This window comes from Aedes albopictus, unplaced genomic scaffold (assembly GCF_035046485.1).
Source record: "Aedes albopictus strain Foshan unplaced genomic scaffold, AalbF5 HiC_scaffold_111, whole genome shotgun sequence".
Classification (NCBI taxonomy): domain Eukaryota; kingdom Metazoa; phylum Arthropoda; class Insecta; order Diptera; family Culicidae; genus Aedes; species Aedes albopictus.
In genome coordinates, this window is record NW_026916494.1 from 275 (window position 1) to 72363 (window position 72089).

At 38.2% G+C, this 72089-nt stretch overlaps 1 protein-coding gene and 1 long non-coding RNA gene across 2 annotated transcripts; one reads left to right on the top strand and one right to left on the bottom strand.

Moving 5' to 3' along the window:
- Positions 1-1364: 1364 nt before the first annotated feature.
- LOC115264841 (DNA polymerase theta) lies at positions 1365-49517 on the top strand (the record flags this gene model as incomplete). The annotated part of the gene is given in 5 exon segments (XM_062843223.1): positions 1365-2109; positions 2287-3503; positions 47153-47262; positions 47321-47861; positions 48029-49517. Coding segments are annotated over 5 exon segments (3405 nt in total), but the record flags the coding sequence as incomplete, so codon positions are not given.
- A 13751-nt stretch (positions 49518-63268) lies between these two features.
- Positions 63269-63879, bottom strand: LOC115265747 (uncharacterized). Its single transcript, XR_003896879.2, has 2 exons — positions 63743-63879; positions 63269-63672 (listed from the first exon to the last, which is right to left on the bottom strand). It is a non-coding gene; the product is annotated as an uncharacterized LOC115265747 (long non-coding RNA).
- Positions 63880-72089: the final 8210 nt, after the last annotated feature.

The window sequence follows — 72089 nt, forward strand, 5'->3', positions numbered from 1 at the left end:
ACGCGCAGTCATACGAGAGCAAGCAAGACGAATTGAAGATGCAGCGAGGTAGCAGAGATCCAGCTGACGGTGGTGGATTACTCAGATCCAAACTGTCATTTCGAAAGTGTTGTAGTAAGAAGAAAAAGAGAAAGTAAATTTAAGACAAAGTGATGATGAATTGATATAAATTAATGGTTCTTGAGATGTGACCTAAAATTTCGAATGCATTGTAAGTTTTAACATAACATAAGATGAAATTTGTAAAGGGAAGAATTTAAAAAGAAATTTGAGTTTAATTGTGTGCTATTCAATGAATGTTCTGCGATAAAAAAAAAAGTTCGATATGTTTCAACTAAAGGGGAAAGAACTGTTATGTTCGACCTAATGTCAGAATCCTCACATTCCATAAATGAAGTTTATAGCTCAATGTTCACTAGAGTGAATTCAGAATTATAGCAGCTAGGTATGAAGGAAGAATAAATATACGACGGCGAGCTCTTGTATCTTGACTGTTAACAGAGTTGGACGTATTTCATTTTATCTCCGAAGCTATAGATCAGAACATAAAAGGATACTCCTTTGGTTCCCATTAGCACTTACGGCCGATTCCTTCACTTGCGATCAACTCGTAAACCAAATATATCTAGCTCAAAGTCCAAGCGATGGTGAATAAACTGGCGCTAAAGTGCTAATAGGTTAAGCCCTCCCATCGCGTCAAGATCGAATATCCAGGGGGAGGGTCTGGATCTTAATGTGATCAAATCTGGAGCTCGATTTGAATAGGTCGTATGTGCTTTTGTCGATTAAAAATTCGATCAGTTGGATTCGCTTATTATAGCGAAAACCGTTGAAATTGAGCAAAGTTTATACATACAGCAGAATCCTCACAAAACAGGCTATCTGTTCCATCATTGAAAGTTTGCAAAATATCTGCCTTGTTGCTACAATGACTACGATAAACTGATCGAATTTTATATCGACAAAAGCACATACGACCTATTCAAATCGAGCTCCAGAAATACTTAATTCTTACATGTTCTCTAGCGCCACCAATGCGTGAAGCTCCAAATTAAACGGACCAGCATCTGTAAGATATTGATCTACCAACAAATTGATCTTCTAACAAGTCAGGATCATGAGATATAGAAGAACAAATTTGGGGTCCAAATGGACCCCAGGTTTCCAAAATTTTAAGGTTTCCTGTAGAGGGTTAATGAACTTTTTTGACATTACCTACAACTGCTAATGGATCTGCTGATTATCAAAAATATTTCCTTTTTTAAATCATAAAATTATTTTTGCTAGTAATACGTGCTGTATGGAAACGCTGATCACTTTCAGTTCATCATTCATTTTCCGGTATTTTTTTCCCAAAATTTCAGAGCCATCTAAAACGCGCCATTCTGGAGATCATCGCATCCGGGGTGGCGTCGAGCACGACCGATCTGGAAAGCTTCGTCAACTGTACCCTGTTCAGTTGCGAGAAGAAGTGTCGCTTCTCGTTTACCATAGATTCACTGGAACAAAGCCATCGACCTTCGGCATGGTCCAAGAAGGACAAATCGGATGTCAACGGGGAAACGGAAAACATAGACCCGATAGCAAGCTGTGTCCGCTTTCTACTGGAATACGAGTTCATCCGGCTGCAGACCAATGCGGAAAGCGGTGAATCGTTGCTAGTATCCACTCCGCTTGGAAACGCATGCTTGTCGGCCTCGATGGCCCCTCGGGACGGGTTCCTCTTGTTCAGCGAGTTGCAAAAGTCCCGGCAATGTTTCGTGCTGGAATCGGAACTGCACGCCATCTACCTGGTGACTCCGTACTCCGTCAGTTACCAGTGGCAGAACATCAGCTGGGTGGATTTTCTCGAGCGTTGGGAAAACATGGACCCGGCGATGCGACGAGTCGGCGAGCTGATTGGCATTCGCGATGCTTTTTTGGTGAAGGGATTGCGCGGTAAGATCGGTGAGGCCGACCACGGCACTCTGATGACACACAAACGGTTCTACACGGCATTGGCGTTAAAGCGACTGGTCGACGAAGAACCCCTGAGTGCGGTGGCACAACAGTTCCAGTGCTCTCGTGGTTTGCTGCAAAGTTTGCAGCAAGTGGCGTCCACGTTTGCAGGTAGGTTAAATGTCAAGTTCTAGGATCGCAATACTATTTTCACCGCAAATTCATTTCAACTACACAATAACTGTTTTGGCAGTCGACAACGGAAACCAAATTCTACTCATTAAACTTTTTGCAGATCCGTATTGTGTTCCTAGTTCAGCTAGTCTAATCAACCTGTATTTCATACAGGTATCGTCATGGCGTTCTGCAAATCGCTCAACTGGAACCTGCTGGCGATGATCATCACCCAGTTCCGAGAACGGCTCTATTTCGGAGTGCAACCGGACCTTCTGGACCTGATGCGAATCTCCAGCTTGAACGGCCAACGAGCCCGATTGCTGTTCAACGCTGGCGTTACAGGGCTGCTGGATTTGGCCAATAGCGATCCGCTCAGGATCGAGCAGATCTTGTACAACTGTATCAGCTTCGAGACGGAACAGCGACGCAATGGCGAAGAGGAATTTGAAACACGACGCAGACTCAATCAGCGCAATCTCTACGTGACGGGGAGGGCTGGTCTGACCGTGCAGGAGGCTGCTCAGTTGCTGGTAAAGGAAGCCCGTCAGTATATTCAGCTGGAGATGGGGGTTTGTAATCCGAATTGGGAGGAGAGCGAAGAGGCGGATAAATCACTTGTAGTGGAGAAGGTTGAGAGTGAAAACCTTTTCTCGCCTGTTCAGGCGATTGAGCAAAAAGAAACGGAAGTAATTTCAGCACCTCAACAACCACGACAGCAGATTCCCTCGGTGACATCGTTCGAAGTATCCGAGTTGGACAGTGACAGAGAAATCGAAAAGCTTCACAATTCACTGATAATGAACTTTTCGCACGTGATGAATGATGATAAAATTTCATCTCAGCAGCCCGGTGGCGGGAAGTACGACAGTTTGAACGTAGTAGACATTTGCGCTGATACGAGTTTGTACGAAAAATTTGCTGGCATACTAGATCGGTCCGATTCTGTTAGCGTATCGTTCGCTGTTGGCCAGTTTGATCGTTCCAAATCAGTCATCGGTGGCAATTTGCTGATCAACCAGCAAGTGAAAAGCAAGCAAGATGAAATAGTACAAAACTATCCGTTCCTGTTTGACGAGAATCTCTATCTGAGCGGTGTTGCATTTACCTTTCCGACAGTTGTCGCAGAAGAGTCCGAAAATGTGGTATATTACCTAAATCTTCTAAAGGGTACTTCAGTCAAATGCGAGCAAAAGAAACGACTAGTTGCGAGATTGCTGGAGCGAGAGACTAGCACTGTTGACCTGTACGATGCCAAGGAGCAGCTTAAGATGGTCTACCGAAGTGGATTACTGTCGTTAGAGCAAGAAGTGATCGCCAGCATACGCGATCCCAAGGTAGCCTGTTGGCTGCTGCAAGTCGAGGAAAAGATTATTCCACTGCAAGCAATGGTGAGTATTAGAAATTCTTCTGATCCTAAAATATTGTTCAAAACACTTATACCTAACAAGTCACTGATTTTCGTATTATCGAAATCCGAATCCCGGAAATCTCGGCACTTTTTATCGGATAATGATAAAACTTTAACAAGCTCTGCCAGTCTTATCAGTTCCAAAGACATTTCAATAAATTTCGCAAAACGTTAGCAAGAATTTGAAATAATTTTGAGAGTATTTAAAAAACAGTTTGTGACAGAAAGCAAGCATAATTTTCAAATCAAAACTAATCATAATTTCTGTATAACTATGTTTACTGTAGGAGAGTATGCGGGTGCTCCCGACGAACTTACGTGATTCAAGCTCGTCATTATGTTTCGTTGGTTTTCGACGCTGCTTGTATTCTTTTATTTCACTTGCCTACATAATATGACACCAAATGGGCCTAGCCAGAGGATGCCGTAAGATTTTTTTCTTTAAATTCGAGCCAAGTCACTATTATCAATAATTCAGAGTTCCGGAAAAATATTTCTAGAAATACACTATTCTCCATGAACTTTGTTTTTTTAGAAAATTACAAGAAATTTCGCCAAGTATTTCTCTAAGAGCATCACTTTAATCTTAGCATAGAATTAAACCAAATAATAACTTAAATAAATAATAATACAAAAGCAACATGCCAAATTAGGGAAAGAGAAGATCTTTGTAGAACCATATGCTTTGATAGTAGCACAAAATTCATGAATTCTCACTATCATTCAATTCAAACAAACTTCATGCATGCCAAGAGCAAAAAATCTAGAATTTCTTTATGAATTATCTTAGGGACACTTTCAGAAATTCCTCCAGGTATTTCTTCAGGGACTTCTCCCAGGAATTCCTCCTTCCTGAATTATTCCATGGACGTCTTGCGGGGTACCAAGAATTTCTCCAAGGATTCCCAAAGGAATTTCACCAGAGATCCTTTAAGGTATATCTGCAGGTGTTTCAGAGATTTCTCCGTATATTCCTTCAAGAATTCCTTCGGGAATAAATCGAAGTACTTCTGCAGGAATTTATTATAGGAATTCTTTCAGAAAATTTTACCAGAGATTATCAAAAGAATCTAGCAGGAATTGCTTTTAAAGTTTGTACATAAAATCCTTTAGAAGTCAATCCAAAGAGTCCTACAATAATTCGTCCAGACAAAAACTGCAGACATGATTTCCACCAGATTTTTTCCTAAGATCCCTTAAGAAATTTTTCCGGGAATTCGTTAAGTAAGATTTCCTGGGATTTCCTAAGGAATTCCAGATTACCTGGGATTTCCTAAGAAATTCCACATGAGATTGCTTCCAGAATTCCTCATGAGGTTTCTTCAAGAATTCCTCCAGGTATTCCTCTGAGAATTCCTTCAAGCTTTTACTCGGCAAATTTCAGAAACAACTCCAGGGATTATTTTAAAAATTCCTCCAAGAGTTCCCCTAGGAACTCTTGTTGGAATTCGTTCGGGAATTTCTTCTTAAATTCTCTGAGGAACTTCCCCAGAAATTGATCCAGTACTTCTTTCAGCAACTGTTTAGGGATTCCCCTAGGAATTCTTCTTGGGATTACTTCCGGGATTCCGCCTCCAGGGATCCCTTCAGGAGCTGCTACAGGGATTCCTCAACGAGTTCCTCCACGAACTCTTTTTAGGATTCGTTTAGGATATCTCCAAGATTTCCTTCTGCAAATACTGCAAATAGAATAAAGTACTGTTTCTGGAATTTCTTAAAATACCTCCTGGGATTCTCTCAGAAATTCCTCCTGGGATTCTCTCAGAAATTCCTCCTGGGATTTCTTCAGGAATCCTTCTTAGGTTTCCTTCAGAAAGTCCTCAAGAAATTCCTCCAGGAAAATCTGCAGGAATTCCTCTAAAAACTCCTCCGGGGATTCCTCCGGGAATTCCTGTAGGGAATCCTCCAGGAATTCCTCTTGGAATCCCTCCAGAAATACCTCCAGGAATTGTTCAAGAGACTCCTTCAGGAGTTCCTCTATAGATTCCTTCAATAATTCCTCCATGTATTCTTTCAGGACCTCCTCTATTCTAAACATTCCTCCAGAAATTAATCTAGGAATTGTTTCAGGGATTCCTTCAGGAATTCCACCAGGAATTTCCCTTCGAACTCTCCAGGAATTTATCGAAGGATTTTTTCATAGATTCCCCTAAAAATATCTTCAGGGATTCCCCCACTAACTCTTCTAGCAATTTATCTGGAGATTCCACCTGGAACTGCTTCAGGGATTCCTTCAGGAATTTCACCAGGATTACCCTTGGATTTTACTATTTACTATTTTATCCAGTAAATCTTTCAGGGATTCCTCCAAAAAATCCTCAAAGAGTACGTCCAGAGATTCCTCCAGAAGTTCCTTCAGGTTTGTCCTGGAGTTTCTTCAGGAATTATAACTGGGATTCCTACAGGGCTTCCTTCAGGGATTCCTCCAGGAATCCCTCCACGATTTTATCCAGGAATTTCTTCAGGAACTCCTCCATGAGTTCCTTCAAAAATTACCCCAGGAATTTCTTCAAGAATTCCTTCTGGATTTCCTTAAGATATTCTGAAATTTCTCCTGGAAATCATCGAAGAATTCCTTCAAAAATTCTTCCAGAAGCTTCTCCAGAAACAGCTTCAGGAATTTTTCCAGAGATTCCTCCAGGCATTCCTCTAGGAATTCCTCCGGAGATTTCTCCTGGAAATTCTTCAGGGATTCATCCAGGATTTTCACCAGGAATTCCGCTAGGAATTCCTACAGTATTTTATTCTGGAATTTTTCCAGAGATTCCTCCAAAGATTTTCACAGAAATTTCTGTGGGAGTTGCTTTACGAATTTCTCCAGAAATTGCTCCAAGGATTCTTCCAGAATTTTTTCCAGGAATTTCTCAAGAGGTTTTTTCAGAAAATTCCACCAGGGATGCCTTTTAGAATTCCTCTAGAAATTCGTCAAGGGATCCCTCTCGGAATTCTTCTAGCAATTGCTCTAAAAATTCACCCAGGAATTTGTCCAGGAATTCCTCCAGGTATTCCTCTAGGGATTCCTTCAAGGGGAATATTCCAGGAATTTCTTCAGCAATTTATTTAAGGATTTATTCCAGGAACTCATTTCATTCATTCAGATTTTTTAAAGTATACTTTCAGTAATTCCTCCAGGGATTCCTCCAGAAACTCCTGCAGAAATACCTTCAGGGATTTGGCCTGGAATTTGTGCATTCCTCTAGAGAATTTTCTAGGAATTGCTTCAGAGATGCCTCCAGGAAGTCCTTCCAGAATTCCTTTTGGGATTCCTCCAGGAATTTCATCAGGAATTCTTCTAGGGATTTTTTCCAGGAACTCTTTGAAGGGATTGCTCCAGGAATTCCTCCAGGCATTCCTGTAGGGACGCTTCCGGGGAGTCATGCAGAAATTCCTGCAGGATTGCTCCGGGAATTCATCCAAGGAATTCTCCAGGAATTGCTCCGGGAATTCATCCAGTGATGTCTTTAGAAATTACATCCTGGATCTCTTTAAAAACTTATTAAATGGATCCTTAAGAAATTTCAGAAATATTACCTTCATTTTTCCCAGGGATGCACTCAAGAATTTTTTTTATTATAACCTGAACATTGTTTTGAATTACTACAAAGATTTCTAGTGGAGTTCCTCCAGCGAATTCTATTGGAATTTTTTTAGAGAATTTTAGAGGGATGGATACAGGAGCCAGTAGATTCTTCAAGAAGAAGTCCAGAAATTCTTTCACACTAATCAACAAGATTTTTTTTTGAGTTCATCCACGTTTTTTTTGTACTCTCTGCAGCTTCTGATGCAGAATTCCTTCAGAAATTTCTCCAGTTATTCTAGGAATATATCCTTAATTTCTTATTTTTCTCTAAGAAACCCTTAAAGAGTTATCCATTAATTTTTTCAGGAACTACTCTAGAGTCCAGATAATTCTGTAGCAATTTCTCCAGGGATGTTTTGAGGGTGTTCCTTTAGAAAGCCCTTAAGGAATTCTTCAAAAAATAAAAAATATCAAGGAACTTCCTCGGGAATTTTCCCGGGAATGCCTCAATGGTTTCTTCCAACGATTGTTTTCCCCAGAAATTTCTCTTGGAATTTCTCCAAGAAGTAGAGATTGCTTCAGGAGTTTATTCTGAGAGTCCTTCAGAAATTTCTTCAGGAATTCTTCCAAGTCGTTCAGGAACTCAAATAACTTATTTTGGTATTTTGTAGGTATTTATAAAATACCTCAACGAGTTATTGGTTTGGTGTTGAGGACTGCTTGAGGTATTATTCAATTATGGAAAAATCACTATTTGTATGGAAAAATTGCTGATTATTATTTAGGTATTGCCATACCTGATTTCATTATTCATGTGTTATGCACAGAATACACACCAGTTGTTATTTTAGGTATTTTACCTCTTATGCAGGGCTTCTTAATACCTCATTCAGGTTGTAGGTATTCGGTTTTCCATACCTGAGTTTGGTATTCTTCAGCTATTTTCTCCTGCTCGGGTAATTACTCAAATTTATAGTACTACTGGGATTTATTCAGGAATTCTTTGCGGAATTATACCAGGGTTTGCAAACGAAATTCTACAATACGCACTCCTTCAGGGATTGCACCAGGAAATTCTACCGGGATTCCTCCCGAGATTTCTTCAGGAAAATTTCTTGGGCTTGTATAAGGAATTCCTTCGGGAATTTCTTCAGAGATTTATTCAGTAATTTCTCTAGTGGTTAATTCAGGAAGTCTTCTTGGAGAAGTTCCTCCTTGGTTTTCTCCGAAAATTTCACCTGTGATCCTTTAAGGAATTCTACTTGTGATTTCATCAAAGTTTTATCCAAGAATTTGTTCATAAATTTTACCAGGATAACCTTCAGGAATCCCACCAGGAACTACTCAAGATAAATTTCAGTTGAGTTTCTTTCAGGTATTCTACCTGGGATTCTATTGCGAATTCCATCTGTGTTATTTTTTCTTTCAGGATTTCTTTCAGGAATGCTTTTAGTATGCCTCCAGGGATTTCTCTGGGAATTTATTCAGAATTTTTCGCAGGCATTACTTCAGGAATTTCTTCAGGAATTATTCCAAGGATTCCTTCGAGAATTCCTCCAGGGTTTGCTTCCATGATTCATTCCTTCAGAAAGTCTTTTTGGGATTCTTCTATAATCCGTTCTAGGATTCCTTGTGGAATTCTACTACAGATTCTATCGGCGATTCTACCTGCGATTTCTTCGGGAACTCACCATTGAATGCTGCAGGGTTTACTTATGGGAATCCTTCCGGAGTAAGTCCTGGGATTTCTTACGGAATTCATCCTAGAATATCTTCGGGAATTCAACCTGGGATCCCTTCCGGAATTCTAACTCCGATTTTTTCCTGAATTCCACTTGTGATTCCTTTAGGTATCCTTCAAGAACTCGTTCGGGCATTTCTTTTGGAATTCACGGAAATCTTAAAAAAATGTCTCGATCCTGAGGTTGCTTTTTTGGGTTTCTTCAGTACATAATTCCTTCGGGAATTCCTCCAGTTATTCCTGTAGGAGTTCTTTCGGGGACTCGAGGATTCCTCCAAGGATTCCAAAAGGGGCGTCTCCAGGGATTCCTTGAAGAATAATTCTTGGGATTGATTCAGGTATTTCATTTTGGATTCCTTTGGATATAGGTATATAGAAAAAAAGCAATATTTTATTCACTAAACAACCCAATTTCATAAATTTTCGGTATAAGTACTAATGAAGTTTGTAATCTGTAATGTCTGCGAACGATGCGCTGTTGTACATCATTTCGATTTTCATGATCTTGTTTTGGAAACTTTAAGACAGATTAGGGGTAGGCGGGGCAATATGGACACCCTAAGGTTTTTGCCAACTTTTCCTGGTAAGATGTCAAAAAAGTTTAGTTTTTTGATACATGTATCCTTTTAAAGTCTATTTAGCATCTATTGCATAAGAATGCTGTTATGAAAAATGTTAGTTTTTCATGACCGTCTTCAAGCATACGGGGCAGAATGGACACCCTCATGGGGCAATATGGACACCATGAGACTTTTACGAATTTCGTACATTATTTACACCTATAAAGTCATTTCATTACAAAACAACTATTATGGATGAATAATACGCCGAAGTAGTCCATTTTTGTTCAGTTAATTTTGTAGTGACATGCCCCCCCCTCGACAGCGCGAGCGGACGGCGCTATTGTCAGACGGTAAACAAGTAGACAAGAGTTCACAAGTGTGACGAGTGAACTAATAAAGTGTTGATACGATTTAAACGAGAAATCTAAATCTATTTATTTCCGAAGTACCACAAATCTGGCGACGAGGACAAACCGGAAGCAGCTAATACTGGTAAGATTGGAAAAAACGAAAGAAATAGTGTGTTTTGATGATGATAAACTTTCGGCGAGCGCGTCACATTTTTCCAAACAAAAAAAAAAACAAAATGGCGTATGGAATCGAGCTAATGTTGATTTTTGGTTTTGTGTTTCGTTCTCAGCGCAGAAACTATCCGGCCCCACTGGCGGAAGGGTCTTGGAGACCGAGACTATCAAAAGAATCCGGCCACTGGCGGAAGGGTCCTAGAGACCGAGGCAAAATTGGAAATCCGGCCACCGGCGGAAGGGTCCTGGAGACCGCAATAAAAACAGTCATCCGGCCATCGGCGGAAGGGTCTGAGAGACTGCAGCAAAAAAACAAGCATCCGGCCATCGGCGGAAGAGTCCTGGAGACCGTGGTAATCAAGGGAATCTAACCATTCGCCAGACCGTCGGCAAGTGAGACGCTACAGAGTCTGGAGCAAGGACGTACGCGGAATGGATAAGTGGAATATCCCCCCATTTCATTTCAAGGCACTGCCGAAAAGTCAGATTCGCGATGCTTGGAAACGTTACAGGAAGAATTTTGAGTACGTGCAGTTGGCGAACCGAGAAGCGAATAAAGTTAGACTGAAGCACATCTTCCTGGCTCTTGCGGGACCGGAAGTCCAAGAGGTGTATGAGTCGATCCCGGGAGCAGATGTCGAACCAGCTGTCGGCATTGACCCACTCGAGGTTGCTTTGAACAAACTGGATGAGTTTTTTGCTGCAAAATACCATGACGCTTTTGAACGAAACGTATTCTGGACCCTGAAACGTGAAACCGAAGAGCCCCTAGAAAAGTTCCTTTTCCGGGTGATGGACACTGCCAATAATTGCAATTTCGGGGCTACCAATCAGGAAAGTCGTGAAATTGGCATTATCGACAAGATGATTCTATTTTCGCCACCCGAGCTAAAAGAGAAGTTGCTCGCCGAGGAGCGGATCACGTTAGAAAGTCTGACGAAGATCGTTCAGTCATACGGATCGTTGAAATACCAAGTGAGCCAATTTTCTGCTGCTGGATTTCACACTAAAGACATGGCAAGACCGGAAACAAGTCAAGAGGTGAACAAAATCCAAACGCGTGCTCCGGTAGGCGAATGTTTTCGATGCGGACGGACCGGACATTTCGGATACGACGTAAATTGTCCGGCCAAGAATCAAAAATGCAACAAATGCGGGAAACTTGGCCATTTTGCGAAGCGTTGCAAAACTCCTAATATAACTCGGCAGCAGAAGCGGAAAGCTGAAGCTCCAGAAGAAAGAAATTCTAGAATGAGGATGGTAATTGTTTAAATTCTTAAACTTGTTATTTAGACATTAACGTTAATTTGAGCTTTAGGTTAGAACAATCGAACATTCCGACGCCGCTATCACCGCTGCAGACACAATTAAGCCTCCGGAAAGCTTCATCTATAACATCGGAAATGGTGAGGAGTTTCTTTGGGTCAAGTTAGGAGGGATTCCAGTTCAAATGCTGATTGACTCCGGCTGCCAAAAGAACATCTTAGATGACAAGACGTGGCGAAAGCTGTTACATGAAGGAATATCGGTCAGCAACTTACGTGGATCCGACGACTCATTTCGACCCTACGGCGAAAGCTCAAACCCTCTAGTGGTATGTGGAATGTTTGAAAGCACCATTTCGATTATGGAAGACTCGCGGCAGTTGCAGAAAACTGCCACATTCTACGTTATCGATGGTGGAACTCAGCCGTTACTGGGAAGAACAACAGCCATCGACATGGGAGTGTTGATCCTTGGGCTCCCCAGCACACAACCAGCGGAAGTGAATCAACTATGGAAAGAAGAGAAGCACTCATTTCCGAAAATCGCAGGTATAGAATTGAAAATTTCTATTGATGATAGAGTTGTACCAGTGATTCAGCACGCACGTCGTCCACCCATTGCTTTGTTGGGTCGAGTTGAGGAAAAATTAGCCAGTCTTGAAAAGATGGACATCATCGAATCGGTGACGGAATTCAGCCCATGGGTATCTCCGCTTGTCGTCATAGTGAAGGATAATGGCGATTTGCGATTGTGCGTGGATATGCGCCAAGCTAACTGCGCAATCCAACGGGAAAGTTATATGATGCCAACTGTTACGGCAGTTCGCACCGATCCCTCATAACTACGCCAACGTCGGAGCGCCCCTCGGAAGATTGTCACAGTGACAACTGAAGTTGTCATCGATGGCATATGAGAATGGAAGAGAAACAATATGAAGAGGGAAGAATGATCTATGCATGGTAGTGAAGTGGACCGCATTTGTGAATTTGGCGAAGTTTAATAATTATTTTTCACGTAATTTTGCTTATTTCAAATATTGAAAAATCGTAAGTTTAATAAGAATTAATCGGAATTAATTGAATTTAATGAAACTTATCCCAATGTTATTGCTTAGGTGGCAAACCGCCAAATCGTATTCTATACATATATCCTATCACTGGAAGATTGATTCTGAGTTGAGGTTAAAAAACCGTGAGTTGCTGAATTGGAACTAAAATCATGAATTATAGTTAATAGATGCATTATGAACTTTTTGTAGCTCACTAATCGGACTCAGCTAGGATATTTATGATAACTTGTTGGGATTTGAAAGGGATCAAGAGATACCGATGTAAGTAGTTGCGTAAGAAACAATATCAAGATTCTAATAAATTTTAACAGCTTTTAGCTCTACACCCACAAATCAAGGTGTTTGCTCAAAGGACTTCTCAAGCCCTACCTCCCAACAATTCTAAAAGATCGTACGAGATGTCGAGAAGTACGAAAGGCTCACGGAAAGTGAAAAACCACTGCCAGGCTTGTGGAGCAGCGGATACCGACCGGATGGTTAGTTGCTGCCACTGCGGTTCTTGGTGGCATTTCGAGTGCGTGGGCGTCAACGACAGCATTGCCGAGCTCGACAGAGTGTTTAACTGTCCGAAATGCCAGAAACCCTCCACTCAAGTACCGGTGGACAAAGCACCATGCAGGAAAGCGGGAAGTGTAAGTTCTGCGTGCTCCAGCAGGGCGTCCAGGGCGCGCTTAGAACTGGAGAAACTCGAAGCAAGAAAGCTCTCGCAGTGAAGCGCCTGGAGCTACAGCGACGAGAGCAAGATCGGAAGCATAAGGAGGCGGAGTTGCTATTTCAGCAAAAGAAGGCGGAAGACGAGGCAGCCCTCGAGCAACTGCAGCTGCAGCTAGAGGAGACCGTGATGAACGAGTCATTCCGGCTGCGGGATATAATCGCCCAGGAGGGTGGTGATGACGAGGATATAAGGAGCGTTGGATCGGTGGAAAGTTCATCCAGCAAGGTTCGGCGATGGAGAGCGTTGAATTCGACGATGGCAGCCTCGACGGAGCAGGCTCCGACTGTCCCTACGATCAGCGAAACGACGACAACGACCACAACAACACCAGCTAGGCAGGACGGCGAGCAGCAACCAACTAGCAAACAGGGAGTTCTTGAAGTGGCGTTGGCAGGTATTTCATTAGGGCAGTCAGCAATGGAGCCAACGTTAGGAGGTTTGATAGGTCGAACAGAAAGCACTATTCTATCGACAACTAGTAGGAACTGTACGAATATTTTCCAAATTCCCCCTGCTCCTTTAGGGCCTAGTGTAAGCAGTCTCAGAACCACCCTAGAGCATTCAAATCCTAGCACTCCTAATTTTCCCACTGTCTCGAACGTTGGTGCATCATTGCCTTTCAATCGGTCCTTGATGGGTATTCAGTCACGCGGTGTACATTTCGATAATCCGTGTGGCCAAGTTTCCGCGCAGTTCATTCGAACAAACGAAGTGAATCGAAGTAGTGTTGATCGAAATAGTGGTGTGGTGACTGTAGCTGATCTACTCGGAGGTTTGCATCCCAGGCAACCAATACCTGCTGAATTCGAGCCAGGACAACCGGGTCTACAACAACCGCCAGCGAGAGATCCAGAATTGCAGCGTAGAGATCCAGAACAACGGTCACAGCATGGACAACCACATCCACAGGTGCTACCGGTGTACTACGGGCCAACACCCCAGCAGTTAGCGGCGAGACACGTTATGACCAAGGAGTTGCCGACCTTTTCCGGAAATCCGGAGGATTGGCCACTGTTTATTAGTGCATACGCAAACTCTACTCAGGCGTGTGGGTTTTCGGACTCGGAAAACCTAGCAAGACTGCAGCGGTGCCTTAAAGGACATGCCTTGGAATCAGTCCGGAGTCGACTGCTTTTACCGGCGAGTGTCCCACACGTACTTGCTACATTGGAGACGTTGTACGGCCGACCGGAGCTGTTGATACACGCGTTACTGCAAAAGATCAGAGGAGTTCCCGCGCCGAAGCAGGACAGACTAGATACGCTGATTGGATTCGGTATGGCAGTGCAAAACCTTAGCGACCATTTAGAAGCCGGAAGACACGAAGCGCATCTCAACAACCCGATGCTATTGTTCGAGTTGGTAGAGAAGCTCCCGGCGCACATGAAGCTGGACTGGTCGCTGTACAAGCAAAGGTGTGGAGAAGTGAATATCCGTTCTTTCGCCCAGTACATGGAGACGTTAGTACGCGCAGCAACCGACGTCACACTGCAGTACGATCCAAAACAGCAACCCCGACTGATGAAAGAAAAGATCGGCAAGGATAAGAATTTCTGCGGAACTCACACGACGGAAGATTCGGCCCCGGTCACACCGAAAGTAGCAACAGAAGATTCGAAGCGCAGATCCAGCCCAGCTTGTCTAATCTGTCAAAATCCGGAACATCGTGTCAAGGATTGCTCGGAATTTCGCAAAAAGACTGTGGACGAGCGCTGGAAAACGATACAGCAGCTTAACTTGTGTCGACTTTGTCTAGGAGCCCACGGCAGGAGACCATGCAAAATCCGTAAGCAATGCGATACTGAGGGCTGCCAGCGGCGACATCATCCATTGCTACATTCCAAGCAAGACTCCAGTGATATCAAGCGATGCACAGATGGCAGCAAGCAAGGTGATCGTGATGGACGACCAACAGGAAATAACGTGCAGGTGGAAAACAAACAAGATCAGCATGATCCGAAGCCAAGCAGTTCCAAAGTCGCTACCAATCATCATTTTGCCGGTAAGACGACACTATTTCGGATTATTCCAGTTACCTTACATGGCAATAACCGTTCCGTGTCCGTATACGCCTTCTTGGACGACGGGTCAGAGAAAACACTTGTTGACGAAGAAGTGGTGAAGCAGCTCGGTGTTGTCGGAGAAATGCAACCATTGTGTCTTCAGTGGACGGCAAACGTGAAAAGGACGGAAGCGAACTCGCAGCGGGTAACTTTGGAAATCGCAGGACATTCAAGCTTATCTAGACATTCTCTGACGGACGTACGCACAGTGAGTAAGTTGGATTTGCCAAGACAATCGTTGCGGTATGCTGAAATCTCGGAAGCATTCCCATACCTGAAAGGTCTTCCAATAGCAGATTATGACAATGCGCAACCCCAAATTTTGATTGGCAACGACAACGCCCACGTTACATCAACGCTCAAGCTTCGTGATGGTCAGCCCGGAGAGCCAATTGCAGCGAAATCGCGGCTTGGATGGACGGTTTACGGGTCTAGTCAAGAGAAGTCCGTGGATCAAGCCCACAGTTTCCACATCTGCGAGTGCCAGGAGGAGGATCAAACGCTGCATGAGCTGGTTGAGCAGTTCTTCTCGGTAGAAAGTCTGGGAGTAATGCAAATACCGCCAACAGAGTCCGAGGAGGTTCAACGAGCTCATCGAATACTGAAAGAAACCACGAAGCGTATCGGCCAGCGGTTCGAAACAGGGCTCCTTTGGAAGTACGATCGCTTCGAATTTCCGGACAGCTACGGCATGGCAGTTCGACGGTTGCAGTGCTTAGAGAGACGTATGCGGAACGATCCCATCATCGGAGAGAGTGTGACAAGACAGATATCCGAGTATCAAGCAAAGGGATATATCCACAAAGCTACTCGGGAAGAACTCGATGAGGCGGATCCACGGCGTACGTGGTATTTGCCGTTAGGGGTTGTCATCAATCCGAAGAAACCGTGAAAAATTCGAATTTTCTGCGATGCGGCGGCAAAAGTGGACGGAGTCTCACTCAATACGATGCTGCTAAAAGGGCCAGATCTTCTGCGGACGTTGCTGGATGTTCTTTTCGGTTTCCGGGAGAAGCGCATAGCTCTGTGTGCAGATCTTAAGGAAATGGTCCACCAGATACGGATTCATCGTGATGATCGACATGCGCAACGTTTACTGTGGCGAGAGGACGCCACTCAGGAACCAGAAGTGTATTTGATGGATGTGGCCACGTTTGGAGCAACGTGTTCGCCATGTTCGGCGCAATACGTTAAAAATGTAAACGCCGAACAGTATTCAGAAGCATATCCGGCCGCAGCAAACGCTATAATTCGGAAGCATTATGTGGACGATTATTTGGACAGCGTTGACGACGTTGAAGAAGCTGTGAAATTGGCGCTAGAGGTCAAGTACGTCCATTCCCAAGGTGGGTTTCATTTACGGAACTGGCTGTCGAACTCCAAAGAGGTGCTAGCACGAGTCGGAGAAAGCGATCCAGCAACGAAGAAGTGTCTCCAGCTAGATAAAAACGGCTCAACAGAACGCGTACTTGGGATGTACTGGAGGCCTGATGAAGATGTCTTCACATTTTCGTCTACCTTGGCAACGGAAACAAAGCACCCGACCAAACGACAAGCCTTGCGAGTAGTTATGAGCCCGTTCGATCCAGCAGGGCTATTATGCTTCTTCCTGATTCATGGCAAGATACTGATTCAGGACCTGTGGCGAGCAAAGACTGATTGGGATCAACTGATCCCGGAGAAATTACTTGAAAAGTGGGAACGGTGGACTTATTTGTTTCGCTATCTGGACCAGATTAAAATCCCGCGCAGCTATTTCCCGCATCATTCGGCGAAGGATATCGTATCGTTGCAGTTGCATGTCTACGTGGATGCCAGCGAAGAGGCGTACGCTTGCGTGGGGTATTTGCGTGCGGTGTTTCCTGACGAGATAAAGGTAGCTCTGGTAGGAGCAAAGTCGAAGGTAGCTCCGTTAAAAGCGCACTCGATTCCTCGTCTAGAGCTAATGGCTGCAGTCATCGGTGTACGTTTGGCAAAATCCATACTCAATGGTCACTCGCTGATAATTGAGAAAGTTTCCTACTGGAGTGATTCGAAGACAGTGTTGGCCTGGATTAACTCGGACCACCGCAACTATCGACAGTTCGTCGCTTGCAGAGTGGGTGAGATTTTATCCAAATCAAAAGCTGAGGATTGGCGATGGGTACCAACGAAGAAAAACGTGGCAGACGATGCGACCAAGTGGGGGAATGGCCCCCATCTATCTGCGGATAGTCGTTGGTTTCGCGGGGAAGAAGAGCTGTATCTGCCAGAAGAACTTTGGACAACGAGCACGTATTCAACCAATAAGACAACCGACGAAGAACTTCGATCCTGCCTGATACATCGCGGAGCGATAATAGTCCAATTTGTGGAATGGGAGCGGTATTCCAACTGGAAATGTCCATCTAGCTGGCAGGACACTTTTCATAAAATCAAAAATTAAGACCGTTAAGTGAGTGTACCAAGTGCGTACCATAGCGTACCTAACGGGATTTTGAACGTACCTGACGAATTCTTAGAAAACAGGTGTCCTGCTGGATAGATGGTGGATTTTTCGAAAATCTCCATGAATCTTTCCGACGCTAAGGTTTTCTGCATGTACCAACAACGTACCTTCCGAATCTGACCTCCTTTTTTAACGTACCTCAAAACTTCCCATACTTTCTTACATAAAACTTTTCAAATTACATTATATGTTTAATGAAACAGCTTCATTGCATTCCTTGTAAAATTCTAGGTATGTTTGACCTAAAAAAGTTTATACTTAAGTTCAAATTTGACTAATTTATGGCAAAAAACGTATTTTTAATAGGTTAAAGCAATATACTTGATAAACTCCTGAAAGTATGCTAACCATGTATCATTGCCAATAAAAGCCTAAATGTATGCAACAGAAAAAAAAACACAAAAACAGCTCTAAGAGATAACTGACTGAATATAACATAAAATATTGATTGAACATATTATAAAATGAAAATAATACAAAAATATATAATTTCGTTGAAAATTTCTCGTAAGTAATATAAATCTCACTTCACTGATATTATTTCATCCCGGCATCATTGCTAGATGTATAAAATATGTTTTGCAAGTATTCACATTCAATGTACCTCGAAAATATTTGACTTAGTTGAACTAATTCGTGTTATATAAGAGAATAAGTGAAAATTATGCTTCTACAGAGAAATATATTAGGTACATTGCATAAATCTCACTGAATTGTTAATAACTCGACTTGGTATTATTGTTGGATTAGTTTTACAAGTATTCACATTCAACGTACCTCGAAAATAATTGACTTAGTTGAACTAATTCGTGTTATATAAGAGAATAAGTGAAAATTATGCTTCTTCAGAGAAATCTGTTGGGTACGTTGCTTAAATCTCACTGAATTGTTAATTACTCGACTTGGTATTATTGTTGGATGTATAAAATATGTTTTACAAGTATTCACATTCAACGTACCTCGAAAATAATTGACTTAGTTGAACTAATTCGTGTTATATAAGAGAATAAGTGAACATTATGCTTCTTCAGAAAAATCTGTTAGGTACGTTGCATAAATCTCACTGAATTTTTAATAACTCGACTTGGTATTATTGTTGGATGTATAAAATATGTTTTACAAGTATTCACATTCAACGTACCTCGAAAATAATTGACTTAGTTGAACTAATTCGTGTTATATAAGAGAATAAGTGAACATTATGCTTCTTCAGAAAAATCTGTTAGGTACGTTGCATAAATCTCACTGAATTTTTAATAACTCGACTTGGTATTATTGTTGGATGTATAAAATATGTTTTACAAATATTCACATTCAACGTACCTCGAAAATAATTGACTTAGTTGAACTAATGCGTGATATATAAGAGAATAAGTGAAAATTATGCTTCTCAAAAGACATCTGTTAGATACGTTGCATAAATCTCACTGAATTGTTAATAACTCGACTTGGTATTGTTGTTGGATGTATAAAATATGTTTTACAAATATTCACATTGTACCTCGAAAAAAATTGACTTAGTTGAACTAATTCGTGTTATATAAGAGAATAAGTGAAAATTATGCTTCTTCAGAGAAATCTGTTAGGTACGTTGCATAAATCTCACTGAATTGTTAATAACTCGACTTGGTATTGTTGTTGGATGTATAAAGTATGTTTTACAGGTATTCACATTCAACGTACCTCGAAAATAATTGACTTAGTTGAACTAATTCGTGTTATATAAGAGAATAAGTGAACATTATGCTTCTTCAGAAAAATCTGTTAGGTACGTTGCATAAATCTCACTCAATTTTTAATAACTCGACTTGGTATTATTGTTGGATATATAAAATATGTTTTACAAGTATTCACATTCAACGTACCTCGAAAATAATTGACTTAGTTGAATTAATTCGTGTTATGCAAGAGAATAAGAGAAAATTATGCATCCTAAAAGAAATCTGGTAGGTATAATGCATAAATCTCACTGAATTGTTAATAACTCGACTTGGTATTATTGTTGGATGTATAAAATATGTTTTGCAAGTATTCACATTCAACGTACCTCGAAAAAAATTTACTTAGTTGAACTAATTCTTGTTATATAAGAGAATAAGTGAAAATTATGCTTCTTCAGAGAAATCTATTAGGTACGTTGCATAAATCTCACTGAATTGTTAATAACTCGACTTGGTATTGTTGTTGGATGTATAAAATATGTTTTACAGGTATTCACATTCAACATACCTCGAAAAAATTTGACTTAGTTGAACTAATTCTTGTTATATAAGAGAACAAGTGAAAATTATGCTTCTTCAGAGAAATCTGTTAGGTACGTTGCATAAATCTCACTGAATTTTTAATAACTCGACTTGGTATTATTGTTGGATGTTTGAAATATGTTTTACAAGTATTCACATTCAACGTACCTCGAAAAAATTTGACTTAGTTGAACTAATTCGTGTTATATAAGAGAATAAGTGAAAATTATGCTTCTTCAAAGAAATCTGTTAGGTGCGTTGCATAAATCTCACTGAATTGTTAATAACTCGACTTGGTATTATTGATGGATGTATAAAATATGTTTTGCAAGTATTCACATTCAACGTACCTCGAAAAAAATTGACTTAGTTGAACTAATTCGTGTTATATAAGAGAATAAGTGAAAATTATGCTTCTTTAGTGAAATCTATTAGGTACGTTGCATAAATCTCACTAAATTGTTAATAACTCGACTTGGTATTATTGATGGATGTATAAAATATGTTTTACAAGTATTCACAATCAACGTACCTCGAAAATAATTGACTTAGTTTAACACGTACGTCCCCAACCCCCATTTCGACGAAAATTTCAAAATTCAAATGGCTGGTTCTCAGTCATTTTTCAACGGATTTTAAAAATTTTTGCACCAATCTATCACAAATTCCTTCTAGTTTTAAGAACCGGAGTCCACTTTACGGAAGCGGTCATGGTTCCGGAATTATTCCGGGGAGTCGTGGGGTAACCTCCTTATCGCTCATGGTGGCCACATTGTAACGTTAGCTAAAACCTCACATGCAGCATACCAATCTTCATGATTTTGCAAAACAGGAACTCTAGAAGGTATTACGAGACTTTGTGGACATATTGGCCACTATCGGAGATACTCCGCGAACTTGGTGCCCCCGGGGAAGTGACCAGTTCATGTTTTTTCTGAACCCTGTCTTGCGACATATCATTCTTCATTATTTTGCGGATCAAGAACTTTAGAATGCGTTTCGAGACTTTTGGACATATTGGCCACTATCGGAGATACTCCGGGAACCTGGTGCCCCCGGGAAAGTGGCCAGTTCGTGATTTTTTTTTCTAGACCCTGTCTTGCGACACATCATTCTCCATGATTTTGAAAAACATGAATGCATTTCTAGACTCTCTAGAAATATTGGCCACAATTGAATGTACTGCGGGAACCTGGTGCCCCCGGTGAAGTGGCCAGTTCATGTTTTTTTTCTGAATGCTGTCTTCTGACATATCATTCTTCATGATTTTGCAAAACAAGAACTCCAGAATGCATTTCGAGACTTTCTGGAGATAATGGCCACTATCGGAGATACTCCGGGAACCTGGTTCCCCCAGTGAAGTGGCCAGTTCGTGTTTTTTTTTCTGAATACTGTCTTCTGACATATCATTCTTCATGATATTGCAAAACAAGAACTCTAGGATGCATGCCACTATCGGAGATACTCCGGGAACTTGGTACCCCCGGGGAAGTGGCCAGTTCGTGATTTTTTTCTGAACCCTATCTTACGACATATCATTCTTCATGATTTTGCAAAACAAGAGCTCTTGAAAATATTTTGAGATTTTCTGGAAATATTGGCCACTATCAGAGGGACTCCGGGAACCTGGAGCTCCCGGGGAAGTGGCCAGTTCGTGTTTTTTCTGAACCCTGTATTGCGACATATCATTCTTCATGATTTTGCAAAAACAGAACTCTAGAAGGTATTTCTAGACTTTCTGGACATATTGACCACTATCGGAGATACACCGGGAACCTGGTGTCCCCAGGGAAGTGGCCAGTCCGTGATTTTTTTCTGAATCCTGTATTGCGACATATCATTCTTCATGATTTTGCAAAACAAGAACTCTAGAATGTATTTAGAGACTTTCTGGACATATTGGCCACTATCAGAGGGACTCCGGGAACCTGGTGCCCCCGGGAAAGTGGCCAGTTCGTGTTTTTGTATGTCTTGCCACAGAATTGATTTTTGCATATCTTGACCACTATCAAAGGTATTCCAGGAACCTGGTGCCCCCGGGGAAGTGGCCTGTTTGTGATTATTTCTGAAGCCAGTCTGGCGACATATCAATAGAAGACATTTGGAGACTTTTTGGATATACTGGCCGGCAGCAGAGGAACTTGGCTCCCCCGGGGAAACCGCCAGTTCGTGATTTTTTTTCAGAACCCGGTCTTGCAACATTTCAATCTTCATCATTTCGCATAATAGGAACTCTAGAAGACATTTCAAGACTTTTTGGAAATATTGGCCACTATTAGAGTTACTCCTGGAACTTGGTTCCCCGAGGAAGTGACCAATTTTTGATTCCCTCTGAAGCCTGTTTTGCGACATACATATCAATCTTCTTGATTTTGCAAAACAAGAACTGTAGGAAACTTTTGGAGAATTTTTGGATATACAGACCACTATCAGAGGAGCTCAGAGAACCTGATTATTCCAAGGGAGCCACCAGTTCGTTATTTTGAAAACGGTCTTGCAACATTTCAACCGTCAGAATATTGCAAAACAAGAACTCTAGAAGATATTTAAGGTAGTTTTGTCATGTTAGCCACAATCAGGAGATACTTCGAGATACTTTTTTGACCCTGGTTTTATGACATATCAATACAACAACTTTGGACATATTGGCGAGTCCTTCAGGAACCTGTTTTCAGATAAGAGGCCAAATTGTGAAAATTTTCTATTCCTTGTTTTTCGACACATCAATATTCATAATTTTTCCTCCTCAAGCGGTTTACAGTTAACACAAATAATTCCTTAGGGAAAAGGTTTGTGGGATATCTCGTTGGATTTCGCTCGATTATGTTCTGAATTTGAAGGAATTATTTTTTAGAGGTTCTTGAAAGAGTTTATCTTTAAGAATTCTTATGAAATTCTTCCAAACAGTTCCTCAGATTACCTCCAAAAGTACTTTCAGGATATTTCGACGAATGGGATATTTACATGTAGTTTCTTGATACTTCCAGATATCCATATCCAGATATACATTTCCAGATATCCAGATTTCTAGATATTATCCAAAATTACTTTTTTGTTTTCCCTATTGAGTTTCTCTCTGGGATTCCTCCAAGGATTAGGTTATCTTTTGGATTTCGGTGTGAAGTTCTTATTTGGACACCTAAAATAATGTTTGACGTCTGTGAATTTTCCAGGAACTGCTTCTAGGATTGACCCAGGTGCCAATTTTTAAATTCCTTCGCCAGGAATTGATATATGTTTTCGAAGAATGATCTCTGGGTTTTACTTTCTGAAATTGCTCCAGGAGTTCCTTCTGAAATTCACCCAGATTATTATTTGGATATTCCTGTAAGAGTTCCCCCGGCGTTTTCTTCAAAAGCTCCTATGATAATTGTTCCAGGATTTTTTTCTTCAATAATTCCTTTTGAAACTTCTACATGAGTTCCCACAGAATTTCTGCTTGGGATTTTTTCATAAAAAAGTGAAATTCTATCCATTTTGAAGTTCCATCTGCGATTCATAGAAGATGTCCTTTTGGTATTCTTCCAAGGAATCCTTCTGAGATTTTTCCATGAATTTCTGCAGGAGTTCCTTTTGAGGTTCTTCCAGGACTTCCTGTAAGGATTCCTAGTTTCTTCTAGAGTACTTTTCATCCTTGCCCTTATTCTTAGATTTCTGCAAATGCTTCTGTTGAATTTCCTCCAAAATCGTCTCTGGAATTTCTCCAAGATTTCTTACTAGGTTTACACTAAAAGCTTCTCCCGAGAATCCCAAACGAGTCGATTCCGGCAAGGTTTCTGAGTACCTACCTCTGATAATGACCAATATGTCCAAAAAAATACAAAATGCATTCTACAGTTTTTGTTGTGCAGAATGATGAAGATTGATATGTCGCAAGGGTCCAGAAAAAAAACCCCGAACTGACCACTTCCCTGTGGGGAAACAGGTTCCCCGAGTACTTTCCCAGAGTAATCAATAGATTACATACATTACATAGATTACATACAAAAATCCCATAATACCCGTTGAAGAATCCTCAAACTATTTCTGGAAGCATTCCAAAGAATAAAATTGAAGAATTCCATAAGAAATGGTAAAATAGCCCCATAAGTAATTCCATGAGGAATCCCTACAAAAATACTTCTTACGAATTCTAAAAGATAATAAAGCGAAATCCATTGAAGTGTAATCCCAGAAACATGTTTGAAGGAATTTCAAAAGAAACACCTTGTGTAATCTCCAAACCACTTTTAGAGGAATCTCCAAAAGTTTCAAAGAATAATCCCATGAAATGTGTCGCAAGACAGGGTTCAGAAAAAAAAATCCCGAATCGACCAAAAAGTCTCGAAATGTCTTCTATAGTTCTTGTTCTGCAAATTCATAAATGACCAGAAGAAGACATTTCAGAATCACATAAAAACGTCAAGAAAAAGTCCTGGACGTATTTCCGGGAAACTCATACGAGAATCCCTGACCCTATATTTGTTCAAAAAAATCAAACAGTCCACTTCCCCAAGGAAATCAGGTTGCTGATGTACCTCTGGCAGTGACCGACCAAATTGTTCTGTTATGCAAAATCATGAAGATTGATGTCGCACGAGGTTCTCGAAGAATCACTAATAATGGTCTATAAGTCCAAAAGTCTTGAAATGTTCTCAAGAGTTCTTGTTTTACAAAATCATGAAGTGGTATGTCGCAGGAACGTTATCAGAAAAAAACACTGGTCTGGGGAAACCAAGTTCCGGAAAGAGTACCTCTGTTAGTTGCCAATATGTCCAGAAAATCTTGAAATATCTCCCAGAGTTCTTATTTTGCAAAATCATGAAGAGTGATACCTCTCAAGAAAGTATTCAGAAAATAAATCACAACCTGACCACTTCCTCTGGGGCCGCAGGCTCCCGGAGTACCTCCGATAGTGGCCAATATGTCCAGTAAGGCTAGAAATACATCCTAGAGTTCTTGTTTTGCAAAATCATGAAGAATGATATGTCAGAAGCCAGTATTCAGGAAAAAAAAACACGAACTAGCCACTTCACCGGGGGTACCAGGTTCCCGCAGTACATTCAATTGTGGCCAATATTTCTAGAAAGTCTAGAAATGCATTCTAAAGTTCATGTTTTGCAAAATCATGAAGAATGATGTGTCGCAATATGTGGGTCAATATGTCCAGAAAGTCTCGAAATGCATTCTCGAGTTCTTGTTTTGCAAAATCATGAAGAATGATATGTCGCAGAACAGGGTTCTGAAAAAAAATCATGAACTGGCCATTTCCCCGGAGGCACCAGGCTCCCGGAATTCCTCCAGTAGTGGCCAATATGTTCAAAAAGTCTCGAAATATCTTTAAGAGTTCTTGTTTTGCAAAATCATGAAGAGTGATATGTCGCAAGATAGGGTTCAGAAAAAATCACGAACTAGCCACTTCCCCGGGGGCACCATGTTCCCGAAGTATCTCCGATAGTGGCCAATATGTCCAAAAGTCTCGAAACGCATTCTAAAGTTCTTGTTCCGCAAAATAATTCAGGGTTCAGAAAAAAACATGAACTGGTCACTTCCTCGGAGGCTCAGGTTCCCGGAGTCTCTCTGATAGTGGCCAATATTTCCAGAAAGTCTCAAAATATCTTCAAGAGTTCTTGTTTTGCAAAATCATGAAGAATGATATGTCGCAAGATAGGGTTCAGAAAAAAATCACGAACTGACCACTTCCCCGGGGGAACCCGGTTCCCGGAGTATCTCCGATAGTGGCCATTATCTCCAGAAAGTCTCGAAATGCATTCTAGAGTTCTTGTTTTGCAAAATCATGAAGAATGATATGTCGCAAGATAGGGTTCAGAAAAAAAAACACGAACTGGCCACTTCCCTGGGGCACCAGGTTCCCGGAGTCCCTCTGACAGTGGCCAATATTTCCAGAAAGTCTCAAAATATCTTCAAGAGTTCTTCTTTTGCAAAATCATGAAGAATGATATGTCGCAAGATAGGGTTCAGAAAAAAATTACGAACTGGCCACTTCCCCGGGGGGAACCAGGTTCCCGGAGTATCTCCGAGTGGCCATTATCTCCAGAAAGTCTCGAAATACCTTCTAGAGTTCCTGTTTTGCAAAATCATGAAGATTGGTATGCTGCATGTGAGGTTTTAGCTAACGTTACAATGTGGCCACCATGAGCGATAAGGAGGTTACCCCACGACTCCCCGGAATAATTCCGGAACCATGACCGCTTCCGTAAAGTGGACTCCGGTTCTTAAAACTAGAAGGAATTTGTGATCGATTGGTGCAAAAATTTTTAAAATCCGTTGAAAAATGACTGAGAACCAGCCATTTGAATTTTGAAATTTTCGTCGAAATGGGGGTTGGGGACGTACGTGTTAACTAATTCGTGTTATATAAGAGAATAAGAGAAAATTATGCATCCTAAAAGAAATCTGTTAGGTACGTTGCATAAATCTCACTGAATTGTTAATAACTCGACTTGGTATTGTTGTTGGATGTATAAAATATGTTTTACAGGTATTCACATTCAACGTACCTCGAAAATAATTGACTTAGTTGAACTAATGCGTGATATATAAGAGAATAAGTGAAAATTATGCTTCTCAAAAGACATCTGTTAGATACGTTGCATAAATCTCACTGAATTGTTAATAACTCGACTTGGTATTATTGTTGGATGTATAAAATATGTTTTACAGGTATTCACATTCAACGTACAGGGGATAGACAAAATGATCGGGACAGGCAAAATTTTCACTTTTCAAAAAATGTTCAATTAGCTGTAACTTTTCGAAAAGTGCATCAAATATTTTCAAATTTTTACTGTAAGTTCTTCAACTAGTTGTGTATCAGTGGACAAAGTTTGGAAAAGATCGGACAATTCTTCACGAAGTTATAACGATTTTTGAAAAAGGTAAAATTATCCGATAGCCAACTTTGAGCTGTTATATCCCCGGATTCAATGAACCGAATGCAATGAAATTTTGACCATTTATGACTTATAAAATGAGCTATGAAAAACCATTGACTTAACTTAATATTCTTAACACGGAAGAAAATTATAACGATTAGATTATTTTTCTAAAAAAACACCAAATTATCCAAAACATCAACATCGTTTCAAAATTCAAGATGCAAATTATAGTTCATTTAGTTTCCCCCTAATTGACTTATATATAAATGCGTTTTGAAGGAAAGTAACAACATAGCCGCCAATAAATTGAAAAAGTAATGGGATGCATATTAAAAATAGACAAATTTACTAAAAAATCGTGAAAAAAATAAAATCGCTATAACTTTTTCGCTTGTTAAAAATTTCAAGTTTAGTTAAATGTTTTCCAGAGTTCATTATATAAGTCATGAATGGTCAAAATTTCATTGCAATCGGTTCATTGAATCCGGAGATATAACAGCTCAAAGTTGGCTATCGGATAATTTTAACTTTTTCAAAAATCTTTATAATTTCGTGAAGAATTGTCCGATCTTTTCCAAATTTTGTCCACTGATACACAACTAGTTGAAGAACTTACAGTAAAAATTTGAGAATATTCGATGCACTTTTCGAAAAGTTACAGCTAGTTGAACATTTTTTGGAAAGTGAAAATTTTGCCTGTCCCGATCATTTTGTCTATCCCCTGTACCTCGAAAATAATTGACTTAGTTGAACTAATTCGTGTTATATAAGAGAATAAGTGAACATTATGCTTCTTCAGAAAAATCTGTTAGGTACGTTGCATAAATCTCACTCAATTTTTAATAACTCGACTTGGTATTATTGTTGGATATATAAAATATGTTTTACAAGTATTCACATTCAACGTACCTCGAAAATAATTGACTTAGTTGAACTAATGCGTGATATATAAGAGAATAAGTGAAAATTATGCTTCTCAAAAGACATCTGTTAGATACGTTGCATAAATCTCACTGAATTGTTAATAACTCGACTTGGTATTATTGTTGGATGTATAAAATATGTTTTACAGGTATTCACATTCAACGTACCTCGAAAATAATTGACTTAGTTGAACTAATGCGTGATATATAAGAGAATAAGTGAAAATTATGCTTCTCAAAAGACATCTGTTAGATACGTTGCATAAATCTCACTGAATTGTTAATAACTCGACTTGGTATTGTTGTTGGATGTATAAAATATGTTTTACAAGTATTCACATTGTATCTCGAAAATAATTGACTTAGTTGAACTAATTCGTGTTATATAAGAGAATAAGTGAACATTATGCTTCTTCAGAAAAATCTGTTAGGTACGTTGCATAAATCTCACTCAATTTTTAATAACTCGACTTGGTATTATTGTTGGATATATAAAATATGTTTTACAAGTATTCACATTCAACGTACCTCGAAAATAATTGACTTAGTTGAATTAATTCGTGTTATGCAAGAGAATAAGAGAAAATTATGCATCCTAAAAGAAATCTGGTAGGTATAATGCATAAATCTCACTGAATTGTTAATAACTCGACTTGGTATTGTTGTTGGATGTATTAAATATGATTTACAGGTATTCACATTCAACGTACCTCGAAAATAATTGACTTAGTTGAACTAATTCGTGTTATATAAGAGAATAAGTGAAAATTATGCTTCTTCAGAGAAATCTGTTGGGTACGTTGGGGGCTGTCCATTAATTACGTAAGGGAAATTTTACGATTTATCGACACCCCCACCCCCCCTTGTAAGATTTTTTGTATGAGAACCCAAATATTTTTGTATGGCGCGTAAGATTTCTCAAACCCCCCCTCCCCCCATAAACCCTTACGTAATTAATGGACAGCCCCTTGCATAAATCTCTCTGAATTGTTAATAACTCGACTTGGTATTATTGTTGGATGTATAAAATATGTTTTGCAAGTATTCACATTCAACGTACCTCGAAAAAAATTGACTTAGTTGAACTAATTCGTGTTATATAAGAGAATAAGTGAAAATTATGCTTCTTCAGTGAAATCTATTAGGTACGTTGCATAAATCTCACTAAATTGTTAATAACTCGACTTGGTATTATTGATGGATGTATAAAATATGTTTTACAAGTATTCACAATCAACGTACCTCGAAAATAATTGACTTAGTTGAACTAATTCGTGTTATATAAGAGAATAAGTGAAAATTATGCTTCTTCAGAGAAATCTGTTGGGTACGTTGCATAAATCTCACTGAATTGTTAATAATTCGACTTGGTATTGTTGTATGATGTATAATAGTTATTTATGCAACAAGTTGCAAAATGATGATTTTTTCAGCACGAGTCGTACATTTATCCAACGAGGCTTGCCGAGTTGGATAAATACGACAAGTGCTGAAAAAATCGAGTTTTGCAACGCGTTGCATACAACATTTTTTGCAATTATGAAAAATTATGAAAATACGATCATTTTTGACTGTTCAGACAAGTCTTAGCTGAAACCACGTGCGAGCATCCATGCGAACAAGTCCATTTTTTCAATCAGGTAGGCTATGTTAATAAGTGTCACAACTACCCGGAGTCGCGTCGTCAAAGAGTGTTTTTGTGCTGCTGCTTCTAACTCTACGTCTGTTTGGCTGATCAAATCAGAATTAGAATCGCATCTATTCTGGTTCGATCTGCCGAACAGACATAGGAGCAGCTATCGAGTAGACAAAATGTATACGGAAAAACATTGTGCCTCAGGAAATTTGTGAAAAGTGTACCATTGCAAAGGTGCCGAAAAGTAGAACTTTTCGGCACTCTTAAAAGTGCTGAAAAGTACTACTTTTCGGCACTCTTGAGCTAGTGAAGAAAAGTAGGCCATTTCTGCATAGTTTCGGCAATTGAAAAGTGCAATCTTATGGCACGTAATTGCAAAAAATATGTTTTGCAAGTATTCACATTCAACGTACCTCGAAAAAAATTGACTTAGTTTAACTAATTCTTGTTATATAAGAGAATAAGTGAAAATTATGCTTCTTCAAAGAAATCTGTTAGGTACGTTGCATAAATCTCACTGAATTGTTAATAACTCGACTTGGTATTATTGTTGGATGTATAAAACATGTTTTGCAAGTATTCACATTCAACGTACCTCGAAAAAAATTGACTTAGTTGAACTAATTCTTGTTATATAAGAGAATAAGTGAAAATTATGCTTCTTCAGAGAAATCTATTAGGTACGTTGCATAAATCTCACTAAATTGTTAATAACTCGACTTGGTATTGTTGTTGGATGTATAAAATATGTTTTGCAAGTATTCACATTCAACGTACCTCGAAAATAATTGACTTAAATGAACTAATTCGTGTTATATAAGAGAATAAGTGAAAATTATGCTTCTTCAGAGAAATCTGTTGGGTACGTTGCATAAATCTCACTAAATTGTTAATAACTCGACTTGGTATTATTGATGGATGTATAAAATATGTTTTACAAGTATTCACAATCAACGTACCTCGAAAATAATTGACTTAGTTGAACTAATTCGTGTTATATAAGAGAATAAGAGAAAATTATGCTTCTTAAAAGAAATCTGTTAGGTACGTTGCATAAATCTCACTGGATTGTTAATAACTCGACTTGGTATTGTTGTTGGATGTATAAAGTATGTTTTACAGGTATTCACATTCAACGTACCTCGAAAATAATTGACTTAGTTGAACTAATTCGTGTTATATAAGAGAATAAGTGAAAATTATGCTTCTTCAGAGAAATCTATTAGGTACGTTGCATAAATCTCACTAAATTGTTAATAACTCGACTTGGTATTGTTGTTGGATGTATAAAATATGTTTTGCAAGTATTCACATTCAACGTTCCTCGAAAATAATTGACTTAAATAAACTAATTCGTGTTATATAAGAGAATAAGTGAAAATTATGCTTCTTCAGAGAAATCTGTTGGGTACGTTGCATAAATCTCACTAAATTGTTAATAACTCGACTTGGTATTGTTGTTGGATGTATAAAATATGTTTTGCAAGTATTCACATTCAACGTACCTCAAAAATAATTGACTTAAATGAACTAATTCGTGTTATATAAGAGAATAAGTGAAAATTATGCTTCTTCAGAGAAATCTGTTGGGTACGTTGCATAAATCTCACTAAATTGTTAATAACTCGACTTGGTATTATTGATGGATGTATAAAATATGTTTTACAAGTATTCACAATCAACGTACCTCGAAAATAATTGACTTAGTTTAACTAATTCGTGTTATATAAGAGAATAAGAGAAAATTATGCTTCTTAAAAGAAATCTGTTAGGTACGTTGCATAAATCTCACTGGATTGTTAATAACTCGACTTGGTATTGTTGTTGGATGTATAAAAAATGTTTTGCAAGTATTCACATTCAACGTACCTCAAAAATAATTGACTTAAATGAACTAATTCGTGTTATATAAGAGAATAAGTGAAAATTATGCTTCTTCAGAGAAATCTGTTGGGTACGTTGCATAAATCTCACTAAATTGTTAATAACTCGACTTGGTATTATTGATGGATGTATAAAATATGTTTTACAAGTGTTCACAATCAACGTACCTCGAAAATAATTGACTTAGTTTAACTAATTCGTGTTATATAAGAGAATAAGAGAAAATTATGCTTCTTCAGAGAAATCTGTTGGGTACGTTGCATAAATCTCACTAAATTGTTAATAACTCGACTTGGTATTGTTGTTGGATGTATAAAATATGTTTTGCAAGTATTCACATTCAACGTACCTCAAAAATAATTGACTTAAATGAACTAATTCGTGTTATATAAGAGAATAAGTGAAAATTATGCTTCTTCAGAGAAATCTGTTGGGTACGTTGCATAAATCTCACTAAATTGTTAATAACTCGACTTGGTATTATTGATGGATGTATAAAATATGTTTTACAAGTGTTCACAATCAACGTACCTCGAAAATAATTGACTTAGTTTAACTAATTCGTGTTATATAAGAGAATAAGAGAAAATTATGCTTCTTCAGAGAAATCTGTTGGGTACGTTGCATAAATCTCACTAAATTGTTAATAACTCGACTTGGTATTGTTGTTGGATGTATAAAATATGTTTTGCAAGTATTCACATTCAACGTACCTCAAAAATAATTGACTTAAATGAACTAATTCGTGTTATATAAGAGAATAAGTGAAAATTATGCTTCTTCAAAGAAATCTGTTAGGTCCGTTGGGGGCTGTCCATTAATTACGTAAGGGAAATTTTACGATTTTTCGACACCCCCACCCCCCCCTTTTAAGATTTTTTGTATGAGAACCCAAATATTTTTGTATGGCGCGTAAGATTTCTCAAACCCCCCCTCCCCCCATAAACCCTTACGTAATTAATGGACAGCCCCTTGCATAAATCTCACTGAATTGTTAATAACTCGACTTGGTATTATTGTTGGATGTATAAAATATGTTTTGCAAGTATTCACATTCAACGTACCTCGAAAATAATTGACTTAGTTGAACTAATTCTTGTTATATAAGAGAATAAGTGAAAATTATGCTTCTTCAGAGAAATCTATTAGGTACGTTGCATAAATCTCACTAAATTGTTAATAACTCGATCTGGTATTGTTGTTGGATGTATAAAATATGTTTTACAAGTATTCACATTCAACGTACCTCGAAAATAATTGACTTAGTTGAACTAATTCGTGTTATATAAGAGAATATGTGAAAATTATGCTTCTTCAGAGAAATCTATTATGTACGTTGCATAAATCTCACTAAATTGTTAATAACTCGACTTGGTATTATTGATGGATGTATAAAATATGTTGTACAAGTATTCACAATCATCGTACCTCGAAAATAATTGACTTAGTTTAACTAATTCGTGTTATATAAGAGAATAAGAGAAAATTATGCATCCTAAAAGAAATCTGTTAGGTACGTTGCATAAATCACACTGAATTGTTAATAACTCGACTTGGTATTATTGTTGGATGTATAAAATATGTTTTGCAAGTATTCACATTCAACGTACCTCGGAAAAAAATGACTTAGTTGAACTAATTCGTGTTATAAAAGAGAATAAGTGAAAATTATGCTTCTTCAGAAAAATCTGTTAGGTACGTTGCATAAATCTCACTGAATTTTTAATAACTCGACTTGGTATTATTGTTGGATGTATAAAATATGTTTTACAAGTATTCACATTCAACGTACCTCGAAAATAATTGACTTAGTTGAACTAATTCGTGTTATATAAGAGAATAAGTGAAAATTATGCTTCTTCAGAAAAATCTGTTAGGTTAGGTAAATATGTTTTACAAGTATTCGCATTCAACGTACCTCGAAAATAATTGACTTAGGTGAACTAATTCGTGTTATATAAGAGAATAAGTGAAAATTATGCTTCTTCAAAGAAATCTGTTAGGTGCGTTGCATAAATCTCACTGAATTGTTAATAACTCGACTTGGTATTGTTGTTGGATGTATAAAATATGTTTTACATGTATTCACATTGTACCTCGAAAATAATTGACTTAGTTGAACTAATTCGTGTTATATAAGAGAATAAGTGAAAATTATGCTTCTTCAGAGAAGTCTGTTAGGTACGTTGCATAAATCTCACTGAATTGTTAATAACTCGACTTGGTATTATTGTTGGATGTATTAAATATGTTTTGCAAGTATTCACATTCAACGTACCTCGAAAAAAATTGACTTAGTTTAACTAATTCTTGTTATATAATAGAATAAGTGAAAATTATGCTTCTTCAGAGAAATCTATTAGGTACGTTGCATAAATCTCACTAAATTGTTAATAACTCGACTTGGTATTGTTGTTGGATGTATAAAATATGTTTTACAAGTATTCACATTCAACGTACCTCGAAAATAATTGACTTAGTTTAACTAAATCGTGTTATATAAGAGAATAAGTGAAAATTATGCTTCTTCAGAGAAATCTGTTGGGTACGTTGCATAAATCTCACTGAATTATTAATAATTCGACTTGGTATTGTTGTTGGATGTATTAAATATGTTTTACAAGTATTCACAATTAACGTACCTCGAAAATAATTGACTTAGTTTAACTAATTCGTGTTATATAAGAGAATAAGAGAAAATTATGCTTCTTCAGAGAAATCTGTTAGGTACGTTGCATAAATCTCACTGAATTGTTAATAACTCGACTTGGTATTGTTGTTGGATGTATAAAGTACAGGGGATGGCCAAAATGTTTGGGATAGGCAACTTTTTTTTCTCTCACAAAAAAGTTCAACATGCTATAACTTTTCATAGCGCGCATCAAAAAATCTCAAATTTTGACTGTTTGTCAACCTATTATATGTGCATCATTGGTACAAATTTGGGCTCGATTGATTATTCTTTCGCAAAGTTAGAACCGTTCGGGTAAAACACTATTTTTCAGACAACTCATTTTTGAGCTGTCATATCTCGGAAACCAGTGAACCGAATTGAATGAAATTTTGAACGTACACTAACAATATATAAATGCTTCACTAACTATTAAAACATATGTACTTTTTAAACGTTGAAAAAACTTATCATGGATTGACACTTTTAGGATTTTTTTCGAAAAAATGTAATATTTTCACATCAATGTCAATAAATTTTAGTATTGATATCCAAAGATTTTCCACTTCTGTTCTCAAATTATCTCTAATCAGATATATTAGAGCCTATTTAGATTGAAGGAAGAACACATTTAATAACATTTGTGTGGTATTGTAAATTTGACTTATTTTCCTCTATATGGGTAAAAATTTCAACCCGGTATAACTTAATTCGCCGTGAGAAAATATTACATTTTATAATGTCGTATTAAGTATCAATATATTGTTGATAAACGTTTAAAAATTCATTCAATTTGGTTCACTGGTTTCCGAGATATGACAGCTCAAAAATGAGTTGTCTGAAAAATAGTGTTTTACCCGAACGGTTCTAACTTTGCGAAAGAATAATCAATCGAGCCCAAATTTGTACCAATGATGCACATATAATAGGTTGACAAACAGTCAAAATTTGAGACTTTTTGATGCACTCTATGAAAAGTTACAGCATGTTGAATTTTTTTGTGGGAGAAAAAAAGTTGCCTATCCCAAACATTTTGGCCATCCCCTGTATGTTTTACAGGTATTCACATTCAACGTACCTCGAAAATAATTGACTTAGTTTAACTAAATCGTGTTATATAAGAGAATAAGTGAAAATTATGCATCCTAAAAGAAATCTGTTAGGTACGTTGCATAAATCTCACTGAATTTTTAATAACTCGACTTGGTATTATTGTTGGATGTATAAAATATGTTTTACAAGTATTCACATTCAACGTACCTCGAAAATAATTGACTTAGTTGAACTAATTCGTGTTATATAAGGACTGTTCAATTTATAAAACGGACAACTTTACAAGGCTTTAAAAAGAAGACGCGTCGTTCAAATTTAACCACCCTTGCTTCGTTGTTCAGTACATCATCTTTTATTATAGTTATCATTTTTGAATCGAATAAAAACAGTTTTATCCAATAGAAAATCGGCCAGGTGTTAAATAAGGTGTATTTTTCGATTGCTGAAAATTGAAAATATATATAAAATTACTGTTCACATATGGTATATCGTTTCTAATACCAGAAAAGTATGTGCCATGCTGCAGCAGCATGAGTAATAAACATTCTGGCAAAAATTCATCGCAATTGGAAAATTAAGTGTTGAGATATTAAAGTCTCAAGTGAGTTTCGATTTTTTGAATAAAATTCAATTGTAAAGCAAAAAGAGCATCAAAATATATTGGGTTTCTCATTAATGTTTAGACTACTGTGATAATTTGAGAATCCACTGAATCATCATTTCCCAGCAAAATTTCACACTAATCAAACTTATTTTGTTTACCTGTTGTGCATCCGACGCCCCTGTCATGAACTCAACCGAACTTGTGTATGCCAGCCGCTGCGAAGTCGTGTGCGAAATTCGACTGTGATGATAATGAATTTCGGCCGAGTCTAAATGGGTGCAAATGTCGCAATAAAATAATCAATTTTTTATGCGTCCAGTCGAAAGTGGGAATAATGAGGTTTTAAATGCAGAAAACTGCTTTTAAATAGCATTGCTGGTTTGGTTACTGTGCGCCATTACAGACACAGTAATCAAAACAGTTTCGTTCTTTGAAGGTTCTTCCAAATAACAATGACACCTAATGCAAATTTTGCATACCAATGATGTTGGAAATAAAAACTTTGCATCCGATTATTATTTAATAAGGTTTACAATAACATAGGATCACCTTCGTTGAAAATAAATAATAACAAGATTCGCTAGAGTCGAAAATCTGCATCAATGGAGCAAAAAGTATGACATTTTTTAATATGACCATTTTTATGGATGAAATTTTTGATGAAAAATGCAATTAATAGTAAATTTTTCTTCTGTATCATTAAGAGAGCAATATTCTACTACTCTGGACAAATTTTTAGCCCAATCTGTGATGTTATTGTAACACAGGACTTAAATGAATATTTTTTAATAATTTCGATGAAAACAAGGCAACTCACTATATCAAGCTGGAGACTGCTTGGTGCATTATTACTGATCAACTTTTGAGCTTTACCTTTAGTAGAATAGTATAAGATTCCAATTCATTAAAAACTTCAAGAAAATGTGCATGTTAAGTATGTGGAAAGTTATGTCGAATTTTGAGAAATGGGTTTTATTGATGTTTTACGAAAACCGCTTCAGTTATACAATAAAAAACATTTGGCTCAATGTTATATTTTTCCTACATTTGAGAATAGCTATAGAAAGTTATGCAAAAAACTGATAATGCTTTTATTGAAAAATAAAAAAGTTATCGCACAAGCAAGTTTTCCGTTTTATAAATTGAACAGTCCTTAAGAGAATAAGTGAAAATTATGCTTCTTCAAAGAAATCTGTTAGGTACGTTGCATAAATCTCACTGAATTGTTAATAACTCGACTTGGTATTGTTGTTGGATGTATTAAATATGTTTTACAGGTATTCACATTCAACGTACCTCGAAAATAATTGACTTAGTTGAACTAATTCGTGTTATATAAGAGAATAAGTGAAAATTATGCTTCTTCAGAGAAATCTGTTGGGTACGTTGTAGATTTATGCACTTGACTTGACTTAGTTCAACTAAGTCAATTATTTTCGAGGTACGTTGAATGTGAATACTTGTAAAACATATTTTATACATCCAACAACAATACCAAGTCGAGTTTTAACAATTCAGTGAGATTTATGCAACGTACCTAACAGATTTCTCTGAAGAAGCATAATTTTCACTTATTCTCTAACATAACACGAATTAGTTCAACTAAGTCAATTATTTTCGAGGTACGTTGAATGTGAATACTTGTAAAACATATTTTATACATCCAACAATAATACCAAGTCGAGTTATAAACAATTCAGTGAGATTTATGCAACGTACCTAACAGATTTTTCTTAAGAAGCATAATTTTCACTTATTCTCTTTTATAACACGAATTAGTTCAACTAAGTCAATTATTTTCGAGGTACGTTGAATGTGAATACCTGTAAAACATACTTTATACATCCAACAACAATACCAAGTCGAGTTATTAACAATTCAGTGAGATTTATGCAACGTACCTAACAGATTTCTTTTAAGAAGCATAATTTTCTCTTATTCTCTTATATAACACGAATTAGTTCAACTAAGTCAATTATTTTCGAGGTACGTTGAATGTGAATACTTGTAAAACATATTTCAAACATCCAACAATAATACCAAGTCGAGTTATTAAAAATTCAGTGAGATTTATGCAACGTACCTAACAGATATTTCTGAAGAAGCATAATTTTCACTTATTCTCTTATATAACACGAATTAGTTCAACTAAGTCAATTATTTTCGAGGTACGTTGAATGTGAATACTTGCAAAACATATTTTATACATCCAACAATAATACCAAGTCGAGTTATTAACAATTCAGTGAGATTTATGCAACGCACCTAACAGATTTCTTTGAAGAAGCATAATTTTCACTTATTCTCTTATATAACACGAATTAGTTCAACTGAGTCAATTATTTACGAGGTACATTGAATGTGAATACTTGTAAAACATATTTTATACATCCAACAACAATTCCAAGTCAAGTTATTAACAATTCAGTGAGATTTATGCAACGTACCTAATAGATTTCTCTGAAGAAGCATAATTTTCACTTATTCTCTTATATAACACGAATTAGTTCAACTAAGTCAATTATTTTCGAGGTACGTTGAATGTGAATACTTGCAAAACATATTTAATACATCCAACAATAATACCAAGTCGAGTTATTAACAATTCAGTGAGATTTATGCAACGTACCTAACAGATTTCTCTGAAGAAGCATAATTTTCACTTATTCTCATATATAACACGAATTAGTTCAACTAAGTCAATTATTTTCGAGGTACGTTGAATGTGAATACTTGTAAAACATATTTTATACATCCAACAATAATACCAAGTCGAGTAATTAACAATTCAGTGAGATTTAAGCAACGTACCCAACAGATTTCTCTGAAGAAGCATAATTTTCACTTATTCTCTATATAACACGAATTAGTTCAACTAAGTCAATTATTTTCGAGGTACGTTGAATGTGAATACTTGTAAAACTAATCCAACAATAATACCAAGTCGAGTTATTAAAAATTCAGTGAGATTTATGCAACGTACCTAACAGATTTTTCTGAAGAAGCATAATGTTCACTTATTCTCTTATATAACACGAATTAGTTCACCTAAGTCAATTATTTTCGAGGTACGTTGAATGTGAATACCTGTAAAACATATTTTTTACATCCAACAATAATACCAAGTCGAGTAATTAACAATTCAGTGAGATTTAAGCAACGTACCCAACAGATTTCTCTGAAGAAGCATAATTTTCACTTATTCTCTTATATAACACGAATTAGTTCAACTAAGTCAATTATTTTCGAGGTACGTTGAATGTGAATACTTGTAAAACTAATCCAACAATAATACCAAGTCGAGTTATTAAAAATTCAGTGAGATTTATGCAACGTACCTAACAGATTTTTCTGAAGAAGCATAATTTTCACTTATTCTCTTTTATAACACGAATTAGTTCAACTAAGTCAATTATTTTCGAGGTACGTTGAATGTGAATACCTGTAAAACATACTTTATACATCCAACAACAATACCAAGTCGAGTTATTAACAATTCAGTGAGATTTATGCAACGTACCTAACAGATTTCTTTTAAGAAGCATAATTTTCTCTTATTCTCTTATATAACACGAATTAGTTAAACTAAGTCAATTATTTTCGAGGTACGTTGAATGTGAATACTTGTAAAACATATTTCAAACATCCAACAATAATACCAAGTCGAGTTATTAAAAATTGAGTGAGATTTATGCAACGTACCTAACAGATTTTTCTGAAGAAGCATAATTTTCACTTATTCTCTTATATAACACGAATTAGTTCAACTAAGTCAATTATTTTCGAGGTACGTTGAATGTGAATACTTGCAAAACATATTTTATACATCCATCAATAATACCAAGTCGAGTTATTAACAATTCAGTGAGATTTATGCAACGCACCTAACAGATTTCTTTGAAGAAGCATAATTTTCACTTATTCTCTTATATAACACGAATTAGTTCAACTGAGTCAATTATTTACGAGGTACATTGAATGTGAATACTTGTAAAACATATTTTATACATCCAACAACAATACCAAGTCATGTTATTAACAATTTAGTGAGATTTATGCAACGTACCTAATAGATTTCTCTGAAGAAGCATAATTTTCACTTATTCTCTTATATAACACGAATTAGTTCAACAAAGTGAATTATTTTCGAGGTACGTTGAATGTGAATACTTGCAAAACATATTTAATACATCCAACAATAATACCAAGTCGAGTTATTAACAATTCAGTGAGATTTATGCAACGTACCTAACAGATTTCTCTGAAGAAGCATAATTTTCACTTATTCTCTTATATAACACGAATTAGTTCAACTAAGTCAATTATTTTCGAGGTACGTTGAATGTGAATACTTGTAAAACATATTTTATACATCCAACAATAATACCAAGTCGAGTTATTAACAATTCAGTGAGATTTATGCAACGTACCCAACAGATTTCTCTGAAGAAGCATAATTTTCACTTATTCTCTTATATAACACGAATTAGTTCAACTAAGTCAATTATTTTCGAGGTACGTTGAATGTGAATACTTGTAAAACATATTTTATACATCCAATAATAATACCAAGTCGAGTAATTAACAATTCAGTGAGATTTAAGCAACGTACCCAACAGATTTCTCTGAAGAAGCATAATTTTCACTTATTCTCTTATATAACACGAATTAGTTCAACTAAGTCAATTATTTTCGAGGTACGTTGAATGTGAATACTTGTAAAACTAATCCAACAATAATACCAAGTCGAGTTATTAACAATTCAGTGAGATTTATGCAATGTACCTAATATATTTCTCTGTAGAAGCATAATTTTCACTTATTCTCTTATATAACACGAATTAGTTCAACTAAGTCAAATATTTTCGAGGTACATTGAATGTGAATACTTGCAAAACATATTTTATACATCTAGCAATGATGCCGGGATGAAATAATATCAGTGAAGTGAGATTTATATTACTTACGAGAAATTTTCAACGAAATTATATATTTTTGTATTATTTTCATTTTATAATATGTTCAATCAATATTTTATGTTATATTCAGTCAGTTATCTCTTAGAGCTGTTTTTGTGTTTTTTTCTGTTGCATACATTTAGGCTTTTATTGGCAATGATACATGGTTAGCATACTTTCAGGAGTTTATCAAGTATATTGCTTTAACCTATTAAAAATACGTTTTTTGCCATAAAATAGTCAAATTTGAACTTAAGTATAAACTTTTTTAGGTCAAACATACCTAGAATTTTACAAGGAATGCAATGAAGCTGTTTAATTAAACATATAATGTAATTTGAAAAGTTTTATGTAAGAAAGTATGAGAAATTTTGAGGTACGTTAAAAAAGGAGGTCAGATTCGGAAGGTACGCTGTTGGTACATGCAGAAAACCTTAGCGTCGGAAAGATTCATGGAGATTTTCGAAAAAACCACCATCTATCCAGCAGGACACCTGTTTTCTAGGAATTCGTCAGGTACGTTCAAAATCCCGTTAGGTACGCTATGGTACGCACTTGGTACACTCACTTAACGGTCTTAATTTTTGATTTTATGAAAAGTGTCCTGCCAGCTAGATGGACATCAACTGGAAGCGTTTGCATCGCACAGTAGGACACGTTCATCGTTACGTTCGAAATTTGCGGCGGAAGGTGAACAAAGAACAACTGCATAACGGTCCGCTTACGCAGGAGGAGCTCGTGAAGGCCGAAGCAACCATTTTCCGTTGGATCCAGACTGAACGATATCCTGATGAAGCCACGGCTCTGGACAGCGTTGAAGGCAAGCAGTCAAATCGACAAGTGCGTCTGGAGAAGTCTAGCACGGGAGCTACAAAGGAGATTGGGAGCTACAAAGGAGGTGGCGCGTGGACTCGGAGAATGGCTAGTCCAGATGCAGTACAAGAGGTGGTCCAGGGGTTCGAAGTCGGCTTCGTAGGTCATACCGGTGCCCTGCGGTCGAGATCGACCCTTACAGCGATTAAGTGGCCGCGGAGAGGAAGTCCCGGTAGCGGTGCTGTCGTGGCGTCGGTCTACTGGGTTGGATCTGAGCCCGCGGTTGGAAAGGGGTCCCCGGCAAGGGTCGGGGTAGGTGAGACCCTGCTGTCTGCAACCTACGGATGCAGCTGATAAGGCCTGAAGGGTAGTGATACCCTTGCCTTCAGCAGGTCAGATCGGGTTGCATGTGGGCATCAGTTCTTGATGTCCGCTCAGCAGTAGGGCGCGGGCGGGGTTGACCCTGCCCGCCTTCCGTGGACAAAGGGAGTGGCGAGGACCACTCGGGAAACTGGCTAAGCGCCAGCATGCTATCGTGATGGACTCTCCAGTGCGAGTCATCGATGTTCGTTGCTGCTAGGCTACGGCAGCTAACCTTGAGGGTGCGATATGCACTAGCCCCTCTCTGAAGCAATACCTTCTTGGTGGTTCCGGAGAGACGTAGGGTTTGGCGACCATAGGAATGTGTTTTAGTGGGTCGAGGAGAGAGTAGTCCTGGCTTCTACCGGCATTGTAGAAGACGGCCTCATCCCCACACTACCCTAACCTTCCTGTTAGGGTGTCTGATGAGCAGATTTATCCCCCTATGGTTTAGAAGGAAAAAAAAAAAAAAAAGTCTAGCACGATTCGCAAGTTGTCGCCGTACCTGGACGAAGCCGGAGTCATTCGTTCAGATAGTAGGATCGTCGCAGCAGCATTTGCATCATATGACACGAGGTGTCCTATAGTCTTGCCCAAGGATCATCGGGTGACGCGGATGCTAGTCGCATGGTATCACGAAAAATATCTTCACGCAAATAACGAAACCGTAGTTAACGAGGTGAGGCAACGTTTCCACATCTCTCAACTGCGGTCGCTTGTGCGCAACGTTTCTAAGGAGTGTACGACCTGCAAGGTGAAGAAGTCAACTCCAGCGATACCCCGAATGGCACCACTCCCTGTGGCCAGGTTACAGCCATACGTACGTCCCTTTTCATACGTGGGTATCGACTACTTTGGTCCCATTGCCGTCAAAGTGAACCGTAGTTCTGCCAAACGGTGGGTCGCACTGTTCACTTGTATGACTACCAGAGCAGTACACCTCGAGGTCGTTCACGCTCTTTCAGCAGAATCGTGTAAGATGGCGATCAGACGATTCATCGCACGCCGAGGAGCTCCAGTCGAGATCCGCAGCGATAGAGGAACGAATTTCGTGGGTTCGAGCAATGAACTGAAGATGGAGATGAGCACAATCGATCGTAAGCTAGCGGAAACATTCACTAACGCAAACACCAATTGGGTGTTTAACCCACCAGGAGCTCCCCATATGGGTGGAGCATGGGAGCGACTTGTGCGATCGGTGAAAACTGCGCTAGCCGCAATGGATACTCCACGAACACCAAATGAAGAGTCTTTAGCGACAGTGCTGGCCGAAGCTGAGAGTGTGGTGAACTCGAGGCCCCTTACTTATATTCCTCTGGAGACAGCTCAGCAGGAATCTCTAACACCAAACCATTTTTTACTGATGAGCTCAAATGGTGTAGCACAGACACCGAAAACATTGGCGGACCCGAAACAAGTAAGCAGGAATGATTGGAATCTATGCAGAACGTTGGTAGATCAGTTCTGGCGTCGGTGGGTGCGAGAATATCTACCGACAGTCGCACGTCGGACGAAATGGTTCGACGAGGTGAAACCAATCCAGGTTGACGATTTAGTTCTAATAGTCGAGGAGAAAATACGTAACGGATGGATTCGAGGACGAGTAGCTGAACTCATCATTGGGCGTGATGGACGAGTCCGTGCTGCGGTCGTACAGACTGCTGGTGGTATGGTACACCGACCAGTGTCAAAGTTGGCGCGGTTGGATGTAGCAGCGAGTAAAGCTGGACCGGAGTTACCTGACCAGCCTTACGGGTCGGGGAGCTGTTACGGCAGTTCGCACCGATCCCTCATAACTACGCCAACGTCGGAGCGCCCCTCGGAAGATTGTCACAGTGACAACTGAAGTTGTCATCGATGGCATATGAGAATGGAAGAGAAACAATATGAAGAGGGAAGAATGATCTATGCATGGTAGTGAAGTGGACCGCATTTGTGAATTTGGCGAAGTTTAATAATTATTTTTCACGTAATTTTGCTTATTTCAAATATTGAAAAATCGTAAGTTTAATAAGAATTAATCGGAATTAATTGAATTTAATGAAACTTATCCCAATGTTATTGCTTAGGTGGCAAACCGCCAAATCGTATTCTATACATATATCCTATCACTGGAAGATTGATTCTGAGTTGAGGTTAAAAAACCGTGAGTTGCTGAATTGGAACTAAAATCATGAATTATAGTTAATAGATGCATTATGAACTTTTTGTAGCTCACTAATTGGACTCAGCTAGGATATTTATGATAACTTGTTGGGATTTGAAAGGGATCAAGAGATACCGATGTAAGTAGTTGCGTAAGAAACAATATCAAGATTCTAATAAATTTTAACAGCTTTTAGCTCTACACCCACAAATCAAGGTGTTTGCTCAAAGGACTTCTCAAGCCCTACCTCCCAACACCAACTTTCGAAGACTTTCTTCCACAGTTAAGCGAAGCTCGATTCTTCAGCCGCCTCGATATCAAAGACGCATTCCACCAATTGGAGCTTGACGAATCGTCACGTCACATTACAACGTTTATTACTCACAAAGGATTGTTTCGGTATAAACGTTTAATGTTCGGGATGTCTTGTGCTCCCGAACTTTTTCAACGAGTACTCGAACAGATACTGGCTTGCTGCGAGAACGTGGTGAATTATCTCGACGACATTCTTGTTTTTGGGCGCACTCGGGAAGAACACGACGCAGCATTGGAACGGGTGTTGTCGACTCTGAAAGAGAAAAACGTTTTGTTAAATCACGACAAGTGTCAGTTTGCGCTCACAGCAGTTGAATTCGTCGGACATCATCTTTCTTCGGAAGGCATTCGACCAGTCGAAAACAAATTGAGCACGTTGCGATCTTTCCGGTCACCGGAAAACGTTGAGGAGCTTAGGAGTTTCCTGGGGCTTGCCAATTACGTAGGACGTTTCCTGCCCGACTTAGGCACAGTGACAGCCCCTATGAGAAGCCTACTTCGTTCGAATACAAGGTTCGAGTGGAAACAGCATCACCAGCAGTCATTTGAAGCAGTGAAGGAGCTCATTTCCAACGTCAAGACGTTGAGCTACTTTGACAACTCCTTAAGAACACGACTGATCGTAGATGCCTCACCTTTTGCGCTTGGAGGTGTACTGGTACAATTCAAAAGCTTAAATGATGACTCTGAACCGCGAATTATCTCGTATGCCAGCAAGTGTCTGTCAGACTCAGAAAAAAGATATTGCCAAACCGAAAAGGAGGCTCTCGCCATAGTATGGGCCGTAGAGCGATTTTCGGTATACCTCCTTGGACGTAATTTCGAACTTGAGACTGACCATAAGGCACTTGAGGCCATATTTTCCCCGACGTCGAAACCATGCGCCCGTATAGAGAGATGGGTACTGCGCCTTCAATCCTTCACGTTTAATGTGAAATACAGAAAAGGCTCCGCAAATATCGCAGACCCATTTAGTCGTTTAGCACAAAATGCGGGAAACGAAGAGTTTGATGGTGACAATACATTTCTCGTGTTGACCATTGTGGGCTCAGCTGCCATTGATACCAACGAGATTGAGAATGCTTCACAAAGCGATTACGAGTTTGGGTTACTACGTGACTGCTTACAGACAGACGTGTGGAAACATGCGGAAGTAAAACCATACGAAACATTCAAACATGAGCTGGGATTCGTAGGAGACGTTCTCGTTAGGGGTACAAAACTAGTAGTACCCGCACAGTTGCGCAGAAGAATGATGGATCTCGCCCACGAAGGACACCCGGGTGAAACTGTAATGAAAAGAAGATTAAGGGATCGTGTTAGGTGGCCAGCCAATGATAAGGAAGTTGTCCAATATGTCCAGCGGTGCGAAGGATGTCGTTTAGTTAGTCTGCCCGAAAGACCCGAACCAATGCAACGACGTAAATTGCCTACAAATCCGTGGATCGACGTTGCAATCGACTACCTAGGACCGATGCCTTCAGGAGAGTATCTGCTTGTCATTATCGATTATTACAGCAGATATAAAGAAGTCGAGATAATGACACGAATTACAGCAAAGGACACCATTAGCAAACTTGATCGAATCTTCACTCGTTTAGGCTACCCAGTCACAATAACACTGGACAATGCGCGACAATTTGCTTCGGATGAGTTCGATCAGTATTGCAAAGCTCGTGGAATCACCCTGAACTTTACGACGCCATACTGGCCGCAAGAAAACGGATTAGTCGAAAGACAAAACCGTTCCTTGCTTAAGAGGCTTCAAATTAGTCATGGGCTTAAGAGAGATTGGAAGGTTGATTTGCAAGATTACTTAATGATGTACTACACCTCTCCTCATTCCATCACTGGCAAAACTCCTACGGAGTTGATGTGTGAACGCACGATTCGATCAAAAATCCCATCTCTTTCAGATCTTCAGCATTGCCCGCGACTTCCTGAGGTAGCCGATAGAGATCGCATTCTTAAGGAAAAAGGAAGAGAAACGGCGGATGTTGCACGACACTCCAGATATTCCAACTTGGAAACAGGGGATACAGTGTTGATGAAAAACTTGCTACCAGGGAATAAACTCACGCCCAGCTTTGCTCCCAACGAATACACGGTTGTTGACAAGAGAGGTTCTCGAGTTACAGTAGCAGACGATTCATCAGGAAGAACGTACCAACGGAATTCATCGCATCTGAAAAGAATGACTAAGGAAATCGAGTTGGACCAGCCCCCCGACGAACAACAGCATGACTTGCGCCATCGAAAAGGTACTTCGTTGCCGCAGACTTCTCAAAGGCAGCCTCGTATCTACCCAGGGTTACCAGATACGTTCAGAGATTTTACTTTGTAGCCCAGACTACAAATCTACAAGAGAAAAGGAGATGTAGTGACATGCCCCCCCCCTCGACAGCGCGAGCGGACGGCGCTATTGTCAGACGGTAAACAAGTAGACAAGAGTACACAAGTGTGACGAGTGAACTAATAAAGTGTTGATACGATTTAAACGAGAAATCTAAATCTATTTATTTCCGAAGTACCACAAATTTAAATTCAGGCCTATTTGGATAAAGCTTCGTTTTTGTCGGCATGTACAGCTGTGCCTAGAACAACTATTTTCCACTGCTGTCGTTTTTTGATCAATTTGTTTCACCCTATGTCTACTATAGTGAACATTTAACCGAAAATATACTGAAATCGAAGAATTTGATTGGTTTGAGATTTAGGTTATATGTTTCCCTTGCCGCTTCTTTCAAAAAGGTGAGTGTCCATTTTGCCCCGGCAGCAGAAGATATTTCCAAACTTGATTTTTGATATAATAAAGAAGAAAATATAAACATGTTAATCATGTAGATACAGCAAAACTACTTGCATGTGTTCTAGAAATATCAGGTTTTAATCGACCTGCAATAAATTAATCACTAAATCTTATTTTAGATGGGGTGAAAATTATAATTTCCATGCACAAAAAAATGGAGGACGCAACTTTTTCGTGTAAAATCAAGTATAATTTTAATTTCGAATGTTTCTTTCCTGAAACTACGTTTTAGACAAATGGACTATATCCTCCATTCATTAAAAGTTCAAAAAAGTTCGCATATTTCAAAATATTGAGGGTGTCCATTCTGCCCCGGGTGACCATATTGCCCCGCCTACCCCTACATCTAATCTACAATTGATAATATAGGTTTCTCATACTTCTTAGATCCAGCAGTACTGTCCAGAGCTTACTTCACTGTGCCAACTGGCGGGTCATTGCCCCGGATCCACTGGTCCCGGTGCAAATTACATTAGCACGATCGATGCAAAAATTAGGTACGTAATAACGAGATCATCTTCGATTCCGAAAACATTCACATCTCTATCCCCCTAGATGCACCGTAGAGAGCTTCCTCGTGTCACACCTAATCCGTGCTCAGGTAGCACAGTTCGATCAGCTGGATCGAACGCAGGAGTTGCTACCCACTTTCACACAACGGGAAATGCCCATCCACGGAGCCCTTGCTCGGATGGAGCTGGTGGGATTCCCGGCCGATGCCAACAAGTTAGCACACCTGATCGATCGACTCAAGGCGGCCAAATGTCGGATCAGTGACCGGGTGCGAACGTTGAACGGTGGCCGTCAGTTAAACTTCGGATCCTCTAGTGAAGTGGCTGCTGCCCTGAAGGTTCCCCGGGAACGGAACGGTAGAGTGAAAACCTGTCGCCAGGTGCTGGAAAAGATTGAGTCCCCGTTGGCGTCGTTGGTCATTGCATACCGAAAGATTGAAAGTAATTTAATGCGAACGATCGAACCGCTGTACAGGGCTATTCGGGATGGAAAGCGGATTTACGGCAACAGCTGTTGCTTCACTTCGACGGGGAGAATATCTATGCATGAGCCTAACTTGCAAACCGTTGTGAAGGATTTCAAGGTAAGAATAGACCAATAGTTTATTTGTTTAGTTTTTTCTTACATTTTCTAAAAAAATCTGAGGAATATACTTCTAGCAATTGTCTTTCTGGGAAATTTTTCTCAAAGGGCAGTTTATGAACTCAAATAATAATTGCGTTTGTAATAATCAAAATTGTTTTCTATCAGGTTGAAATTGAGCCCGGTCTAGTCGAGGTGTTCAGCTGTCGCAGCACTTTTGCCTGTTCAAATCCGGATCGAATCCTTCTATCGGCAGATTTCTGTCAGCTGGAACTGTGCGTCCTGACGCATTTGTCTCAAGACCGAAAACTGCTGGCCGTGATGAACGGTGGGAAGGACGTCTTCCGTGGAATAGCGGCCAAGTGGAATCATCTGGAAGACGAATCGCTAGTATCGGACGAACTTCGGAACTACACCAAGGCCATCGTGTACGGAGTGATCTACGGAATGGGCACCAAATCGATGGCTGCCGAGTTGCACGTAGAGGAAGATACGGCCCGGACGCTGATGGAGCAGTTTCACTCGACCTATCCGGAAATTCGGCGGTACGCGGACAAGGTGATTCAGGTGACCAGGGAACGAGGCTACATTGAAACGCTCACCGGTAGGAGGCGTTACCTGCCGGCTATTTGCAGCGTTGATACTCGGAAACGGTCCGAGGCGGAACGGCAAGCTGTGTGTACTACGGTTCAGGGTTCTGCGGCGGATATCCTGAAGAATGCTATCCTGCGGATGATGCGCAATCTGAGAAAGTATCGTCAGACGCTTCGACTCGGGCAGGTTGAGCTGGTGCTGCACATGCACGATGAACTAATTTTCGAAGTGCCACGCGATCAGGCTCGCAAGGTGGCCAAGATTCTCAAGTCCAGCATGGAGAACTGTGCGAAGCTCAGCTTGCCGCTGAGAGTTAAGGTAAAAATGGGACCCAGCTGGGGCGAGATGCAGGAAACTCAAGTGTGATATGGATGAAAGTTGAGAGACTGAACTTTATTTGTACTAAATTGAGGACTTGCGTTTGTCATTTATTCGAAATCCATGGGTTTTGTGGGGTATTTGAGCGATAAGTTCCACAGCGTATAAGACGCCAATTACATATTATCCTCGATTTTCTTAAGCAATAAACGGTATTATCACAGTCAAATAGACGTAACTGTTAGAGGAAATTAATAAAAAAAACTTTTGCCCGGTGTCTTTGTCATGATAACTCTGTCACCTGTTGGTAGAACCGCGCGAGACACTGTCGGCCATGATAGATTTCAGTTTGACGTTTATCTAACACGCACACTACTACACAAAATCGCCTGTAATTTTCGTTCGCATCATTCAGCAACGTGTACAGTACACTGGCAAACGTCAAAGCGATAGAACACTAGCGCCTCTAGTAGAAGGATCGCGGAAAGAAAATGAAATTGAATTGATCGTTAAATGCATGTGCCAAGTCGTTTTGAAGAGTGTTACGTCTATTTGTCTGTGATATGATCCTTGATTTTAATTTGCGGTTTAACTGTAGTGCGCCGATTTCAGCGCATTAAAAGTAAATCTCGAATTTACAAGAAATGACTGCATCCGGAATTAAATGGGCTCGCATACTACGCAATCATGTTAGAGGATGTTTTGCGTAAATTCCTTGATGAATTTCTGAAGAAATTCATGAAAAAAATATTTAAAGAAACCCAGATTAATCCACCTAGGGGTGATACACAAATTATGTCACGCAAAAATCGACCTTTTTCAACCCCCCCTCCCCCTATGTCACACGTTTTGTATGGGACCTCAATATTTTTTGTAAGGGTCGTCACGTTCTGTAAACCCCCCCCCCTCTCCCCTAAAAGCGTGACGTAATTTGTGTACGACCCCCTAGTGGTGATAGTGCCTTTCTCGTCGAACATGTATTCATGATCTTTCCTTGGTTGGGATACTGCTGGGATGATTTTGCTTCAGAATGTTGGCTTTGCAGTCTTTTAGGGAAATCGATAAAACTAGCTTATGTTTTTTTTCCGACGTTTCGATCCGTATGGGGCCTTTTCAAGGGATCAATCGGTCAAGGTTTCCTAGTCAAGATGGCTTTTCTGAACTCAAAAATGTCATACGGAAATTTTGGTATATATTGAATCCGTTCGGTTTGAAACCGTCGTGATGCGGACAATCTCCTACCTATCGGGCGGTCTAGAACTCGGTCCCTGTTTTTGGAATCTTCCGCTATTGCTTTGTTCAGCAAGATTCTGTGCATGAGCCATCATTCCGAAGTATGATCTTTCCATCGACGTAATCCGAACTGTTCCTGAATCCTGAGATTACTTTATTTAGAAAATCAATTATTTTAATATAATTGGGAAACTTATTAAACGTATACTGCCGTGAATCGCAAATCTGTCCCATTTGCATAGGAAAACCAGCAAAGATGGGACTGATATGCGATTCACGGCAGTATAGACAGAGCTGAAAAATATCATAATTTTCATTTGACTGCTTGAGAGCCTTCACTATCACTGAATCACTTCTGTCACAATCACAGATGACTTTACGGTCTTCGACAAAGTTTTTTCTGCACACTTTAGTCTATATTTCATTATCATAGGTTACAAGATTCTTGTAAAATTTGACAAAAAATGCAAGCAATAAAACCAATAAATAATTCCCAGTAGTTTTAAACGCACAAAACGATTGAAAAAACTTTGTCCGGGGTTGATGCGATTATTTTCATTTTTCAATATAACGTAGACCCATCCTACTGCATATTTTTACACCTCAGTAATCTGAAAGGGTGTGATTCTTGGTGTGATTTGATGAGATTGCTTTAGTACAGACAACCATACATATCATTTTTAACATATTGCTATTTTATTCGTCACGAAAAAATAATCGCCAAATGCTAATCAGGTTGCGTTGCATAAGCCGCTGCTGGCTTGATAACGATAGTGACTAAACGTCAAACGAACAAAATCAATTTTTATTTGATTTAACCGTTGAAAACAAGCATTCTGGGTGAGTAGAGTGAGGCGTCTGTTTGTATGTGGCCTTAGTTCAGACAAGATTTTGTTGTCTTACACATATTTATCGCTTGTATTGACTTTGTTCACTTTTGTAGTTCCTGCGAGCACCCAATAATACTGGTTCTGCATCACTATCGGTAGCCTCTAAAGTGGTCTGAGCCTATTTTCTTGCTAATCGTTCCTCAGGTTATTAAAAAAAACCGCGGTTTGATGTATAGCATGCATGGGTTTGGTTCACTTTTGTATTTGGCCACATTCGGTAGGATATCCGAGAAACCCAATCCGGAACACTACTGGTAGTTTTGAATGCGGTCTGAGCCAATTTTCTTGCTAACCGTTTTCCGGATTATCGAAAAAGTCACGATTTTATGTATAGCATGCATGGGTTAGGATCATTTTTTCATTTGCCTACATCCGGCGGGACACCAGGAACCGATTACGGGACAGTACCGATTGTCCCTTATGTGGTTTGAGACTAGTTTCTTGGTTCATCAGGTTCCCTAAAAAGTCATGAATTCATTATTGCATTTGACCACTTCCGGCGTAACAACTAAAACGGTTCTGGAACACTACCGATATTGTCTAATGTGGTCTGAGCTTATTTTCTTGCTAACTGCTCATCAAGTTATCGGAAAATCCGCTATCTGATGTGTCGCATGCATGGGTTTGGTTCCTTTTGGCATTTGGCCACTATACCCTATATCGGTTCCGGAACACTATCGGTAGTCTTTTAAAAGATCTTAGATGTGGTCTGAGCCTATTTTTTCGCTAATCGTTCATCATGTCATTTAAAAAGCCGCTGTTCAATGTGCCGGGTTTAGTTATCTTCTACATTTGACCACATAGGTCGTTTCCAATATGGTACGAAACTATTTTCTTGCTAAACGTTTATCAGGTTACCTAAAGAACAGTGATTTGATGCGTCGCATTTAAGGATTTGGTTAATTTTATGCTACTTCTGGCGGGACATCTGGAACCGGTGCTGTAACACTGCCGGTTCAGATCTGGTCTGAGAATGTTTTCCTGCCTACTGTTTATCAAGTTATCGAAAAAGCCGCTATTTGATGTGTTGCATGCCTGGGTTTGGTTCACTATCATATTTGGCCACTTCCGACGAGACACCCGGAACCGGTTCCGGATCACTACCAGTTCAGATATGGTCTGAGAATGTTTTCCTCCCAACTGTTCATCAGGTTATCTAAAAAGCCACTATTTGATGTGTTGCATGCATAGGTTTGGTTCACTTTGATATTTGACCACTTCCGGCGAGACACCCGGAACCGATTCTGGAACACTACCGGTCTTAGAATGTTTTCCTGCCTACTGTTCATCAGGTTATTGAAAAAGCCGCTGTTTGATGTGTCGCATGCCTGGGTTTGGTTCACTTTCATATTTGGCCACTTCCGGTGGGACACCCGGAACCGGTTCCGGAACACTACCGGTTCAGATATGATCTGAGACTATTTTCCTGCTTACCGTTCATCAGGTTATCGAAAATGCCGTGGTTTGATGTGACGCTTGCATGGGTTCGTAGCGTTTTCATATCTGGCCCCTTCCTGGGGTACCGATCCGGAACACCAAAATGGCCATAACTCCGGAACGGCTGGACCGATCTGAACCATTTTCAATAGGAAACAATGGGACAAAATGCCCTGTCGAATGAACCATTGGTCGTTGAAATCGGTTGATATTTAGTATCTAAAAATGAGGTAACCTTTTTGTACATACACACACACACACACGCACACACATACATACACACACGCAGACATCATCTCAACTCGTCGAGCTGAGTCGATTGGTATATAAGACTTGACCCCTCCGAGGGCTCTATCAAATTTTCGTTTTTGGAGTGAACATATAGCCTTTCGGTACACTATGGTGTACGAGAAAGGCAAAAAGGCTAATGAAAATCCTGGAAAATTTTCCGAATGAAACTCTCGTGGATTGGTGGATGAATTTCTGGGAAATATCCTGAATAATTTTGAAAAGGATTTATTTTCCTAATGAAATTCTTTAAGGAATTCCCTAGCCAAGATCACAGGGTTTGACGGTATTTAAGTGAAGGAAGTTAATTATAATTCTTGTACTGAAAATATCACCTTTAACACTTTAATGCGCCTCCAACGGTTCATTGCGAACCGGCTGCTACAGATGGAGTATAGCTGATTTATCAGAAATGCTCGATAAACAGGAGGAACCTGCTAGGGCTTAGTAGTTTCTATACTCAGAAAACAGTTCCAGTCGGTTGAGTCGGGAAGGGTTGCGAGAGTCGTTGTGAATCATAATGAAAACATTTGTGCTTTGTGACGAATCTTGGGATCTTTCTGGAGTCAGCAGACTTGAAATTGTCTGGGCTTTCCACTATTCGGTTAATTTTAACAATCAATATGCAACAAATATTAGTATCTCGTGTATTCAAATTGCTCATTCACAGTTCTGACATTGTATTTACTTGTGATTAATATTAATTTTAATTTTCAATATCAGTATTTTTATATGTGATAGTTGTTTTGTGAGTAAACCCTAATATGTTTTGAATGTCTAATGCTTAATAATGTTTTCTTGCCATATCAATTTAATATAACTAATAAACCGAAACCAATAGTGTGAAGGTGCAGCATTTAATAGTGCTTGCTTATAGATTCGAAGCCAACGGGTGATCAAGACTCAAGACTTAAGACTTAAGACGCATACTTGACGAAATCGACAAAAACTGACTACTTCGTCCTATATGTATATGTATATTTATACTAATATAAGTGGGCCGCGGAGCTGTGCGGCCCAGTATTTCCTTTTATTTTTTAATTCCAGAAAACGCCATATTTTTGAAGAATACCTATCCTGGTACACTCACGAAGTTCCCCAACACAAACGGAAATTGTCCGGAGCAATCAAGATAAGTAAAAACTTTTATAAACAGGCACGCAACTCTTTCTACTACTAGGCAAATAGATTATTTATGTGTTTGCTTATTCATGACATTCGTGGCGGTGCGGAACTTTTTATAATAAAGATACCGTACTTATCATTTCTTCAATTCACCTTTAAATAACTGATCTTTAAATTTTGTATAAAAACTTGTATCTCAATTATTTTCATCATATTAGTTTTCTTTTATTTCAGAATTTTTAAAGCATTATGGTAGAAAGAGTTGGTGTCATGATCCATGCAAAACTTGAAACTGAAAACTCCTTATTTCCCCCTATGGGTTATAGGGAGGGGCGGGACATTCGAGCCTACTCATCAGTGGAAAGGACTTGCGGTGCTAATCGGTTTAGCATAGGGCAGATACAAGTCTACTGGTAGACGTATCGCCCAGCGATTCAACGCAGATTGGCCACGGCCCGGGGGTGCGTTGATTATAACAGAATAACAGAAATTCTTTAAGGAATTCATATGTAAATTTATGAAGAAAATTCTAGAGCGGTTCCTGGAGAAATTGGAGGGAAAATTTTGAAGGAATTCCTGCAAGAATTCCGTTTTGAATTCCTAATGGAAAAAGTAATGATATTCCTGGAGAAATCTCGAGGAATTCCCGAAGGAACTTCTGAGAAAATTCTTGGAGAAATTCTGGGAAATTTTTTGGAGGATTTTTTTATGGTTTTGTTACCGTGTATTTTAACTATTTCTTGGAGGAATTTCTGTGGATATTTGTGAAGTAATGGCCAGAAAAACGCGGTCTACATATGTGATTGACGAAAATAAATAAATAAATAAATAAATAATAAATAAATAAATAAAATTTCTGAAATCATTTCTAGAAGGATTTCATGTGCAAATTCCTGAGGAAATTTTTGACTAAATTACCGGAGAAATTAATGAATGAATTTTTAGCGATGTTTTTTAATGTAAATTCTCGGATGAATCTCTGTGGAAATCTTGAAGTAGTTTTTAAGGAAATTCATGGAGAAAAAGCTGGAGAAATTTTTCGAAGAATTCATGGAAAAATATAAGGAAATTCTTGGAGGAATTTTGAGGTAAATTCTTGAATTAATTTCAGGAGAAATTTCCTGGAGGAATTCCAGAGATGTTTCAGAAAGAATTCCAGGAGAATTTCCAGCCACATTTTCTAATGGGAAAATTTCTGGAAGAATCTCGGAAGAACTATTTTTTTTTTGCTAGGTTTCTAGCTGCACTCTGAATAGAGTTGAAACCTCTACACTAGACCCGAAGATAGAAAAGAGTACGTAATCTTTCAGAAGCAGTTTGCCAGCTGTCCGCGGAAAATGATATCCATTAAGACACTGTTGCCTACTGACTCAGAAAGTTACGGTAGAAGGTTGGAAAGTTTTCAATTGGTCAGTCAGTCAGGATTTGCCTATGTAGTGTTATGGTCACATGGTTTGTGTTTGTCGTCTTGTTCTATTTTGTGGTATGGTTCAATATGTTTTTTTTCTCGTTAAGTCAGTTGTCGTAGGTATGTTTGTTTTTTTTCATCGAATCAATCAAACCCTGTATGTTAAAATATAGTCGATCCTGTGTCAAATTGTTTTCTTGATGTCGCTAATCGTTTTCTACTTCTCTGTGTTAATCTCTTGTGTCCTTAAATTGTTATCGGTCCAAAACCCACAGAAACATGCAACTGAACTTCTGGTATTTTTCTGTTGGTGTCAAAATGCCATCTAAGAGATTAACAAAAATACGTCAAGTTGGTCTTGCAATAAAATTTTAAAATAATAAAGATTGCTTGTCAACTATTATGTATTCGTCCCCCTACAAATACTATGAAAAATGTTCAAATTCGTTCAATTGTCCTATCGGTCCTACCTAGATAAACCATGTCATTCGCCTTGACGGAGGCTCTCTGAGAGAATTGCGCTGTGCGTGAAAACAATTTTTTTAACATGGGAAAGGATAGGAGCTGCATTTTCAAATGCTTCTAAAATATTTTAGGGACTTCAGATTGAAAAAAGTGTTAATGTTTTGCAATATGCTTTCAATTAGCTACATTATAACTGGTTTTAGACAAAAAGTTTTTAAATCACAATGTTATGTCCATAATATAGCGTATCAAAATCTCATTCGATAACATTAAGAACGTTTTGCTTAAAAAAATTTCTATAAAGAATTAGAAGCATTTGAAAATGCAGCTCCTATCCTTTCCCATGTTAAAAAAATTGTTTTCACGCACAGCGCAATTCTCTCAGAGAGCCTCCGTCAAGGCGAATTTTCTCAAGCGTAGCCTAGAAATGTCAACCTAGTCATACACAAGTAACGTTGTTCAGTTAATAAAAAGCAGTCAGTTTTTGTCCAAAATATCACGTCGAACGCATTGACGTCAACAATGCGTTTAAGTGTTCGCACGTTAGCTTAGAAACTATCAGCACAATTAAGTGCTGCAAATCTCCTTCCCACTATTAATTCTTCGGTCGATTTTAATTGCTTTATTTAAAGAAAATGTGACCAACTAACATTCTAAAAATTCGAAAAAGCGACTATGACATTAATGAATTACTAACCAAAATCAACCGAGAAACGTGGGAAATAGAGCCCAAACATCATTTTGAAGTCAGCTGGCTGTAAAAGGTTCCAAAACCTGTCACAAATCCTACAATACTTTTATTAGGATTTGTAACGATGATCAAAACCTTCTCAAATCCAACCGACTTGGAACTATTGCTTGGGAATAGACTCTAATGAGCCCTGGCGGATCCTCCATGTTTATCGAGCATGTCTGATGCATATGATCAGCCATACTCCATCTGCAGCAGCCGGTTCGTGATGAACCGTTGGAGGCGCATTAAAGTGTTAAAAAGGTGATATGTTTCACTAAAGAACACTACATGACAATAATCAAAATGAAACTCCTTCACTTTAATACCGTCAACCCCTGCGAACTTGGCCAGGGTTGAATCTCGGAAGAACTATTGAAAGAATTTCTGGAAAAAATCTTATACAAATTCCCGGGTAATTTATTGGAGGAATTTCTAAGAAATTCTCAACGGAAATCATTGGAAATTTCCTGAGGGAATCTCTGGGTAATACATGAATGCATTTCTGGGGAAATTGTCGACAGAATTCCTGAAGAAATTCAAGGAGGTGCTGTTTGGTAAACTTCTGAAAGAATTCCTTGGGAAATTATCAACGGAACTCCTGAATAAATTTCCGTAAAAAATATGTGAAATCCCTAATGGAAATGTTTAGGAAATTCCCCAAAATGATTCCTGGAGAATTTTTTGAAACGATTCCTGCGAAATTTTAGAAGAACTCCTGGGGGAAATTCCTGAGAGCATAGAAATCCTTGAGGAATTTCTGGAGGAATCTTTGGGAAAATCTTGAAGGAATTTTCGGAAAATTTCCGACAGAATTCCTGAGAATATTTTTGGAAGAGCTTCTGGATAAGTTCTGGTGGAATCTGTGGAGAAAGGAATGCTTGGAGAATCTACTGGAGCAATCTTTGAACACATTCTTACAATAGTAATGGTTTAGAGAAACTTCTGAAAAATCCATAATAAAGTTTTTGAAAATTGTTTGCAGATACACTTTCAGAATTTTCCAGAAAATCCTCCGAGAATTCTTCCGAGATTCCTTCAAGAATTTTTCCATCAGAAAATGTCCCCAGGAATCCTTTCAGAATCTTCATAAGAAAATAGTTGAGAAATTTCTCTAAAAATCGTTCCAAGAATGTCTTGAGAGATTTTTCAAGACATTTCCCCAAGATTTCTTCAAGTAACTACTGTAGGAATTTCTCCAGGATTTCAATTAGGAATTTCAGAAGGAATTCTTTCAGTAGTTTTCCCTAGAATTCCTCTAGGAATCTCCGCAAAAAATGTTCGATTAATTACCGTTGGAATATCCTCAGGAATTAAACTAGAAATTTTTCAAAGATTTTCTCCATAAATTTCCCCAGGAATTTCTTCAAGAATTCCTTCAAAAATTTTCCTCGGAATTTCCTCCGAGAAAATTTTCCCAGAAATAAATAGATAAATTCATGGAGGAATCTTTTAAGAAATTCCTAGAATTTCTTGTGGAATCTTGCAGGGAATCCCTGGAGAAACCTCTGCGGAAATTTCCTGAGGATTGAATCTCTGGAGGAATCCTTGAGGGAATTTCAACAATTTTGAAACAACAATTAACAATTAGTGTTCATGTTAACATTGTCAGACTTGTCTAATAATTATAAACTAAAAAAATATCACCAAATATTTTAACGATCAATTCTGACTATACATGTCAATGGTTGCTCCTCCGTGATTGATCTGAACTGGTACCAGTTGCACTGTGATCCAACTGAATAAGGGGCTGGGACATTCCACTTATTCTCAAAGTGCAATTTTAGCAGCTCATGCATATTTGATCAATAACGGCGCCGGCCAAGTCCTTATAGTCAGCTGGGAAGGGAAAGGAATGTTAGAGTGTACTGGTTGTTGCTACTAGAGACCGAGAGCACTCTGCGTCCCACAACCCGCACGGACTGGGGTATTTGTTAGACGGAAAGGATGGGAGATCTGGGAGTCACCGTTGGGTCGGTGATGCGATCCATGGATAGGGTTATTTATAGTGTTCGTGATAGATTGTGTGGTGAATAAGGTGAATAAGGTCAAGCGGCACAGCACGCTTTGGTTGCATAACTTATAGGCGTTATATATACACTGTGCTGTGAGTGGAAGTTGGAAGGGAGGGAAACGACTTTTTTTCAATTCGTTTCTGGTTCTAGCGATGGCTATGAACATATGAATATACATGAGTTGTATATGTAGAGAAGAGAGAGTGAGAGAAAGTGGATAGAAAGATACAAAGTAGGATGAAAAGGACGGGCCAGGGATTGAACCCATGACCTTCTGCATACGAATCAGAAGCGGTAGCCACTAGACCACCAAGCCCGTCAACTAAAAAAAAAATATCACCAAATATTGTTACTAAACTCTATGGCTTTGTTGATGGCATGGGCCATGGGATTGTTATATCCAATAATCATCTCAACCAGGCGGAACACAGCAAATTATGCCCGATCAAGGTACGTTATCGGTACGGCTGCATTAGAGTGTTCATCCCGGAACAAAATTGCCGGGATTTGGATAATTTCGTGATTTCCTGAATCCCGAGATATGATTTTCGAAATCCCGACTATCCCGGAGGAGTACAATTTGTGACAAAACAGCCAAATTTTAAAGTAGGACATCATCTGATCATTTTTATTTTTGAAATCTGATTGCACACTAAATATACTTTACTTGAAAATTAAAACATTCATGAATTACTTAAATAGTGTTATGTCATAACTTCAAATTTATCATTATTTTGATTTAGTATGTAACGAAAATAACAAACTGAACAATTCCAAAGTATCACATTCCATAAAGTTCAAAAAAAGCTTAAATAGTCTGAATTTTCTTCAGTAGCGGATCCACGAGTCCCTGAAGAGTAAAAGACTAAATCCTAAAAATGTAATCAATTTAAACAGATGAGATTTTTACATTGTAGGTCTAAATACAAACACATTTCAAAGTGATTCTCTGCGGACAGGAAAAAAACGCAGAAAAAAGTATGGTAAAATCAAACATATTCGGGGTCAATCAAAGAATTTTTTTTAACGTTTGGCCCTGTTGTTTTTTGTTCCTTGTTTAAGCTCAAATAAATTGTCAATTTGTTCAGACCACAGAACCAAAACTGTTGGAAACAAATCAAACGTCAGATTTGAAACATACACACTTAAAACAGAATGCCGAGATCGGCTGTGCGGATCTCGGTTAAAGTTCATTTGCTGAAATCTCGGCTAAACGCTTGACGTTTAATGTTTGATGGTAGCGGTACCCATGGGTGCTGCTATGAATAAACTTGATTTTTTGCTGATATCTCAGTTAAATTTCGACTGCCGAGCGCTCGGCTGTGCGAATCTCGGCAAAAGAATGGAAATTAGCCGAGCTCGACTGAGTGTGTACATGCATCTTTTATTCATTTTTGATAGGTTCTGTTAGGGCCCATATAGCCGAGGCGGTAAACGCACGGGTATTCAGCATGACCATGCTGCACACTCAGTCGAGCTCGGCTAATTTCCATTCTTTTGCCGAGATTCGCACAGCCGAGCGCTCGGCAGTCGAAATTTAACTGAGATATCAGCAAAAAATCAAGTTTATTCATAGCAGCACCCATGGGTACCGCTACCATCAAACATTAAACGTCAAGCGTTTAGCCGAGATTTCAGCAAATGAACTTTAACCGAGATCCGCACAGCCGATCTCGGCATTCTGTTTTAAGTGTGTGAGGGTGACGGGTTCAATTCCCGGTCGGTCCAGGATCTTTTCGTAAAGGAAATTTCCTTGACTTCCTTGGGCATAGAGTATCTTCGTGCCTGTCACACGATATACACATGCAAAATGGTCATTGGCAGAGGAAGCTCTCAGTTAATAACTGTGGAAGTGTTCATAGAACACTAAGCTGAGAAGCAGGCTTTGTCCCAGGAGGACGTAACGCCAAGAAGAGGAGAGGAGGAGGTTATGTTAGAAATGAATGTATTTTTTTGTTTTGTTTGGCAGATCGATCCTATGGAAATATTTGTTTACCCATTAAATTTACAAATTATTTTCCTGCGCTGAGAAAATCCACTTCCCCCCGTGGCATATCCAATGCCAACAACATGTAGATCACATACGCTCCCGAAATCAACGGGATTGTGTGGAAGCTTTAAGGTAGAACTTAACTTTTTCGCAGGGAAAAATCTTCGTCGATCTTGCAAATGACATTTGTGAATTTTGTTCATGATCTCGATGGCGGAACGCGAGGCTCTTCGATGGGTAATAGCACAAATTAATAGGGGGATTCACTTAACAGCGTAAATTGATTAAATTGATTAAACGTCGCGATCACCAAGGCAATCTTTGATTATTTCATTCGCATAATCATGAAACATTTCAAAAAAGCAGAAAATCATGGCTTACGCAGCAATTTAATCTGTTTAGTGAATTCCCCTAATCTGTTTAGTGAGTACCCTTAATATTATGTAACTGAGTTTGTTTTAAAAATTAAAATTTTGATTTCAAACATTTTATCAGTTAACCGAATAAACACGAATATTTTTGATTCAAATGAACGAAATTTGTCTCCGTGATAGCTCTAATCTACACGAAGAAGTCTTTGAAGTGTTTATTTCACTCAGACCACTAGTGTATGTTTGTGGAAAATGACTTGCAATTACTAACTTATTACAAAAAAGTTGCAAAAAGACAGTTGATCATAACGATGATACAGGGGATAGACAAAATGATCGGGACAGGCAAAATCTTCCCTTCTCAAAAAAATCTCAAATAGCTGTAACTTTACCAAAAGTGCATCAAATATTCTCAAATTTCCACTGTAAGTTGATCAACTGTTTGTGTATCAGTGGACAAAATTTGGAAAAGATCGAACTATTCTGCACGAAGTTATAAAGATTCTAGAAAAAGGCATAATTATCCGATAGCCAACTTTAAGCTGTTATATCTGCGGATTCAATGAACCAAATGCAATTAAATTTTGGCCGTTTATGACTTATATAATGGGCTTTGAAAAACTTTTGACTTAACTTAAAAATTTTAACACGAAAGAAAATTATAACGATTAGATTGTTTTTCTAATAAAACACCAAATTTTCTTGAATTTCAACATCGTTTCAAAATTTAGGATGCTAATTATAGTTCATTTAAATTTCCTCTGATTGCCTTGAATACAAATAAGTTTTGAAAGAAAGTATCAACATATGCGGCAACACATTGTAAAAGTAATGGAATGCATATTAAAAATAGACCAATTTACTAAAAAATCATAAAATTAATGAAATCGCTATAACTTTTACTCTTATTAATAATTTCAAGTTGAGTCAATTGTTTTTCAGAGCTCATTATATACAGTGTATCAAACAATTGTCCGTACAGGAAATTTTTTGTCAAAATAATTTTTCATTCAAATGTTTATAACTTTTTTATGCGTCAATCAAAAACGCTGAAATTTTGACCAATTATAACCCATATATTTAAGCTCCATTGGTAAAATTTTGAACGAGATCGAATAAGTTTTCTGAAACTTTTAGTAAAACTTAAAATATTTTTGAACACATTTTTAAAACATTATATCTGAATATGTACTCGATGGCATTTTTTTATTTTTTTTTGTGTTATATCTTATGCCTAAGGCTTTAATATGCTGCTATGTTTGAGGTTTTATATTCACTACAAAAAATATAAAAAATGTGCTTATGTAAATAGTTGACGATGTTTAAAAATTTACAATATTTTGTACTTATAATCTGCCAAATGTTTTTTACCAATTAACTGCATTAACTGAACGAAAAATACATAGTACCTACTCTTTATATGTAGTTCAGTAGGTCTTGTATAAATATATTACATCAAGAGAGTTGAAAAGTTGAAAACACTTGACACTATTATTGATCAAAATATGATAAATTTTCAAATGACACTCTGAACATATACAGATTTTTCATATTTTTTGTAGTGGATATAAAACCTCAAACGAAGCTGCATATGAAAGCAACACAAAAATAATTGATAAAGTTTCATCAAGTACATATTGAGATATAATGTTTTAAAAATGTGTTCAAAAATCTTATAAGTTTTACTAAAAGTTCTATAACTTTCAGAAAATTTATTCGATCTCGTTCAAAATTTTACCAATAGAGCTTAAATGGTCGGCGTTCGGTCAGAGTGGACTACGCGATTTTTTCGATAGGTAAAAACAAGCGAAGTATTTCAAAAACTTTGAGCTTTCCGTCATTATTTTGATACAGATGTTTCGTTACATAAAGGAACTATAGTATTCCCGATAAAAATGTACTACATTTGACATCACAAGTTTATGCAGGGCATTTTTCTGAAATCGTCGAAAAACAGATGGTCCGGTCTGACTTAACGCCGACCAAATATATGGGTTATAATTGGTCAAAATTTCAGCGTTTTTGATTGACGAATAAATAAGTTATAAACATTTAAATGAAAAATTATTTTGACCAAAAAATTACTGTACGGACAATTGTTTGATACACTGTGAGTCATGAATGGACAAAATTGAATTGCAATCGGTTCATTGAATCCGGAGATATAACAGCTCAAAGATGGCTATCGGATAATTCCGCCTTTTTCTAAAATGCTTATAACTTCGTGCAGAATAGCCCGATTTTTTCCAAATTTTGTCCACTGATGCACAACTAGTTGATCAACTTACAGTGAAAATTTGAGACTATTTGATGCATTTTTCGAAAATTCACAGCTAGGTACTTGGACATTTTTTGAAATGTGAAAACTTTGCCTGTCCCGATCATTTTGTCTATCCCCTGTAGATTTATTTCCGTTTTTGATCTTTGTACCCAAAGTAATAGTTCAGTACATTTAAACTTATGTAGAATACTTCTCATGATGAAAACAAAGTATATAACCTCAAAAAGGTACTTAAATCTTTCAACTGAACAGGAGCAAGAAAGTAAATTTTCTTGTGTTTTATTAAAAACATGAGAAATGGACACTCTAGGCTGCATCGATTACGGACGTCATCTGATCTTCCGTTGCTTTGTAGAAGCTGATGGTTTTGTTGGTGTTCGGGTCTACCTGAATAGTCGTATTGACAATTGCATCATGTCCAATTGAGGTCGCTTCGGCCGGCGATCTGATCCCAGTACACATAAATGAAGAAGCCGGTCACTAGCAACACCACCAACACCATCAGGATAAGTTTGAAGCAGCCCATGCAACACTCTGCCAGTTGAGAAAGTAGCACTCCACAAAAAACGGCTGTCGCACGACCTGCTTTCCCACATGGTTTGCCCACACAGGTGAAACACGAGATACAACATCTTATGCAGTCCGCTCGGAGTCCTTTCGCCATTATCTATTACAAAGTTTAGTGAAAATTGATTGAAACAACCAAAACTATGCCGCCGTCGCCGCTGCTCACTTACTTACGTACTTAAGTACTGCCTAATGCTGCTGTCGACGTCAGTCGATCAACAATTCAAGCGCAACTTCTCAACCCGACATAACTCCTATCCGGGTTCCGGGTTTTATACACCTTCGTTTTCTAATATTTAATTATTCTGGCAACATTTTCCGGAATATTGGGTATGTAAAACGTTCATTATGGATCCTTCTCAGATCATTGAAAAAGTTACGTTCTTTTGAAAAGGTGGACTTGAATACGGCGTCTAAAGTGCGTTAGATGCAAATGTATTGTATTTACCTGCTCATGTTTATATTTCCACAGTTTCGATTACTCTTCCGTTGTGAACGCAAACATCTTCTCCTTTATTCCTTTGGTCGGAGCTGTTGTTTCTGACAGCTTCTGTTCTGATGACGATCATATGGCCAGAATGCAAAGATCACAAAAAAAACATAAACATTCAATGTGATTTTGCTTCTAACGCAGGAGAAACAAAGAAAATTTGAAATAGTCTGTTGTTGGTTTGAATGAAACAACTTTGATAACGTTTGACCCTGTTCCATTAATCGCGATAATTATACAAACATTTTTTTCTTTATTTATTTGTGCACACTATTTTGTTTTTCGTTTGATTCGTTTAATTGGGTCCTAAAATTGAAGATGAAATCCCGCTTTTATTGAATAATATGATCAGGGACCATGATGATTCCCGGAGAAATTCTCGGACAGCTTTTTCATGTTTATATTGCGCAGTTCCCACCTTAGTGGACTCCGCACTTCAGAAGTGCGGGGACTAGCATAAGTGCGGGGACTAGCATAAGTGCGGAACTTGAAAATGACAGATGAACTTGTCAAAACCAGATGACAGTTCGCAACCTGAGCATAAAACAAAAGTTGACAAAATTTGTTTTGGTTCAGCTATCGTTGAAAATCTTTTAGGTTTTAAATACTAATCCGTCGATTTAATCAACTACTTATCTCAATTCCATGCTCATTTAGGTAAGTTTCGGTTCCTGCATCAATTCCTATCATTTTGTCGTCGTATTTACAACAATATAACTGTTTCAGTCGTTCAAATTCATATCATGTCGAATGTTATTCTGGAGAACGTACGACGACGTCGAGCCTCCTCAAATACGAAATACCACTGCATGGCTATTACTTTCTGAAAATCACAAGAACACAGCTCTCCATCATCTACAAAAAAAAGCAAAACGACTATTTCGTGCTGGATTGCATCTTACGAGAGAGATGGATTAGTATCCGAGCGGCAGCGGCAGCAGATATACAAAAAATTTCGATCAGAACATCGTCGTTGGATTGTGGAGCTGTATCTAAGGAATCCAGTCTTGTTTCTCGATGAGTGCAGTGATCTTTTTTATCGAAAGTTTCATATGAGCATAAGTGCTGCAAGTATATGCAGAATATTGCATGCAGAAAGACTCACATGGAAAACCCTTGAGCGCCGTGCTATTCAAATCAGGGAAGATGAAATATTCCGGTTTTGTTCAGAACTTAATGTGATTGACTGGGATTTATACAACTTGGTTTTCTTAGATGAAGTGTCCATAGATAATCGGGACATGTTGCGCAATCGAGGTTATGGAGTAAAAGGGGAACGACTGGTATTTCGAGGAGAGTTTGATCGACGACCTAGAGTATCGTTTCTTTGTTTTTTTTTGGGGCAGAATGGAATGTTGGACAGTTTTGAGACGGAAGGGACGTTCACCAGAAAATTAAGGACTGTTCAATTTATAAAACGGACAACTTGCTTGTGCGATATCTTTTTTATTTTTCAATAAAATCATTATCAGTTTTTTGCATTACTTTCTATAGCTATTCTCAAATGTGGGAAAAATATAACATTACGCAAAATGTTCTTTACTGTATAACTGAAGCGGTTTTCGTAAAATATCAATAAAAACCCATTTCTTGAAATTCGACATTACTTTTCACATACTTAACATGCACATTTTCATGAAGTTTTTAATATATTGGAATCTTATACTATTCTACTAAAGGTAAAGCTCAATAGTTGGTCAGTAAAAATGCACCAAGCAGCCTCCAGCTTGATATTGTGAGATACCTTGTTTTCATAGAAATTATTAAAAAATATTTATTTAAGTCCTGTGCTGCAATAGCACAACGGATTCGGCTAAAAATTTGTCCAAAGTAGCAGAATACTGCTTTCTGGATGATACAGAAGAAAAATTAACTTTTAATTGCATTTTTCATCAAAAATTTCATCCATAAAGACGGTCATAGTAAAAAATTGCAAACTTTTTGCTCCATTGATGGAGATTTTCGACTCTTGCGAATCTTAAGATTATTTATTTTTAACAAAGCTGGTCCTATGCTGTTGTACACCTCATTCAATAATAATTGGATGTAAAGTTTTTATTTTCAACATCATTGTTATGCAAAATTAGCATAAGGTTGTATTGCCATTTGGAATAACTTTCAAACAGTGTGTGGATTTTTATCACGAACCACTGAATGGTCCATGCTCAGCAAGTGATACATTCGCGAATGTAACATTTCATGAACCAACATGATCGGGTGGTTAAATTTGAGCCACGCGTCTTTTTATAGCCTTGTAAAGTTGTCCGTTTTATAAATTGAACAGTCCTTATTTTTCGAGTGCTGTCGTTCCTTTGCTCTTCAAAGCAAGCAAGTGCTTCAATATCCAGAGGCAAATTCCGTGTGGATACTAGATGGTGCACGTATCGACTGTGACCAAAACATCGTATTATACTTAAGGCCGCACGGGACGACGTGTAATTTTCCCTATCTTCCCTCTCTTTCTAACATTTTTGCCTCACGATTTTGAAGATGCAAATATCAATTTCCAGTGCACTGATGTAGCTGAAACTTTAGTCGATTATGCACCGCAAGTGAGCAAATGAACGATCAAATTTCTAGCCAATAATATGAAGTAGAAGTTGAGATTGGCTTCTTACTAACAAAGGAGCAATGGCGGACAATTCAACCATCGTCCCGTCCGGCCTTAAGGTCTATTGGAATACTACCCGTTTTCCTTCCACCTTATTGTCCCTTTTTTTAACCCCATTGAGTTGGTGTTCGGGATAACTAAACGCCATAGGCCAAAAATCGAAAAATTGATTTTCTAGTTCATGAGTTTGTATATTTTTTATAAATCAATGATGTTCCCAAGAATGCAGAAAAACCATTTTTATGTATGTTTCTGTTGCATATTTTGCTTGAGAGCGTGGGTACTGTTATGCCATTTCACATTCTCAAAATTTGTCGAAAAATTACATGAATTTTGAGTTGTACACCGCGTCTTCGTATAACAAAATCAAGTGAATTTTCAAATGTTTTTCAACGCAGAAAATCAGATGTTTATCTTTCAAATCCAAAGCACCAAAAAGTGGAAATGGATGTTTTTGGACTAATGGGGCTGTGAGTATGTAATAGGCACATAATTTTACCCATAGAATATATACATAATGAAAGTTCATGTAACATTTCAAACATGTTCTTAACCACATTTAATCAACCGTCTGCCATCAAATGATCAGATTTGAGTAGGAGAATCAATCTGTGAAGGTTGTAGCTGCAAATATCTGCATATAAGTTTGCAGGATGTATTGGAAGTTACCCGTTATTTTTATAAAAATACATTATAAAATAACTACAAAATTATATATATACTTGTCCTTCTGTAACTGCCTGAAATGCGAACAAAATTACTGAAATTTTTACAGGAGATATTTCAATGTTTTTTACAATACTTGAGGAATATTTTATTTCAAAACAAACTTTGTATTTTTTTTAATTATGAAAAAATACAGTTCTGGAGGCATGGCTTGAGGTATGAGTAATTGCATAACAACCATTTTCATTTGGCCTTGTCAAAACTTACCTTTGTAATTGTTCAATTTGACAAGAAATTTCGCATTTACTGCTAACATTGACAAAATTTCCTAAAAATCCATCCAGTACCGTAAACCGGGGTCAAATTGATCAGAGGGGTGAAATTGATCATTCGGGTACTACATTGTAATTCCATACTAGGAACTCGGAAGCGTCGTAATGATCTTAAACTTTTTACGTCATCTAATTCGCAGATGTCTAGAGATGATTGTAGACTTTTATTTTCATAGAAAAAAAACTTAGTTTTGCCATATTTTTTTAGGAATTTGCAATGTATTTCTCATTTAGCTGAAATCATTGCTACTAAACAAACGATCGCTAATTGGACTTCCCGTAAATTCTCTGTTTTAATATTTTTGTGGAGCCTTGGTTGGGAAGTTATGTAGCTAATCTAAACATGAAACAGTTAAAAAAAGTTCATTTTATAACGAAATAGTCATTTATTGTAATAGAAATAACTTATTTCAAATAAAATTGCCTACCTTTAGGCGTTTAAGGGGAAATTTTTAAATTTAATTTTGAATTTTAAGTATAAAATTTACTAGTTTAAGATTTTAAATTTTTATTCGGTTTTAGAAGAGCAAAATTATGCGGAGAAGGAAATTTTCCTTTCCAGCCGATGCTTAATTTTATACTGATCAATTTCGCCCCAAAGTGGCACTTCCAATTTTTTTTATTTTTTGAGTTATTTAACTTAAAGTTTAAATTTGTTGAACAAAATTCCAACACTTGGTTCCATGGAGATCCACTGGGTACTGGTTTTACAGAAATTCTTTCAGCAATATTTGAATTGCCACTGTTGTTATGCGCAAAAGTTGTTTTAAAGTGATCAATTTGACCCCGGATTACGGTACCTAAAACCACAGAGAAACAGACGTAACACTTAGAACAAATTTCATTAAAAAACATCGTCACGAAAACGTAATCGCCCAATGCTAAATGTGCTGTGTTTGGCCGGGCCGCCACTGGATGGCGGTAGTGAGCAAATGTCAAACAGGAGCAAAAACGACACCAGCGTCGCGAGTGGTCAATCGAGCTACTACTGAATATTTGAATCAACCGTTAAAAATGTGATCGATGGGAAGCGATGAGAGTGTGACGTCTGTTTCTCTGTGCTAAAACTGTAGGGCTGGCCTGGGAGAAGAAGGAGTAAATATGTTCTTTGATTACTATTTATTGGACATAATTCTTCATAACCTCTTCCCAAATCTAAATATTTGATCAATTTATTTACGTTAAATCTTAATATTTGAATTTATTTCTTTGATTCTATTGCAGGCACTCTGTCGAATATTAAGCAATGTAGAGCGATATTTGTATATATTTCGTTTATTGGGTTAGAGCTATCTTTGATTAAAATTCCACGCACTTCATTACTGGATAGCAGATGCAAAGCAATTGCTAGAAACAAAAACGACTGCAAATACTTTAATCTTTTTCAAAACGCAGGCCCATGAATCGTATGATATATAACGGTGTAAAGCATTGTATTTATGGTTATAAAATTTCCTTTTACGTACGTAATGTGAAATGATCCCGAATATTTGTTTAAAATTTTGCAATTGAAGAATTAATTGATTCCGTAATTGCACTATTGCTCTATTGTTCAAAGTTTTTACTATTGATAATTTGACACTGTAGTTATACATACTAATTCGATTTGGGATGATTTTTCTGTATTTCAACAATGAAAACTACCTTAGGCCGTTACAAATATTTGTTTCACTTTTTGTCCCACCACTCTTGGCCTGGTCGAGGGGGGGGGATAAAAATAATAAAGCATTTAATCTGAAAAATATTAAAAACTCATCGGATTTTTTAAAGAATTTCTAGCTAGACCCGATATTTTGATAAATTTTTTTTTTATCTGCCCCCTCAAAATGCAAAATCCTGCCAAAAATTTTTGAAGGGGGGGGGGGAGACAAAAAGTCAAAATTAAATTTGTATCCGCCTTATTTCTGAGGAAAAGTCTCTAGTTTCATATATTGATTTATTACAGCAGAAATAAAACCTACTAATAAAATTACAATTTTAATGCTAATACTGATACTATTCACAAGAATCTATTATGATACTGTCATGTGATACATGTTTTAACTTGTTATACTTAGCAGAAACTGATATATTTTGACCCACTCTTCATAATAGTTAAAAGTATTTGATTACTGATTTAATTTAATCATCATAAATAAAAATGTCCAAAGTTAATATTTTTCAAGTGATTATCATGAAAACGTAGTGGAATATCCTTTTTTGGTTATAACATGCTATTTCTGGTCATTCAAAATGATTCTTCCCTTCAAAAATCGAAGAAAATGATTTATGACCGCTTCCCTGAACAATCGGAACCACTGTGCGGTGATGTTGTAGCTCCTTTCGCCTTCCTCGGTGTCATAGATTACCACACTATTCTGGAAATAGCTCTCCAGTATTGTCCGATCACGGATACTGGACGGCGGGATGACCAGCTCTTCCCACTAAATAGGGCTACAGGAACAACTGCTGCAGACGATAGCTCGACGACTTCTAAGTAACTCCTTGTTGTTAGCCTTGTAAAAGATTGATTTAGATTTCGGCTGTCCAAGGAAAGACTTAGAGATTCAAATTCCAGTGATGTTTATTCGACGATGGTTTACACAAAACTAGGGTAATTGTTCCCATCGTTGTGGTAGTACCTAATGCTGCGGTAATGGCAATTGAGCACTTTTTCGACTGAAATGTTACCAAAAGGTATTTTTAATTGATGTATGGTGCCTAAATTATGAGATTGCACCATTTGTTTGCTTAAGATTTGCCCAAAAACCTATTTAAAAAAAATATTTTCCTTAATGTGTTTGCTGCTGTGTTCCTATTGTTGCGGTAATGTTCCTAATGTTGCGGTATCCCATATGATTTCAATGGGATACCGCAACATTAGGAACAAATACCGCAACATTAGGAACACAATGATCTTTCAGATAAAAACGAATAAAATGCTCATAAAAACCTCAAAGTGGCAATATTTCGTTATTTTCTTTAGATTTTATTGTTTTCAATTCAATCCATGTAAAAAGTTTGCTTGGGGCGATAAAATTGTGGTTTAAGCATGAACCCAGTGCTTAACTCCTCCATGATCGGATCAATTACCCTAATGGCCCTTTTTAAGCAAATTGCATCTCACTATGCGACCCAACATTCTCATATCATTTAACCCACCAATCAGCACGAGGCTCGCTCGCATTGGTCGGTGCTCAGATGCGAACATGTCGCGATATGTTTTTCGAGTCTCTAGTCTAGCATTGAGCGTGATTGAGCAAATCTGGCTGAGACATCGATTTTTGTGAATCGATTCGAATCGGATCAGCAGAATCGATACACTAGATTGAATTGAAATAAGGGCGAAAGTAACATGATCGATTTCTCTTCATCAACTCTCTCTTCTTCAGATTAAAGTGACTGTTAGGAATCGTCTATAATTGTTAAGCTTACCCTACCAAAGTTAGGATGCTCATTCTCTTTGATGCAGAGAAGAGTTCTCACACACTACTTCTATAATAACCACACTCTCTCCACTCATTGCCATAGCAGATAAAATCAATTGTATTCAGAACAGTATCGACCCTTGCGCTATACACATCGTTTTCTCTCTAGCTGCAATAAAGCAACGTGTGCCAGTCCCGCGTATCACGTGTTTGTACTCTAACCTCGTTGCGTTTTTAGTTGAGTGACAGAACCACATCCGAAGACCACTACTTCGTCGCGAGTGTCCCCACAAGTCCGGAGAACCAGCTCCGAACAGTGACAACATGCAAATTTGATTTATTTTTTTACGTTTGGACGCAAGATCACATCCCAACCTAGCGTTTTATGCCCAAAAAGTTCAACCTTGCATCTTGTCACTTTAATTTGAAGAAGAGAGGGTCGATGGAGAGAAATCGATCATGCTACTTTCGCCCTTATTTCAACTCAATCTAGGTTTAATCGAAAGCTTACAAAACTATAAAATGATATCTAGAAAAGAAAGCAAGACTCATCCGGTATCTTGGTAGGAATTCTATTAGGGATTTTCCTATAATCCTGAAAGCGATTACCGTGAGGTCGCCATTCACCGCTCATGCCCCTTTCACCGCTCATTTTGGGCAATCATACATACATACATACATTTATTTGTTCAACATCATTAAGACAAGACATAATCAACAATAGTACGCCACAATACTCGGTTTGTGGCTGCCGCTCTCCATCCTCGGTCGCGCCCAATGCTCGCCAAGTCACGCTCCACCTGGTCCGCCCATCGTGCTCTCTGCGCTCCACGCCTTCTTGTGCCAACCGGATCCGTTGCAAACACCAGCTTTGCAGGGTTGTTGTCCGGCATTCTTGCAACATGCCCTGCCCAACGTATCCTTCCGGCTCTGGCCACCTTCTGGATGCTGGGTTCGCCGTAAAGTGCAGCGAGCTCGTGGTTCATTCTTCTCCGCCACACACCGTTCTCC